Raw genomic sequence first — 72,089 nt, 5'->3', positions numbered from 1 at the left:
AATGATTGAAAACATAATTTAAACAACCTAGTGAAATTCGTCAATATAGGGTTACAAACCCAATTGAATTTCATGAGATTTTGAGTGGAAACCTTGGGACTCCATGGGTGAAAGGGACCCATGGATCAATCCCTACATACCTTTATTGAAATTGACCTTAGAATTGAAAAAGGAGACTCATCCTTGAAGAAACACTAACCAAGCTTGATGAAGAAGATGAAACCTTCAATGAACTTTGAGCGGGAAGTCTTAAAGTTTATTGGGAATTAATGAGGGAAAATAATAGATTTAGGAGTATTTAGGATATTTTCATAATGAATCTAGTCTCAAAAACGTCCACATACATTAATAAAGGAGTAGGGAATAGACCAAATTACTCCTCATTAAACTGTAACTAGGGCTCACCATGGAAGACCCATGTCGCAATCCGAATTCGGACAATGATGACGCCAACCATAATCCCTGAGTAGGAAAGCCAATCCCAGCTAATGCGGAAGTCAAATCTCAATCTAATTAAATTAATAATAATATAAAAAGACAGAAGCAAAAGAATATAACAAAAGAATAGTCAGAACAGTGTATAGATATGTAAATATGATACAAAATATATAAAAGGCCCGAGGCGATCAAAATTGACGAACTGATACTAGACCAAACCATGGACCTGGTGTCATTTATACATGAGTTACTAAGTACAAAATGAGACAATATATATATATGTAAATATATAATGCAGAATTGACTGTCAAAAATACAAAATGCAAGTTAGAGCAAAGAGGGAATGTAGTAAGTCTCTGAATACCAGGAGCTCACCACAATTTGGTTCTGGCTCAGTTATGGATGATCAGGAGTGCGCTGAGGGTGGCTCAAAATGGGAGCTGCCACAAAAAGATGCAGAAGTGTAGTATGAGTACCAAAACATATGTTACTCACTAGGCATCATAGGCCGACCGAGCTCAGAAAGAATAAGTATATAATAAGTAATACGATGATACTAATACCAATAAGAGAGGAACATAAACTACAAATACGGGAAAAGAGGTTAGAGGAATAATTATATGGTAATCAATTAATTCAAACCAACCATGTAGTCATATCAATAATCTCAACTGATAAAATAGTCGGGGAATGCATAATTGTAACTCATATTTAAGGCACAATATCCTCCAAAAGTGTCATGAAGCACCTGGAATAACCCTCGAGCTTATCAAATAATGGGGCACCTAAAATCATACCTCGACCTCATCAACATTAAAATAATAACCAATAATATGTATTAATGAGACACTCGGAATTCACACCTTGAGCTTATCAAATAAAATTAAGTGTATCCTAAAGTCAATAAAAGGCCACCTAGAATCAGACCAAGTGACAACCGAAGCCATACAAGTCAACCAAGCGGCATCCTAAGTTCAAATCACCTAGGAGCAAGTTCTAAGGCCTCTAAATAATGCGAACAAGTCAAGATATCACTTAGACTAAGAATCCAACAACTAAAATCTCATCTATTCACTAACGATGATCATCGACTTCAAATTTCTCAGTAGAATATCAATACTTAAATCACCACCCTAATAAAGCATTACTATTTAAAATATATAGATTCTAATTAAGCCAAGTCTAATAAGGGTAAGCCAAAACCTACCTTGAATTCGAAACCGCACCCAAAATGCTAAACTTTAGTCTTTCCTTTCCGGGTCGCCTCCAAACTATACCGCTCTATCAAATCATCGAAGAACACATCAAAACAAGGCCAATAATACCCATATTACTATAATTAAAGTGGGACCAAAATTGGGTCAAAAGTCGATATTGGGACCGTGCATAAAATCAAAAAACCAACTCCGTCACAAGGTTCCAAACAACTCAAGGAACTTGTGTCCCAAAAACAGCCACACTCCAAGCATCGAAAGAGCATCAAATAACCCTACTAATTACAAGCCCTAGAATAGTAAAGAATGCAAGGGAAAAAGGGAAATTTACTCAAATAAAGATTTTGCTCCAAATTATGAATGTACAAATGAATTCCCCTTGAAAATCATAACAAATTAGCCTTTTGAATCACTCAAATCACCAAAAAATAGAGAAAAAAACGAGTCTTGAAAGTTAGGGCTCAAATCTAAAAAAGAGACCAAAAATAGGTCTTTGATATCGCTTTAGCGAGCCCCCGGTGTTTTCTTAAGAGACCACCTCATAGAGGCGGGCGTCTCTTTAGTGACACCAGGTCGCTTATGTTACAGTTCACTTTTGCGATGGCTAGTCAATTTAGAGACACTGGGCCCCTACTGCTTGGTCTCTTTAGCGACATCCTGCCTGCTTTAGTCATACTCACTTTAGCCACCAGGAGTTGCTTTAGCGATGGAACCAGGTGTCTACTGGTGCAAATTGAGCTTACCATGCCAAGTTCTTTGATGAGGTGTTGATAATTTGCTCGAAACCCCATACGTCCAAATGAGATATGATACCCTATGAAATTTAGTGCTTCAAACTCAACAGTACATTAAAAATTCCCATACAAGGTCTTTTCTTGAAAAAGCTAGGTCCCATACCTAAATGCCATTTTCAATAATGGGCCTTAGGATTAGATCGGAAGCTTTGAGAACCGAATGAAGGGTCGTTCTAGACCAAACTCAACATTCTAGAACTAACTGCGCTGTCAGAATTTCCATCATGGTGCGATTTCCAAGAAGATTGACCAAGGTCAACCATAGGCTTATTTTCAAAGTCAAAAGCACTAAATGGCTCAAAACTCATACTGATTGCCCCGATACTCATGCCGACCATGTTACTAGCCTAATTTGACCACCACAGAGCTGATGGAACCTCAGAAGTCAGTTCTTAAGTCGTTTACTATAACCTATGACCAAAGTCATCTTTTCAAGTTATAAAGGTTCTAAAACATAAAAACGGTCCTTAAACTATTTCGAGCACCTCTAGAATCAAACCAAAGGTCATTCTAACCCAAGCTTAGCATTTCTAAGCTAACTGCACCGACAAAATGTTGACTGAAGTCAAACTTGGCCAAAACTTCAAAGTTATAACTCCTATTCGCACCAACTCAAAAAGAAGGCTCCAAAATCAAAACCAACCTTTCCTCTAGACCAAAATGACCCTTTTGGAGCTGATGGAATTGACGTAATCATCTTTCGACATCAGAATCTTTGAGGGTTTCCTCAAGTCAACTCTTTCAACACTTAAGCTTCAAGAATGGCCAAACCTTCTAAGAACTCAACCGACCTTTTTAAGGAGTGTGCCACCCATCCCAACACCGCATATGAGCTATAAAGAAGCTACGAGAAGGGGTAAAATGGTAATAACACACAAAAGTACAAAAATGACCTAGAGGTCATTACAACACCCACTACTAAAAGGATTTTCATCCTCGAAAGTCAAGGAAGAAGGGTACTTGGAGGCTCAAAAAGATGAGGATGTCGAGTACGCATATTCTGTTCGGTCTCCCAAGTAGCCTTCTTGATCGGATGATGCCTCCACTAGACTTTTACTGATGGATTCTTCTTAGATCTTAACTTCCCAACATACCTGTCCAAAATAGCTATAGGCTCCTCCTCAAGTCTAAGAACTCATCAAACTAGACTGAATCCCACTGAAGCATGTGAGACTCATCTGGATTGTACAACTACAACATAGAATTATGGAACATAGGGTGAATACCTGAAAGTGCTAGGGGCATGGCAAACACATAAGCTATCTCCCCTACCTGTCTTAAGATCTTAAAAGGGCCAATAAACCTAGGACTGAGCTTTCCCCTCCTCCCGAATCTTATCACGCCTTTTATGGGTGACAGTCGCAGGATTACCCAGTCCCCAACCATAAACTCCAAAGCCCGTACTCTCCGATCAGCAAAATTCTTTTGCCAACTCTGGGTAGTATGGTGCCTCTCTTGAATCATACAAACTATGTCCATCGATTCACGCAGCAAATTGGTTCCCCAAGGCCTAACCTCAAAGGCATCAAACTATTCCACTGGGTAACAACATCTTCTACCATAAAATGCCTCAAAAGGTGCCATTTCGATGCTCGAATGATAGTTATTATTTTATGTAAACTCTGACAAAGCCAAAGACTGATCCCACTAACTTTCAAAATTAATCACGTAGGCTCGTAACATATCCTCCAAAACCTGAATGGTCCTCTCTTATTGGCCATCGGTCTGAGGGTGGTAAGTTGTGCTGAGCTCGACTCGTGTAATTAATTCTTTCTGTATAGACCGCAGAAATATAAAGTGAAGTGAGTACCATGGTTTCAAATGATAAATATTGGCACCCCATGCAATTGGACCACCTCCCATATGTAAATTTGAGCTAACTTCTGTGAAGTGTAGGTAGTTTGGACTAGTAAGAAGTGAGCCGACTTGGTCAATTGATCTATGATGACACAAATAGAATCAAAATCCCGAGAGGTACATGGAAAACCCACTAAAAAGTCCATATCTATCCGCTCCCACTTCCACTCTAGAATGGGTAGTTCCTAGGTCAAACCACCTGGCCTCTAATACTCGAACTTAACCTACCGACAGTTCAAGCACCTAGCCAAAAAAGCTACAATGTCTCTCTTTATCCCACACCACCAGTAATGCTACCGTAGGTCACGATACATCTTCACTGCACCAGATTGAATAGAATATCTAAAGTGGTGGCCCTCTTCAAAGAAGAACCTGATTAGATCTCTAACTCTAGGAACACAGATATGACCCTCAATCCTTAAAATGCCCTACGGATATAAGGCCGTCTTCCTAGCCACCCCACTGAGTACCTTATCCAAAATCACCCTTAGTTGTGGGTCCTCAAGGAAGACCTAGCTTCTATACAAACAAGTACCCTACATGGCTCAGAAATATCAAGACAGACCATCTGGTTAGCTAAAGACTGATGTCTGAAGCCTAAGACTGCTCCTTAAATGATAAGAATGCAAAACTCCCCACACTCACCACCTTTCAGCTCAAAGCATTTGCTACTATATTTGACTTTTACGAGTGATAAAGAATGGTGACGTCAAAGTCCTTCAGCAACTCCAACCATCTGCACTGTCTCAAATTAAAGTCTTTCTAGCTGAATATGTACTGAGGACTATGGTGGTCAGAGTAGGTCTTACAATGGGCTCCATATAAGTATTGCCTCCAACTCCAGATCATGTGTGGGTTAGTTCCGCTCATGTACCTTCAGCTACCGAGAAGCATATATAATAACCCTACACTACTGCATCAGAATGCAACCCAATCCAATACTTGAAGAATCATAATACACTGTAAATCACTGGTCCTTAATAGGAAGAGTAAGAATCAGAGCTGAAATTAACAAGGCCTTGAGCTTCAGGAAGCTCGAATCACACTCGTTAGAACAATGGAAAAGAGCATTCTTCTAATTCAGTTCGGTCAAAGGCATTGCAATAGAAAAGAAACCCCTCCACAAAACGTCTGTAATACCCTATCAACCCGATGAAACTGCAGACCTCGATAGGAAAAGTGGGTCTAGCCCAATCACGAACTACCGCTAGCTTCGTTGGATCTACTAGAATCACATCCTTAGACACCACGTGCCCTAGGAATGCCACAGACTCAAGTAAAAATTCACACTTAAAGAATTTGGCATATAACTGCTAATCCCGCAAGGTCTGAAGTACAATTCTCAGGTGCTGCTCATGCTGCTCTCTTATATCGGAGTAGACAAGAATGTCATCACTGAATATAATAACAAAAAGGCCAAGAAGCGCCTGAACATACGGTTTATCAAATCAATGATTATTGTGGGGGAATTAGTCAACTCGAAAGACATAACTAAGAACTCATAGTGCCCATATCGAGTCTTGAAAGCAGTCCTAGGGATGTCTGACTCCCTAATCCTCATCTACTGATAACCTGACCTCAAGTTTATGTTAGAAAACACTGCTTCACCTTGGAGTTTGTAAAATAAGTCATCAACCTGAGACATTAGGTAACTATTCTTGATGGTCACCTTATTCCGCTGCCTGTAATCAATACACATATGCAAGGTACCATTTTTATTTTTCACGAACATAATAGAAGCACTCTAAGGAGATACACTAGGCTGATAAACCCTTACTTAAGAGGTCCTAGAGCTTCACTTTAAGCTCCCTCAACTCAACTGGAGCCATCTGATATAGTGGAATAGAGATTGGTTGTATACCCAGCTCAATGTCAATGCCAAAGTCAAAATCATGCTCAGAAGGAAAACCAGGTAGATCGATAGAAAATACATCAAGGAACTCCCAAACTATCAAAATATAATCAATAAAAGAAGTGTCAGCACTAGTATCATGAACATAAGCAAGATAGGCTAGACACCCCCTTTCCTACTAACCGTTGAGCCATAAGGGAGGAAATCACACCATATGGTACATAACTAACTTCACCTATCCACACAACCGGAGGAATGCTAGGCATATATAAAGTAACGTTCTTGGAGAAGTAATCCAAAACCACATGATGGGTAGACAACCAATCCATGCCTAGAATCAAGTCAAAGTCTACCATACCTAGCACAATTAGGTCCTCTCTCATATCATACCCCACAATAGTCACCACACAGGATCGATACACTTGATCCACTACTAAAGAATCACCTACAGGGGTAGCTACACACATATATAGAGGTAATGGCTCACATAAAATATCTCATGAGTAGCATAACAAGCAAACACATACGAGTAAGTGGACCCAGGATTAAATAAAGCATAGACAGGTTGATGAGAGACTGAGATCATACCTGTGATAATGGCATCCAACGTCTGCACCTTCTGCCTACCCAAAAAGTCATATATATAACTGCATCTACCTCTACCACTTTTCCGACCTATTTGGGGACCAAACCTAGTACCATAAGACTCACATCTACCACTCTGCACACTTTCTCTGGGCGGATGAACTGGGGCCCTGAACCTACTAACCCTGAAGACCCTGCTGACTCTAGCGTCTATGATGGCTGATAATAGGACACTCCCTAGAAAAGTGGCCTATCACACCACACTCATAGCACAACCATCTGAATGAACCTCCATGTGATGCCCTAGCTGAACATGAATGGACACCACAACTTGAATACTGAGAATTCTAACCTAGAGAAGACTGACCCAAAGTCTAGCCGCTCTGACCATCGGTACTTGGTTATCTATTTTCAGTAAGCTATAAGACTGCTTGTATCGGTCTACTAGGTAGATACTGTTGTGGATTGACTCTGCTAAAAGAACCCCTACCATGTGACTTGCATCCACTGAAACTATCCTAGCGGCGAGGCATCTTGTCGATGTCTCCATAGGCCTAACGACGTATAGCCTCAATAGTATGGGCATGGTCTACTATCTACAAGAACAAACAACCTGATGCAACCAGCTACTTTGTATCTAGAATTAAAGGAACATATAACCCTCTGACAAATCGGCGTACCCATTCCTCCCCTGTTGGCATAATCATGGTAGCATGTATGGAGAGCTCATAGAAGCAAGACTCATACTCTATATCTGTTATCGATCCTTGTACCAGCACTGTGAACTTATCTCTTAGTATCTCCCTCAACTTATAGGGTATATAATTATCCAAGAAAGCCTCAAAGAACTAAGTCCACGACATAGGCGGCGATCCTGCAGGTTTGCAGCTAAGATAAGATCTTCACCACTGCTTCGCTGATCCATCCAGATGGAAAGTAGTGTAATCGACCCCATGGATCTCCACCATTATGAGGTTATGCAATCTCTTTTGGAAACTAACCAAAAAGTCATGGGCATACTCATCCACGACGCCTGAGAACATGAGAGGGACCAATCTTATAAACCTCTCCAATATCTTTTGCTCATCTGCAATCATAATCAGCCTAGTTCTTATGTACTAAACAACTATAGAGATAGGATGAATCACCAGACAAGCTATATGGTAGGCTGTAGAACAAGGGTCTGATCATACTATACCCTAGCCTGGCCTGAAGTTTGTGCCTCCTCTCGGACCTGAGGTCCAGCTGATGTGATAAGCAGGGTCCCTACTCGAGACATACCCTTCATGATCTGGGCCAGAGTATCCTATAACACTAGCATGGCCACGAATCCAGGTCGAAGTTGGGATAGATTCTCCTCCACCGGCTGAGGCTCAAACTGCTCAACTCTATGTTCGGCACCGGCATAGGTACTGTGGCCTAAGCTCTGTCCCTGCCTCTATATCGACCTCAATCCCTACTCAGATCTAGGTCTCTATATGTAGGCTCAGGGAGTCCTCGCCCATCCTGGGTGGATCTCATCCTCTCTATATAAGAAAGAGTGAAACAAATAGAATTTAGAGGTGTTGAACATCAGTAGCGCAAGAATAGAAACAAGAATAGTGAATTAATTCCTAATAATATCCTATAGCCTCCCGAAGATTGGATAAGGATGTTATCGCACCGATCTGTGAGACTCTACTAGATACTTGCTCTTGTAATGATGAGACTGGTGAACCTAGGCTTTGATACCATTCTGTCACAATCCGAATCTGGGCCATGATGGCGCCTACCATAACCCTCGAGTAGGCAAGACAAACCCAACTAATATGGAAGGCAATTCTCAATCTAATTAAATTAATACTAATATAAGAAGGCAAAAGTAAAATAATATCATAAAAGAATAGTCGGGCTAAGGTAGATATGTAAATATGATACAAAATATAAAAAAGGCCCGATAGCGATCAAAAATGATGAACTAACATTAGAATAAACCCCGGACCTGGTGTCACCAATATAGGAGCTACTAAGTACAAAAATTGACAATATATATGTAAATATATAACGCAGAATTAACTGTCCAAAATACAAAATGCAAGTCAAATCAAAAAGGGAAAGTAGTAAGTCTCTAAATGCCTAGAGGCCACAACAATCAGGATCTGGCTCAGCTATGGATGATCAAGCGTGCACTGAGGGTGGATCTGGGAGCTGCCTCAATAAGATGCAGAAGATCTGTATGATTACCAAAACACAGGTTACTCAGTAGGCATCATAGGCCGACTGAGCTCAAAAAGAATAAATATATAATAAGTAGTACGATGATACTAATAACAATAAGAGAAGAGCATAAACTATAAATACGGGAAAAGAGGGTACGTGAATAATAATATGGTAATCAAGTAAGTCCAACCAATTATGTAGTCATATAAATAATCTCAACTGATAAAATACCTGGGGAATGCACAATTGTAACTCGTAGTAAAGGCACAATATCCTCCAAAAGTGTTAGGAAGCACCCGTAATGACCCTCGAGCTCATCAAATAATGGGCGTCCGAAATCATACCTCAATCTCATCAACATCAAAATAATAACCTAGAATATTTATCAATGGGGATGCCCAAAATTAACACCTCAAGCATATCAAATAAAATAAAGTGTAGCCCAAAGTCAATAAAAGGGTCGCCCGAAATCATACCAAGTGACAAACCGAAAACGTACAAGTCAACCAACTGGCATACTAAGTTCAAATCACCTAAGAGTAATTTCTAAGGACTTTAAATGATGTGAACAAGTCAATATATCACTTAGACTATGGATCCAACAACTAAAACCCCAACTAGTCACTAACGATGATCATCGACTCCAAATTTTTCAATAGGATAGAAACACTTAAATCACCACCCCAATCATGCTTTAGTACTCTAAATATACCGATTCTAACCATTTTGAGTCTAATAAGGGTAATCCATAACCTACCTCGAAGCTAGAACCGCACCCAAAATGCTAAACTTTAGTTTTTACTTTTTGGGCCACCTCCAAACGATGTCACTCTCTTAAATTATCAAAGATCACATTAAAGCAAGAACAACAATACCCATATTAATATAATTAAAATGAGACCAAAATTAGGTCAAAATTCCCAAATAACTCAAGGAACCTGTGCCCTAAACATAGGCACACTTCGAGCACTGGAAGAACATCAAACGACCCCACCAATTACAAGCCCTAGAATAGGAAAAAATGAAAGGGAAAAAGGAAATTTACCTCAATGGAAGCCTTTCCTCCAAATTATGAATGTACCAATGAATTCCCCTCAAAAATCCACACAAATGCCTTTTGAATCACTCAAATCTCCCAAAAATAGAGAGAAAAACAAGTCTTGAAAGTTAGGGCTCAAATCTAAAAATCACGAAAAATAGGTCTTTGATGTCTCTTTAGTGAGCCCCCAGTTTTCGTTTAAGATATCACCTCAGAGAGGTGGGCTTCACTTAAGTGACACCAAGTTATTTAAGAGATAGTTTGCTTTAGCGACGTCTAGTCGCTTTAGCGACACCCGACCCCTGCTACTTGGTCTCTTTAGCGATATTATGCCCACTTTAGTGACACTTGCTTTAGCGACCAGGAGTCACTTTAGTGATGGCACGAGGTGCCTTCTAGTGCAAATTGAGCTTGCCATGCCAAGTTCTCCGATGGGGTATTTCAAACTCATTCAAAATCCCGTGCGCGCAAATGAGATATGCTATCCTACAAAATTCAGTGTTGTGGACTCAACGACGTATTTGAAATTCCTATACGAGGTCCTTTAACAAAAAAAAGGTGGGTCCTATACCTAAATGTCATTTTCTATAACGGGCCTTGGGATTAGACCGAAAGTCTCAAGAAGCAAACGAAGGGTCGTTCTAGACCAAACTCGATATTTCAAAACTAACCGAACTATCAAAATTTCTATCCGAGCGCAATTTTCAAGAATGTTGATGAAGGTCAACCATAGGCTATTCCAAAGTCAAAAGCGCCAAATGGCTCCAATTTCATATCTATTACCTCGATACTCATGCCGACCATAATAATAGCTTAATTTGATTGACCGAGAGATGATAGAACTATTAGAATTCTATTTTGAGGTCATTTATCATAACCTATGACCGAAGTCATCTTTTCAAGTTATAAAGGTTCTAAAATAGGGAAACGTCCCTAAAACTATTGTGATCACCACAGAAATCGAACAAAAGGTCATTCCAACCCAAAATTTGCATTCTGGAGCAAACCGTACTAATAGAATTTTCATATGAGCATGTTTACTGAAAATGTTGACTAAAGTCAAACTTGGCCAAACCTTCAAAGTTAAAACGCCTAGTAACAACAACCTTCCTTATTGACCAAAATGACCCTTTCGGAGCTAATGGAACTGAAATAATCATCATCTGACATTAGAATCACCGAGGGATGCCTCAAGTCAATTTTTGAAGACTTAAGCTTCAAGAATGGCCAAACCTTCTAAAAACTCAATCGAACCTTTTTGGCGAGCGTGCCACCCATCCCAACGCCATATATTAGCTATAAAGAAGATACAAGAAGGGGTAAAGCAGTAAGAACACACAAAAGTATGAAAATAACCTTGGAGGTCATTACAATACATCACGATCCATGATATAGACTTGTACTTTGATTTTGGGAGTTAAAGGAAGAGTTTCAGAACTTCTTCCATAGAACCATGAGCTTGGTGTAGACCCTGCAGGTGGGTCTGTAGGAGTGACCACCGTGGAACCCACCAAGGTCCATGAAGATCTACATGGACCATGATGGCTAACCATGGTCCTAGCCTTGGAGTCATGTCTGAGGCCTCAGGTGCGGGGTCACCATGAAGGGCTTCATTGCCCGTGATGCTCACCGCGGTCCATGGTGCCATATCGTGAACCTCACCCTGCAAGTCTAAACCTTAGGGTCACCACCACAGTGGATCACCATGAGGCATGGTGCCCACCATGGCCTATGATGTCCTTCGTGGTCATCACTTATTATTAAAAGTACAAGTTTCTGAATTTTCATGTTTTTGATCCTCGTTTTTCCAACTTTCCAAATTTTAGGGTCTTCTAATAGCTTATCCTTTATGTGAACTACTTGGGAAGGAGATGAAGTTTATTTTTGATAAGGCCTATCTAAAAGCATTTGAGGAGTTGAAGCAAAGGTTAGTATCAGCTTCAATCATCATTGCATCAGATTAAGAGTAACTGTTTGAAGTCACGTGTGATGCAAGTGGAGTAGCACTTGTCCTAGTACTACAAAAAAGGCATAAGAAGATTTTATATCTAATATACTATGCTAGCAAAGCCCTTAGTATTGCATAAAGAAACTACACCGCGATCGAACGAGAGTTGCTTGCCATAGTGTTCGCTTTCTAAAAGTTTAGATCTGACTTGTTGGGTACCAAAGTCATTATACATACAGACCATATAGCATTGAGATATCTCATAGCAAAGAAGGACGCTAAGCCGAGACTAATTTGATGAGTATTATTTTTTCAAGAGTTTGATTTCAAATTGAAAAACTGAAAAGGGACAAAAAACCAAGTTGCGGACTATCTCTCTAGACTGGAAAAAGAGGCAATGCTAAAGTTGCAAGATGGAGCTGAGATAGATGACATATTTTCAGATGAACAAGTATTAAAAGCATCACACGACTTGATTCCATGGTTTGCCGATATTGCTAACTACTTGGTAAGTGATATAGTACTGTCTGAATTGAATGTTCACCAATGTTGCAAGCTCATGTGAGATGTGAAGAAGTTCTTTTAGGAAGAACCATACTTGTTACATTTTTGTATGATGGTATTATTCATCGTTGTGTACTCAAAGCTGAGATGATGAGTATTTTGGAAGCATGCCATTCATCGCTTGTCGAAGGTCATTATTGTGGTATCCTAACAGCCTATAAAATCCTGCAATATGGATACTACTGGCTAATAATTCATCAAGACGCTCATGATTTTGCCAGGTCTTGTGATCGTTGTCAAGGAGAAGGAGGAATTTCAAGAAAACATGAACTCCCACTCACTCCCTTCTAGTCATTGAGTTATTCAATGTATGGGGAATTGACTTCATAGGTCCTTTTGTGAGTTTGAATGGAATAAAGTACATCCTTGTTGCAGTCTACTATGTATTTAAATGGGTTAAAGTTGTCGCATATCCCAATAATGAAGCAAGGAGCATCACCACTTGAAAAGTATGGGGTTTGACATAGTGTTGCAACTCCTTATCATCCACAAACTAGTGAAAAAGTTTAGGTCATCAAGAAAATACTTGCAAAGACGGTGAATGCAAACAGAAAAGATTAGTCAAGGAATCTTGATGACGCTCTATGGGCTTACGGCACTACATTCAAGACTCCAATAGGTATGTCATCTTATCAACTTATCTTTGGGAAATCTTGACATTTGCCCATAGAGTTAGAACACAAAGCTATGTAGGTGTTGAAGAAGTTGAATATAGATTGGGACACCGCATCAAACCAAAGAATGAATCAAATAAATGATCTTGATGAGTTTTACTTAAATGCATATGAGAGCACAACCTTGTACAAAGAGCGAATGAAGAAGTATCACGACCAAAAGATTGAAAAGCAAACATTTGCACCCGGAGACTTAGTACTTCTTTTAAACTCAAAGATGTGTTTATTTTCTGGCAAACTCAAGTCAAAAATGGTTAGGATCACTCCGAGTGAGTCAAGTTTTTCCACATGGTGCAGTAGAGCTAGAGAAGAAGGATAGTATGAAGTTCAAAGTTAATGGTGAAAAAATTAAAGCATACATGGGCACATAGGATGAAAACAAAACTGTGGAAGCATGAAAGATTAGTGAAGTCAGAGTAATTAGGCATATTTGCGTCGTGCCGCAATGTTAAATCAAATGCTACTTGGGAGGTAACTCGACCTACTTTTTTATTCATGTAGTTTATTTTGTTTTGCCTCTTTCTATTCTCACTTGTTAGTTTTTAGGATAGGATAGACTTTTTAGAGTCCGTGTCAAATTAGAGTCATAAAAGGTATAAAACAAATAGGCCAAAAGTTGAGTACATGCCCATGTTGAAATGAAAATACTAGAAACTAAAAAGGAATCAAAGAGACATATGAGTCGTAGAAATTTCTACGGCTCATAAACTTGACTTATCAAAATTCATAATCAAAACATGAGGTAGCTTTAAGTCAACGAGTGTACTCTACAACTCACAACCTCTACGACTCATAGCCTACACTCGTGGATTCCAGGTATGTTTTCTTTCATTAGCCTAAGTGCTGAGAAGATTAATGATGCTAGTTTATGATTGTAATCTATATTACTACTCATAACTAGCATATTTCCCAGACTTAGTAAAGAAACCAACCCAACCTGAAATAAATAAAAGGGTAGAAGTATAAAAATCTTTGCCATGATTTACTTCACACCAGACAATCCATATTCTTCTCCTTAAAAACAACAACCTCTCCAATTTCCATCTTTGCCATAACCACTCAAAGTCAGTTCCTACCATTGAAGCCTAAACGCAGTCAAAAACCCTGGTTTCCTAACCCCTACAGTGTGTTAATAATACCATCATGAAACTAAACTCAAAAGAGTCAATCCAACTTCTGGTAAGTAATCTCTGAATGTTATATTGATTTAAGACACATTAAACCGTTACTTTGTTAATTGATGCTTGTTATTTGATTTGTTAATTAGTTTTCATAAAAATCACCCCTTTCTTTACAGAAATAAATTGATTAATAAAGCAACTAATAAACGATTAATCTATAGTCTAAACTATATTGTTCGTGGGATTGACCCTAACCTTTGGTAGGTTCGATGTTTGATCAACGATTGCTTTATACTTCTTTAGGAAAGTGTAATTTAAGCATATCACTTTTTTACAAGAGGCTATAGGACTTTAGGAAATTATCTCTTCTTTTTTCCTTCGTTCTATAACTTGATTCCCATTGGTATCTAACTTCCTTCACTCGTCTATCTGCATATGGTTGATACTAGACGCAATGGTACAAGAAAAGTATCTCTAGCAACAGAGCCACTATCACGAGGATGCAGCAACGGTAGGGTTAGGGGAATTGGTAGGGGTAAAGGGAGAAAAACACCCACCAGGAGTGGAACTCAGGCAGGAACTAGACTAAGATAACGACCTTTCCCCCCATCCCAAAACCATATTGAAGAATAGGTTGAGATAGAGGTTGAGGGGAATGTTGATCCAGAAATGGAAGCATAGGCTGGGGGTACAAGTCTTCCTCTTATGAATTCTGAGGTGGTTCAGCAGGTGCTAGATTTTTTGAGTGGGTTAGCAGGTACTAGAGCCACTCCCACTATACCGAATACTTAGGCTCAAGCTACTCAACCTATTACTCCTACTACCCCTAGATGGATGAGACTTTTGGACCTTATACATTCTTTCGTCCATTACTGGGCCCTGTGATAACTGGAACAAAATATGAGATGTTAACTAAGTTTCAGAAGTTTAAGCCTTCAGTGTTCTACGAGATAGAGAGTGAGGATGCCTTTAAGTTCATCTTGGATTTTATGAGCGATTATATAAGTTGGCCATTGTGTAGTAGCATGGGGTAGAGTCTGTGACTTTTCAGCTGGAAGATGAAGCTAAGTAGTGGTGGAGGGCCTAGTGGAGTGTTGTTCTTCAAGCTTGCCTCAGCTATCTTAGACTCAATTTAACACCTTGTTTTTAGAGAACTATGTGCCTCATACTCAGAAAGATCGAAAGAGGGATAAATATTGGCCCCTGAACATGGTAATATGTTAGTTGCAGCCTATGAGGCTAAATTTCATGCTTTGTACTATTATGTGATTCATCTTGTAAGCACTGAGGAGGAGAGGATTTGTTTGGAGGTATATGGAGGCCTCCACTATTGGGACTTCATCCCTACCTACTTCTGCATAGGACATTGTTGCACTCTGTAGGGGGCTCAATGCCGAGAAGAGGAGAGGGCACTCCCGAGTATCCTGTAACAGTGCAGTACCTAAGCAAACCATCAATCACAAACAACATACACAATCGCATTCACAGTGAATAATCACACATTGAAACCACAAGTAAATAAATAGGTTTATTGCATGAGATTATCAACATGGTGTCATTTCATAATAGCATTTTGATATCCTTCACATGCATTGCACAAGCAATACTACAAAGCATTAGACATATATACATACATAACTTGGAAACACACAAAACATCACCTGCATATCAACAGTCCCATATTGGACCCCAACCTATATTTATAGTATTCTAAGAATTCCTTCCATTTTTCATGAATTCACCCACTTTTCGGACCAATTACTAATTATTACCTTGATATTTATCACCTAGCAACAATAATAGACTCAACAATGTCTACCCGATAAGTTTTCATCCCAAACATTAAGAAAATAATACTCGCAATCTTCTGATTTCATACCCAAAGACTTAGGCATGAAGTTTCACATCAATTTACAAGAATAATATGTGATAGATATAGATTAAACTACTCAGTTAAGTCTAGCCTAACTGAACGCCAAATAACTTCTGCATAATTCTGGTTTACAAGAGTTTCTGACTCTATGGAAGTAAATTTTGACGGACATAGACCAAAAATCCCAGGTTTTAACATTCCTTTATGTTGAAATCCCTTCATTTCATGGTTCCTAGGCTTAGAGTGGCTTATGAGATTTTTGGAGCAACCCTCATCTGTTTTCTCAATGAGAAGTGGGAGGAAAAGTAAAAGACATCACATTAATTAGGGTCTGAATCCGTCAGTCCCGTTATAGTCGCCATGCACACGCTATAGCTGTCATGTATGCGCTATAATGAGTTGACGTCAGTGCGAGTAATTTTGAAATTCTAATTTTTCATCGCACACCCACTTTTCAAATTGTTAACGTAATTTCAAGAGTTTTTTCTAGATTTCGCATAAGGTGCATTTTTGAATAACGACGAATCAGATCCTTAAAATTTAGAGATAAATTCTTCGTGTGGATCGAAAAGGTAATAGGCAAGATATTGTTAGTGCAACTCAAAATTCTTCATATTTATGGCCACATTGTCAATTATTAATGGTAACAAATAATATGAGTTTGCAAAGCAATGATATTGATACTCATCTAGAAGAGTTGAGGAAATTTTCTAATTGCATCTTGGTAGTTGGGGACGGAAGAATTGGTAGTTCATTTGTAGTTTATAGTGACTTTTAGTTTTTTTCCAAATAATATACGTAACTTCATCTATCACAATTTACATGACATTGATATAATTTTGAGAGTGAATAGAATTTTTATATGTCTTTAATAATTTAAATATTTAAATTTTTTTATTTATGGTGATTTATAATCTTTTTAATGTAATTTTCAATTATTTAGAAAAATAAAAAAATAAAATTTAATTAAAACAAAAAACATAATGTAAATGTCCTATACTATAAGCAAGCACGTCGACCAATAAGTATCAACTTCTAAATTTTTATATATAGTAGTAGATTTTAAAAATAAAACTGAATAATAATAACATTGATTTAATGAGATCAACTAAATAGATATAATGAATAACTATAGCTATTTGAATAAAATATTAACAAGTGAATAATATAATCAAAAAATTACTTTTAGATTCTAAAATTATTATATTTTAAAATATCCGTGTAATGCACGAATACTAATATTAGTTATTCTTATAATAATTGCAGACAACTGTATTCTTTATTGAGCAGTTTCAAATAATCAATGCATGTGACATTTACTTCTGGGAAAGCTAAACGTAGGGGTGGACATGGTATGATATACACCGAATTATCATACCATACTATAATTTTTGATACCGTGGTTGATTTATATAATAATTGAATTACATAAGGTGAAAATACAATAAATGTAAAAAAAAGAGAAAAAAATACTAATGATTTTATAGAAAGGTGGCACATCATTTTTTTATGCTTATTATTATGTTATATCAATTTAAGTCATCAATGATATTTTAAAGTTATCCGTATAATTCACTTAGACACCTCAACTTAGTCGTATACCTATTAGACACTCCAATATTAACATATATGTACCTATTAAACACTATAGATGATGTTAATATTGGAGTATTTAATAAATATATGTAATGACCCGTTAGGTAATTTTGAGAACGAGTCCTCCTCCTTTCATAGAAGACCCTTTTCGTAAATTTAAGTTGAAAATTTTGGATCTTTCACTAACTTTGGTTAATTAGTTGAGGGATAATTTAAGAGAATTAATTTAATTGATTGGCTAAAGTGTTAATTTATTTAATGCCCTATACCATTTTTCTTATATTTATTAAAATAGGTTAGTAGGGTTTGTAAATTTTAATACATAATTAGTTTGGAAAAGGAAAAAAAATAATAAAAGAAAAGAAAAAAATTATATATATATATATATATATATATATATATATATAATCTGATGGCTTAATGACATTAGATGTAACGAGAAAAAAAAAAGAGAATAGCGACACCGATGAACACCAAAAAAAATTGGAGAAAACAAATATGGAGGAAGAAAGAAAAGAAAGGGAAAAAGAAAAATAAAGGAGAAGAGAAAAATAAGGATTTTCATTCCAAAGCATCAAGGTAATTATTCTCATCCTTTCCATTAAATTTTCATGTGATTATGAATATATTTTTAGGGTATATTGATGGAGAAACAACGCTGAAATAAGAAAATATGACCCTAGGGTTCTTCACATAAAATCTTGATTTGGGGGTCGAATAACGATCCGTTTTAACTGAAAGTTGACATGTGAGTTTATTTTATCATGAGTGAACATAATCGGAAAGAAAATTTTAGATTTGACTTCAATGATTTGGGATGACTTTTTGACCCAATTTTTAATCCGAAAATAAATATAGCAATATGGGTGTCATTGGATTCATATTCTTATGAAGATTATGTATTTGAACGGCTTTTAATCGTTAGGAAGCATTACAAAAGGCTCAATTTTTAAAGTGATTATTCAATTTAATTGAGGTTTAACCCTAGTTTTGAAATTCAGAAAATATGGGAGTTGACATGTTAAGTGGCATCAAAATTAGGAACGTGTTTATAGATTTGCTTAAATTTTTGGTCTAGGCTAGACATTTGGTAATAAGGGTGTTGTTAGTTTCAAAATCTTATTGTGATTATTTATTTGACTAAATTACGTTGATTTGGAGGCCCAATAAAAAGGGAAGGCTCAAGTTCCGAAGTGATTGCTTGATTAAAAAAATAGAGATGAGGGGTATAAAATGGTGATCTAATGACATGTATTGGTGGGATTGATATGTTGTGATTATGGGTTTATTTTGGACATGTGAAATGACTATGTTGATGTGAGATATGAAAAATTATTATTGTTGTCATGTTATTCTCGTGAATTATATGAACATGAATTAATTGCATTGGTTCTGACATATTGTGTTGAGATTGAAAATGATATGAAATAAAACAGGTCGGGCCACACGCTCCATGGAAGGTATTATGAAACAAAGGGGTCGGGCCACACACTCCGTGGCAGGTATTATGAAACAAAGGGGTCAGGCCACACGCTCCGTGGCAGTATATATATATTGAGGGGACGGGCCACATACTTCGTGGCAGTTACATGGAAAAAATATCCCCCATGGGTTTCAGACTGTAATTCAGCAGATGTATACCGATAGGACAAACATGCATCATCTCATTATATTGCATCGCATTTTATTGATATTTGTGAATTCGTGTTTACCCCTTTATTGCTCTGTATATGCTGAATTTGACTTGATATAATTTATTGATGAGACTATTGATGAGTATTCGTGGACTGTATTACTGTTATTATTGTACGGGTGTAGAGTTGGGCTGGTTTTATACATGTTGTAGTTAAGGAGGGTCGGTTGGGAGGACAGGAGTACTTGTATCTATTGAGCTTTGCTTAGTTTTGCTGAGTACCGTGTTGTTTGGTACTCACCCCTTGCTTCTACACTTGTGTAGGTTGTGAGCCCTGACTTGCGTGATCTCCTAGTGTTTCCACTACATCCGAAGCTATCATTTTGAGTGTTGAGGTAGCTGTTACATCCATCTAGCGAATACCTCTTACTCTTTTATTATGTTTTAGTCCTACTCTAGAGACAAAGACATTGTGACTGTATTTTCTTTCGTACTTCGATAGTGGCTTGTATACGTGACAATCAGTCTTGGGGAATTTTGAGATTATTTATTTGTTTTTGACTAAGTTAAATCTTGTTTTATCTCAATTACTTCCGCATTTACTTTCCGTTGAGTTTTAGGCTGACTTATCTTGGTGGGTTAAGATGAGTGTCATCACACCCAGATTCGGGTTGTGAAAATATAAGACTGAATTGAAATATCTAAATTTTAGGGTCATTTAAAGAAGTGTCGATAACTTATGCTTATATATTTGTGTGTGTGTGTGTGAATTAAAATATCTAAATTTTGGAGTATTTAATAAATATAAGACTGAATTGAAATTTCTAAATTTTAGGGGCATTTAAAGAACTGTTGATAACTCATTCTTATATATGTGTGTGTGTGTGTGTGTGTTGGGAACAAGTATTAAAAACATTCAAAAATTTCACATAACTTACTTTATGTTTTAAAATTTCAATTTTTTTGTTCCTATTTTTTTCTTCATCTTCCTTCTTTATGTAAGACCCCGAAAATTGAAAAGTACGAAATCGGAGTTTAAAAGAAGACTTTTAGAAAAATCTCAGTTTTTGCACTAGATAGGTCTCACGGGCCATGTACAGGACGGTATACCTCACCACGGGCCATGAAAGGCACCGTGGGAGTGAACTATGAAAAAAGGACAAAGTCATGGAAGGTTTTATAGGTCGTGGTGGGTACCACAGACCATAGACTTGTCCGTGAACCTAACCCCAAAGGCCCCAAACTCAATTGATGATAACGATTGGTTCCACGACCCGTGGGACGTTTCATAGGCCGTAGTGGCTTCCATGGAAACTCCACTCTGAGAGGAATTTCTAAGTCACTCTTCACGGGCCATGAGAAGATTCGTAGAAGGCGACCTCTCATGTCAGATTTTAACCCTCCAAACCACGACCCTCTTCACAGGCCGTGGTGCTTTTGATGGGCCGTAAAGACCCTCCGTCCAAGGGACCTGTCTAGTTTTAATTAAGGATAATTTTATATTTACCTATGCTTTCATTCATGTATTTGGACGGTTTTTGGGTATAAATCCTATTCTATCAACTACCTCAAACCCCCCTAAATCCCTCATTCACTCCCTATCACCCTAAACACAAATTATCTCTTTAAAGTATTCTCCCAAAGTTCATCTTCCTCCTCAAGTAACATTTCAAGGGATTTAAAGTTCAATCTCCAATCCAAGTGAATTTTGGGCGCCTTTAATTGTTCAAGATATGTGAGAATTCATCCATGGATCCTTTTATCCATGGAATCCCGACATTTTCTCTAAATTCTCCTTTATAAATTCTTCTTTTAAGCCCTAATTCTAATGAAATTGCATTGGATCATATCAATTATTGTTTAAGTCATTATTATTGATCTAGATATGCATAATTCAAGCTACATTGCATGATTTCAAGTTGATTTTCATGGACCCATATATTATGCTATTTTCAAGTATGAGTTTAAGAGTGATGATTATGATTGATAAAGGATTTTTATGAATGATTTATGAATGATCCTCAAGGACTTATGAATGACTCATAAAAGTAGAGAATGATGATGAATTATGAATTCAATGATGTTTCAAACAAGTATAAAGGTTGTGAAGGATTTTCCTCACGCACTCATGTTGAAGTTGGTGAATGGTTATCTCGCCGGCTCACGGATTTATAAAGATGAAAGATTTTCTTGTATGAATTAGTCATATTAATGAGCTACTCTTATGACTATTTTATGATGTGGGATTGCTATTTATTATTGTCTTTCCTAATGATGTTAATGACTATGATGTATAACTTCCATTAGAATATTGACTAAGCACTAAGAGGACTTTGAGATGGGATTCGGTGCAAAAGCTCAAGTAGCGACCCAAGAGAAATCTAGTAACAACCTTTAGTCCCTAACTATGTTGCCCGCGAAGGTTTCCTTTTATGTCCTAGCTAGTGGATCCATAAATAGTTTAATGTTAAAGAGGTTCTCACAGAGTATACCTTGGCAAGTAGTCTCTCTCTTCTCGATGTGGAAGATACACCGGATTCTATTTATAGCTCACAAGATCTTAAGTGTTGGTTAATGTCCTATCCCACAAATATATATGAAATGGTATAAGTTCACATGATGTTTATGATGTATTGATCACATGATTATGAATTATGATATTCAAATGTTTTCAAGTTTTACTCATGTTTTTAAGATATTGGTCATGCATCCCATGTTCATACTGACCATGTCCTATTATCATTGTTCATGCATGCTTCTCACATACTTAGTGCATTTGATGTACTAACGTATACTTTTTGCCTACATTGTATTACAATATAGGATCTGACGATCATCACACTCATTCTACTGCTCATGGTTAGTTCGGATTACTTAGCTTGTAAACTTGATTGGTGAATCCTCATGCTTTGAGGACATAACCAAAATGAGTTTATATTTATTTCTAAGACTTTATCTTCTATATTTTGGATGAGCTAGGAGCTTTTCTTATGCCCCATCTAGGTTAGTAGAAGTATATTAGATATTTATAGAGCCTATGTTGCCATTTCCTTTGACTTTGAGCGTGATTTGTCTTTTATCGAGATATTCATATTGAGACTATTATTCTACACTTATGATGTTTCTTATTATGATTTAATTTCCTTATAGCTCGTGTATGATATGCTAAGAGTCTTGGTGGGAGTCCTTCAAGATTTTAATCACCGTGTCATGCCTAAGGCTTAGTTTGGGTCATAAAAAGTTTTATATCAAAACACAAGGTTTAAGGTGTCCTGGTGATTCTGACATGTCGTGTTAAGTTGAGTCTTGTTCATCGATGTGAATTGCATTACATCTATGAATATGAGACTGATGTTTAAGAAACTTCACTTCTTTCATCATTGTTATGTCATACGAATGAGTTGAACTTTAAGGTTTTTTCTTCTAATGCTTTTTCTTTGCGATTACATAATCACGCCTCCAAGAAAAATCCCTGCAAGAAGGAATGTCAATGAGGAGAAAAAATATATTCAAGTTCCAAATGACCCTTTGAAAGAGCAAGTCTCTCATGCAGAATTTTGGTCCATTTTCAAGTATTTGCCCAAGCCATAGCTGCTCAAGTTAATAGGGAAGTTGGAACTCCCATGAACCCAAATGTTGGTACGGTGGCTAGAGATTTTATGACTTTGCTGGGATGAATCCTGCCGAGTTTCATGATTCTAAGGTGGACAGGATCCACAAGAGTTCATTGAGGGTATTGGCAAGATTGTTGAGATCATAGGCATTAGTTCAGTGGAGAAGGTAGACTTAGTGTAGTCCGGTAGAGAAGGTAGACTTAGTGGCGTATAAACTCAAGGGGATTGCACAAGTTTGGTATGATCAATGATAGAGTGAAAGAGGTAGAATGATGGTTTCGTTGATTTGAAAGGGTTCAAGAGTGATGTCCTTGACCAGTTCTTTCCATTGGAGTTGAGGAAAGCAAAAGTTCAAGAGTTCATCAATTTGCAGCAAGGTAATATGAGTGTAAGGGAGTATACCCTCAAGTTCACTAACTTATCAAAATATGCTCCTCCTATGTTACTGATCTAAGGGATCATATGAGCAAGTTCATTTCGGGTATGATAGATTTGATGGTCAAGGAATGTAGAACCACCATGATCATCAAGGAGATATATAATTAGAAGAGGGAAAGTTGAAGGTGTGGCCTAGAAGGGAGTCTAAGAGGGATCGAACCGATGGTGAATAGATTTTTCATGGTAAGTTGGGAAATGGTGGTCGTCCTCAAAAGTACCTGGCCAAGATTCTTCAAATACTCTAGCTTCAAAGTTTGATAGGGTACCTAACCCTAGGCTTCAAGGCGGAGCTCTGAGTTGGCAAGTATTTCCCTGTGTAAGAAATATGGAAGAAAACAGACAAGAGAGTGTTGGCGGGATCAAGTGCAAGTTATATGTGTGGTAAGCCGAGTTACCATGTGAAGGATTATGGAGGTGGTACTCGACCTCAGATTTAGACTCAGGCTACAGGTCGTCTGATTTAGCAGGGTGTTACTATAGGGTCCGATGGCGGTCAGTGCCAAAATCGTTTCTATGCTTTTCAGACTATGCATGAGTTGGAGGAATCTCCTAATGTTACATAACAAGTATGTTGAAAGTCTTTGAGTTTGATGTTTATGCATTTTTAAATCCAGGTGCTGCTTTATCAGTTATTACTCCTTATCTTGCTATGAAATTCATTGGCGGAACCCATCAGTGGCCCCCTAAAGTTGGCACCAACTTTCACTTAGACACCTCAACTAAGCTTTGTTCATTTTTGACACCACAAATAAGGTTCTGGTGTGTCATTTTGATACTTTATGCTGACTTGGTACATTGCGTGTGCTGCACCCATTTTGAGCACGTGAAGACCACTTTTTAAAAAAAAAATAATTTTTTTTTCTTGTTCTTCTTCTTCTCCATTTTTTAGATGTTTTCCTCCATAACTTTGGACCTTGATTTTGTAATCTCATTGTCATTGCCTAGATCTAGTTCTTATTTTCCTTCTATTGTTAATTAGTAATTGATTTTTTAAAAATAAAGTAGAAAAAATTATATCTTTGTAAAATAAAATTTTTAAAATAGTTTTTTTAATAGTGTTTCTTGAGAAGACAATATGGGTGGGGAAGGAGTTGGGGTTGGGGTGGGTGGAGGTGGAGGTGGAGAAGACGACAATGACTGGGTGGAGTGGGTGAAGAAGACAACTAGGTGGGGGTGGTTTTTTTTTTGAAAACCACTTTTTTTTAGAAGATGAATTTCTTCTTCTTTTTAATTATTATTTGGGTAAAAAATGACATATGTCATCAAGTTAATGGCCACTTTTTTTTTACTCAAAAGTTATTATTTTAAAATTATTTTTAATATATATGCCACGTGTCTTTATTTAATTGGTCACTTTGACACATCATCGGCAAGTGTATTACACATACTTTAGATATTGGAGTGATTATAAAAAAATGTCAAAATGACACATCGGAACCTTACTTAAGATGTCTAAAATGAACAAAGCTTAGTTGAGGTGTCTAAGTGAAAGTTGATGCCAACTTTAGGGCCACCGATGGGTTCCACCAAATTCATTTTTAGTCTTGAGATCTTGTTAGAGCCTTTTTTGGTCTATACTCTTGTTGGTGATTTAGTTGTGGAAAAGGAGTTTATAGAAATTGCCAAGTTTAGTTTTTCATAAAATCACCTCAATTGATCTTGTAGAGCTTGATATGACTGATTTTGATGTTATTCTCGATACGAATTAGCTTCATGCATGTTATGCCTCTATATATTGTAGAATTCATGTGGGTAAATTTCAGTTTTATAATGAGCCAGTGTTAGAATTGAAGGATAGTAATTTCGTGTTTAAAGGTTAATTCATCTCGTGCCTTAAATCTCGAAAAATAATTTCTAAAGGTTGCATATATCATCTAGTCTGGGTTAGGTATATGAATTCCAAAGTTCTTACTCTTGAGTCAATTTCAGTTGTTAATGAGTTTCTAGAAGTATTTCCTGATGATCACTCAGGTATCCCTCCCACAAGGGAGATAGACTTTGGTATTGACCTTCTCTTTGATACCCAACTAATCTCTATTCCTTCTTACCGAATGGCCTCGGCTGAACTTAAGGAGTTAAAGGATCAGTTGAAGAATTTATTGGCTAAGGATTTCATTAGACCGAGTATATCTCTATGGGGTGCTCCGGTTCTCTTTGTTAGAAAGAAGGATGGTTGTTTTCGTATGTATATTGACTACCGATAATTAAACAAGGTCACTATTAAGAATAAGTGTCTTATTCTAAGGATTGATAACGTGTTCGATCAACTTTAATATGCAAGTTACTTTTCAAAGATTGATCTTCGATCAGTTTATCATCAACTCTGAGTAAGGAAATCTGACATTTCGAAGACGACTTTAAAAATAGGTATAGTCACTTTGTATTCTTGGATATGTCTTTTGGACTAACGAATGCTCCTACAACTTTTATGAATTTGATAAACAAGGTATTCAAGTAATATTTTTTTATGTTCTTTATTGTATTCATTGATGATATATTGATCTATTCATGGAGTAAAACAAGAGCATGCCAATCATTTGAGGATTGTCTTGCAAATTCTCAAGAATTATCAATTCTTTGCTAAGTTTAGAAAATGTGAGTTTTGGTTGAGGTTAGTTTCTTTCCTTGGCCTTATTGTCCCTGGTGAATGAATTATGGTGGATCCTAAGAAAACCAAAGCGGTTAATAATTGGCCTAGACCTTTGTCTTCTTCCAATACTCAAAGTTTTATAGGCATAGCCGGTTATTATAGACGGTATGTGGAAGAATTATCCTACATTGCATCTCCCTTAGCTATTTTTACTCAAAAGAAGGTAAAATTCCAATGGTCTAAGGCATGTGAGAAAATCTTTCAAGAGTTGAAAGATAGACTTATTTTCGCTCCGGTGTTGACTCTGGTGGATCCGATAGGTTTATGGTATATTGGTTATGCTTCAAGAGTTGGTATTGGTTGTATTTTGATGCAAAATGGTAAGTGATAGCCCATGCTTCAAGGAAACTTAAAGTGAATAAAAGGAATTATCTGACTCATGACTTAGAGTTAGCGGTGATTGTGTTTGCTTTAAAGATTTGGAGACACTATCTCTATAGTGTCCATCTTGATGTATTCACCGACCATAAGAGTTTGCAATACGTGTTCAATCAAAAGGATTTAAACCTTCGACAAAGTATATGGCCTGAGTTGTTGAAGGATTACAATATGAGTGTATTGTACCATCCGTGAAAGGTCAATATGGTTGTCGATACTCTTAGTAGATTTTCCATGAATATTGTTGCCCATATTGAGGATGAGAAAAAGGAGTTGGTTTATGATGTTCATAGACTAGCTCATTTGGGTGTTAGATTGTTTGATTTAGAGGATAGTGGTATAGTTTTGCAAAATGGTTCTGAATTGTCTCTTGTGGCAAATGTAAAGGAAAAGCAAGATAGTGATCCTACCTTGGTTGATTTGAAGAAAGCAGCTGCCGAAAAAGCCATTGAGGCTTTATCCCAAGGGGAAGCTGGTGTGCTTAGATATCAAGGCCGTTTATGTGTTTTCGATGTTGATGGCTTTAGAAAAATGATATTGTCCGAAGCTCATAGTTTTTGATATTCTATTCATTCGAATTCCATAAATATGTATAGAGATTTGAGGAAAATAAATTGGTGGAATGACATTAAAAAGGATATTGCAGGGTTTGTAACCAAATGTCATAATTTTCAACAAGTTAAAATTGAGCATAAAAAAAGAGATTTAATTCAAGACATTGAGATTCTTACTTGGAAGTGGGAAGACTTGAACATGGAATTTATTATAGGTTCGCCTCTTACCTGTAGGCAACATGATTTAATTTGGGTAGTTGTTGACTGAATGACTAAGTCGGCGCATTTTCTTCCCATTATTCAGCCGATGATTATGCTAGACTTTATATTTCTGAGTTGGTTAAGTATGGTGTTCTATTATCTATCATTTTAGACCGATATACTCAATTCACATCTCAGTTGGAGGTGTTTCCAAAAGGGTCTTGGTACTCAAGTTAAGTTGAGCACAACTTTTCACCCTCAAATCGATGGTCAAGCCGAGCATACTATTCATACCTTACAAGATATATTGAGAGAAAGTGTCACTGACTTCAAGGATAATTAGGATAATTATTTGTCATTGATAGAGTTTGCCTATAACAATATTTACCATTCTAGCATTCAGATGACTCCATTTGAGGCCTTATATGGTAGGAGGTGTAGATCTCCTATTGATTGGATTGAAATTGGTGAAGTTGCCTTGATTGGACCCGAGTTGGTCCATGAGGCCATGGATAAGGTTAAACTTTTTAGAGAAAGATTGAATACTGCCTAGAGTCGACAAAAGTCCTATTCCAATATGAGAAAAAAAGGATCTTGAATTTGAGGTAAGTGATTGAGTTTACTTAAAAATCTCACCCATTTAGGGTGTGATGTGTTTTGTAAAAAAGGGAAAGCTTAGTCCCTACTATGTAGGCCCATATCAAGTTTTGAGGTGGATTGACAAGGTGGCATATGAGTTGGATTTTCCTTCTAAATTGACATTGATACATCCGGTGTTTCATGTGTCCTTATTGAGATTATGTGTTGGTAATCCTAGCTCCATTATTCCTTTGGGAAACATTGGTGTGAAAAAGAGAGTTTATCTTATGCGGAGGTTTCGGTTGAGATTCTAGACCTTCAAGTTACAAGGTTAAGGAACAAGGAAGTAGATTCCGTTAAGGTGTTATGGAGGAACTAAGAAGTTGAAGGTGCTACATGAGAAGCTGAAGATGATATGATATCACGATATCCTTATCTCTTTCCTTCCGTTCCTAGTTGAGGTATTGAGTTCCTTCATGACTCACCCATTCCAATCCATATGTTTCAATCATTCTCATATGTTCATATGCATGAATGTTCATGAAATGAGTTTTAAAGTTATGTTTTAGATTTAGATTGAATATTCCATGTTTTATGCATTTTCGGTATGTTTTGTATTCATATTGGGATGCTATGACTCATTCATATTCCATGCATGTTAATTTGAGTTTCATTCGAGGACGAATGTTCCCAAGGGAGAGATATTGTAAGATCCCGGAAGTTGAAAAGTAAGAAAGCAGAGTTGAAAAGAAGATTCTTAGAAAAATCTCAGTTTTTGCAACAGATGAGTCTCCCAGGCCATGTACACGGATCGTATAGCTCACCATAGGCCATGAAAGGTACCTTGGGAGTGAACTTGGAAAAAGATGAAAAGTCCAATAAAGGGTTTACGGGTCGCGGTGGGCACCACGGACCATAGACTCATCAATGAACCTAACCCCTAAGGCTCCAAACTCAATTGATGATCACTATTGGTTCAAAACCCATGGGACGCTTCACACGCCATAGAGGCACCGTGGAAACCACACTCTCAGAGGCATGTCTAAGTCACGCTTCACGAAGCTCTCTAGGACCCGTAGAGCTTTTCATGAGTGGTGATGAGGCTTGTAGAAGGAGACCTCTCATGTTAGTTTTTAACCCTGTAGACCACGACCCTCTTCACAGATCGTGGTGCGTTTGACGGGACATTAAGACCCTCCATCCAGGAGATCCATCCATTTTTAATTAAGAGTAATTTGACCTTTTTCCATTCTTTCATTAAAGTATTTGAACAATTTTTGGGTACAAATCTTATTCTATTAACTACCTCAAACCCTCCTAAATGCCTCATTCACTCCTTATCACCCTAAAATAAAACATCTCTCTAAAGTTTTCTCCTAAAGTTCATCTTCCTCCTCAAGCAAGCTTTCAAGGTATTTGAAGTCCAAGACTCCAATCCAAGTGCATTTAGGGTTTTAATTGTTCAAGGTATGTGGAAATTTATCCATGGAGTCCAAAGGCTTTCTCTAAATTTTCCTTTATGAATTCTTGTTCTAAGCTCTAATTCTTATGAAATTACATTGGGTCATCTCAATTATGGTTTATGTCATTATTATTGATATAACTATGCATAATTCAAGTTACATTGCATGATTTCAAGTTGATTTTTATGGACTCATGCATTATGCTATTTCTAAGTATAAATTTAAGAATTATGATTATGAATGATAAAGGATTTCTATGAATGATTTATGAATGATCCTCAAGGGCTTATGAATGACTCATGAAAGTAAAGAACGGTGATGAATTATGAATTCAATGATGTTTCAAGCAAGTATAAAGGTTCTGAAGGATTTTCCCCACACACTCATTTTAAAGATTGTGAAGGATTTTCCCCACACACTCATTTTAAAGATTGTGAATGATTTTCTCACCAACTCATGGATTCATAAAGACAAAAGGTTTTCTTGTATGAATCAATCATGTTAATGAGCTACTCTTATGACTATTTTATGATGGGAGATTGGTAGTTATTATAGTCTTTCATAATGATGTTAATGACTATGATTTATGAATTACGTTGGGTTATTGACTAAGCACCGAGAGAACTTTGAAGTGAGGTAAGGTCCGAAAGCTCAAGTAGCAACCCAAGGGAACTCTAGTAGCAACCTCTAGTTCCTAACTACATTGCCCACGTAGGCTTGCCTTTATGGCCTAGCTAGTAGATCTACAAATAACTCAATGTTAAAGAGGTTCTCAAGGAGTCTACCTTGGCAAGTAGCCTCTCTCTTATCGATGTGTGAGTTACATTGAATTCCATGTTATAGCTCGCATGGTCTTAAGTGTAGGGTAAGGTCCTATCCCAAAAAGGTATATGAAATGGTATAAGTTCTCATGATATTTATGATGCATTGACCACATGATTATGATTATGATAATCAAATATTTTCAAGTTTTACTCATATTTTTAAGATATTGGTCATGCATCTCATGTTCATATTGACTATGTCCTATTATCATTGTTAATGCATTATTCTCACATACTTAGTGCATTTCATGTACTAACGCATATTTTTTGCCTACATTGTATCATAATGTAGGGTCCAGTGATCATCTCGTCATCCTCCTGCTCGTGGCTAGATCGGATTACTTAGCTTTGACACTTGATTGGTGAGTGCTCATGCTTCGAGGACGTAACCAACATGATTTTATGTTTCTTTCTATGACTTATCTTCTATATTTTGGGTGAGATAGGAGCTTTTCTTGTGCCCCATCTAGGTTAGTAGAGGCATGTTAGATATTCATGGAGTCAATGTTGTCATTTCCTTTTACTTTGAGGTTGATTTCTCTTTTATCAAGATATTCATGTTGAGACTATCATTCCGCACTTATGATGTTTCTTGTTATGCTTTAATTACCTTATGTCTTCTTGTGTAGGATATGCTAAGATGCTTGATTGGAATCATTCGAAATTCTAATCGTCGTGTCACGCCTAGGACCTAGCTTGGATCATGACACTTTATTTGTTCATCTTTATCCTCTTCCTATCTTCTTTGTGCTTCATCTCTCCGTCCTTATCTACTTCTGGGTTTCATCTCCTCCTCCTCCTTATTTTTTGTTTGTATTAATTTATTGTGCAATTTATGGATAAGATTTGTGGGGGGGGGGGGGGGGGAGGAGGGGGGGAGTGCAACAATCGAGAGGATTATATATGTTGGCCATCCAACAACAATCAATAATTGTTTAAGTGATCAAAAATTATTTGATCATCTCATCATAAGGTGAGGAGGTGGAGGATGAGTGGAGGAGTAGGAAGCTTATGTAAATTAGAAAATTTTGGGACTTCCAAAATATGTCATTAACACTAATTATCTTCAACACATTTCTTAACTGGAGTCCAAAAATTAACCCCAACAGTACATATTATGTAATGGTAAGCGATAAATTTCCGTTCCTAAAAAATAGCAATTAAGAAGGAAAAATAGCGACAAATAATGATATTTATATTTCAAGAATTTATGTGAAGGTTACAATCTTTGTAAAATCTAATGAAATAGACGTAATTATCTGATTCTTCTCCTCATGATCTTCAACTCAAGAATTTTACTTTGTTTTTGAATCGATGAAATACTTATAGAGAATATGGGAACTGGCGGCTCACCACTTGGAGACGAAGACTTCTTTGCATGCGGAAGACTTGCGTATCACCACTAAAGAGCAGAGCTTTTCTATGTATGTCTCTCTTTGTTCTTTTTCTTGTTCCTTTTGCTGTTATAAAGACCCCTTTATATAGTCGTGTTTTGAGGGCATTTTGATCTTCAAGTAATTTTAGAAGATCTTGGGCTTGAAGAGCATGAGTTGGGCTCGTCTTGTCAACTTAATATACTGACTCAAATATAATTTGGACTTTATTTAAATCATAAACTTAAATATTAATCCAACTTTATTAACCAATAATTTAACTTGGTTAATATATCATTAATTTAAGAATTAATTAAAAATTTAATATGTATTTATCAATAAAATTTCACTGTGCTCCATCACTTCTTCTGAATCAATTTTAATCTAATGTTAATATCCTTAGTATAATTGTGAGGACCTTAAGCGAGAACACAACTCTCTCTAATATTCCTCGAACTCTACTCCTTTATGTTGCCCCTTCTGAAGATTTAAGAAGGTAGGAGCGTATGATCTTTAACATCATCATGAAAATATTTGGGATTGCAACATTCAGGGTAGACTTTCATCGTTCCAATGAAGGAATTGGCACTAATATCATAAGTTTTGAGTTGAAGAAATTGGAAAGCTAAAAATAAATAAAGATAAGAGTAACGAAATGGAAAAAAAAAAGGACACGGATTGACAAATATTACTATTATATTATGCAATAAGGGTATAGTTTCAATTAATTACGCGAATTGACTATAGTTTAATGAAATTTCCTATTATACAAATCTGGGGGCTCATATATAAATTTGAAAGCGAATATACAGATCTCCAAAGCAAATCTGGAAACAAATATATACAATCTCTTTGAAAGCCCAATTTATATAATGCAACGAGATATACAAACGGAAAAGCCCAATTTCATAATGCAGCGAGATATAAAAACGAAAATTGACATAGCAACTAAAACTATATCTATGAAATGTAATTAAGCAAACTATAGCCGAGGAGCCTAAATATGCTTCAAATCTTTGTTATTTTTGAAAGTAGGAAAAAAAAATAAGGGGTGCAAAGCAGGCAAGTTAAAATAGAAAAGATAGTTATTTGGGGCAGATTGAAAGTTTTGCAGGTCAATAGCCTGTTAGCCATGCTTTTGCGGGATAAAATTGCTTCTTCTTCTTTTTTTGTAAAATACTTATTTTGTAAATCGAAATTTTTGAGAGAAAATAAGTATTTCTGAGAATAACATAAGTTATTTTCAGAAGCTAAGAATATAGTTTTTTTTTCAAAAATATTTTTCTAAAAAAATACACTTAGAGGTACTTTTAAATTTTTTATCAAACACTAACTATTACTCCAAAGTGTTTTTAAGTTAATTGGTTAAATACAAACTGTTGCTTATCAAAAATAATATTTTTGAAGAACACTTTAAAAAAATAATTCAAAATAGGCTAAATTTAAAAATTTAACCAAACATCCATGTATTCTGCCCCACCCAACCTCGTTGCCATTCCTAGAAGACTAGAAACATTTATAATCAAACTACAATACATTATGAGATTTTTACGCTCTTACTCCTTGCCCAGGCTTATTACCAAAAAAAAAATCAATTTGTGTTTTGTGAGAATTTGGAGCGAGTGTTATTTAGACCAGTTAGAAATAGTCGAAAGAGATTGTCTACAAATCTGAAGTCATGTAGTGGAGATCTGAACTATTTTTGAACAAGAATTACAACTAAAAGTCACAGAAGAAAGTTTGTCACTGTAGCTAGCGACGTTTATAAATTTTTGCACTAAGGTTGATACATTTTTATATACTATTATACAAGATAGACACATTAATTGAATATATAAATACAACACAATAATATATAAAGGTGTATTTATGTGAGTTGGATTTGAAGAGTCAAACAATTTTTTTTTTGATCCGATTATTTTTGATATCTTTTGAATACTTTAACTTGTTAACTATTGTGATTTATAATACTTTTTAAATAGTTAAATTTTATTTCAAATAATTTAAAGCTTCTATGTTTGAATTCATGATCAAAGTATAGAAGTGTGAATTTTGAAATTTCAATAGTGCCAGATAAATTATGTGTAATCAAAGTAGATCAAGAGAAGGGACCATGCCTCGGTGACAGCTAAGACCCAATGTCAAACTAGCCAAAGGCTCGGAATGAGACGAGTCAAGAATCCAGAATGACTTCATTGAGCAAGAAAACCATCTTACAACATTTCAGATTAAAAACTCTATGAGCATGTAAGCAAGTTAGGTTAGGCCAACTTCAGAACTAGATGTGGTCACCTTTCTGATCTAACACCACCAGACGAGATGATCCCTTCATCTCAATAGGACATAAAAGAAAAAAGGAATCTTCCTAAAAAGAACCTAAACGGTTTTTGAAAGCATCAAGAAGAACCTAGATGATTTCTGAAAGTATCAAAGAGAACCTATACGATTTCTAAATGCATCCTTAACTTTGCAAGTGTATATAATTACGTGAATGACGTATGTTGTGTTGGGCTGTAAAGAGTTCCCATAAACAATCCAATGCAGACTCCTTTTTAATGGTCAGCGAAACTAGTACTAGAATTTATTATTTTATGTCTCTGTTTTATTTTTGTGTTCACTACTCAATTTCTAAAAGAAGAAATGCAGTCAACATGTTTTGTCTTTCTAGCAACACTCTTATTAATGGACTGCTCAATCTATATTCCTACTAAAATTGCCAAATAGAAGTCACATCCTCTTGATTTAGAACAGCTTCTGATTGAGTGCTATCTATGTTCATGCTTCCATAAGTGCCCGGATCAGAGAGAAGCTGTTCAAGGACATTTTCTTCTGAATAGTTTTCAAAATTCTTCTGAATTCCACTACAAGCAGTAAATTGTGCATGATAATTGTTGAAGCTCCTCTGGATCTCAATGTTCATCCAATCATGTAGAGAAATCTCTTCTTCTTTAGCTATCCATTCTTCATGTGGCTGCATTTGTGCGTCAACAAAGTTAAGTTGGTCTTCACATTTGATATTTTCGCCATAGGAACATCTTGTGTCTTGCTCAATTCTACTGATTTTATCCACTAACTCGAAACCCAATTCACGCTCAAAGTTGCACTTCCTCTTGTCTTTTTTTCTCGGAGCAGAGCCATGGACAAATACATTCTTGGGAACCAAACCAACATCTTCTTTGCCTTTTTCTTCTTCCTCGGATGATGAAATCTTAAGAGACTTGTCAGTTAAATCGACAAGGGCTTCTTCTTGGTTAACCAATTTAGACCAAGTGGCTGTTTCTTTGGCTGTCATCTTATTTTGCAAGCTCCTGGACTGTGTCACCAACCTCCTCATTCTATCTAAATTGGGAGTCATATTCTTGATGATTGCAGCCAAAACAGTTACCTTCCAAGCCTTCTTGAGATCATGTGGCTTCCTGTAAGGTGGTGGACCTTGTTCTTGGGCTAATCCCTGATCACCCCACCAGAGGTCCTTCCCTGTTGGCAACCAAGGTGGGGCTAATCCTCTTTCTAAAGGGAAAATCCTTTGTGGAGGGTCACAATGTTGCATGAGGGTAGAAACGAGTGTGTGCTTAAAGAACCATCTCTCAAATCTTCTAAGAGATGAATATGGGAGGAAGTATCCAAGATGATGCTGTCCTCTACTAATTTGGGCAAGAAATCAGCAATGGCAGCAGGGGCACTCTGTTCAAATCTCACCTTCTCCCTCCACCATTCTCTTAAGCTATCCGATGATCCACTAACCGGTTTCCCCTTCTCAGGCACTATTCCGTAAACAAAGCCTTGACCTTGGCAAACCTCCGTGATCTTAACCATGTACTTGAGAATTGAATCTTGAGTTCTTGACGTCTTTTTGCGGTGACATTGTTCTTCTTGCTTAGCTTCTGTTTCATGTACTGGATCCTTACATGAGCTTTCTCGCTTATCTTTGAGCCTCTGAAATTTCATCCAGTCCTTCCACATCCGTTTCTTGAGATCATTGTAGCTGATATTTTCTTCATCATCTCCAAGTTCTAACAACTCTCTCATAGGATCACTCAAAGGCTCAACAATTTCATGAAATAACACCATGATTAAGTTTAAGTAAAATACAAATGGAAACGAAGAAGAGATTTAAATGCTACAAGTGGTCAAAGTGAACCCAAGAGTTTGAATTAGGACTATATAGTAAGTGGTCTCTTTTCACTTGAGATTATCAAATGAAAGAAATGCATATAATGTGGTTTATTAATGATATATGCTGAGGATAATGAATTTATCAATTTATAGTGGTGAAGTATGGCGGTGAAAAGGTTCCAGAGGGGACAGAAGGTGGCTCTTCAAAGAGATGAAGGGAAATTTTGGAGGTACAAGCATGATGTATGGCTGAGGGAAGAAGGCTGCAAAAATAGCTATTGGTGTCACATGCAAACTGGTGCAGTGATGCAACAAGAAGGAGAGCTATGTCATATTCACCTAGCATGAATGCCAGACACATGGTTTTGAAACTGTTGGGTTTAATTGATAGGTTGAATGAGAAATTGAGGGAAAAAGAAGTGGAGAGGAAATGATATGTTCTCTCTTATTTTATTAAATAAGCTTTGGTCCCACATAGGTGGTGGAAATGAAAAATCTCCTATTTAAAAATAGAAGCACTCCTTCATGTTGCTAAAGGGTCAAGAAGAGGGTCTCCCCTCGCGCCGTCGTCGTCGTCGCTCGGCTTCTGCTTCGGCTTAGGCTTAGGCTTAGGCTTCGGCTTCGGATTTGGTCAATTGATTTGATTGACCAAATTTTCTTTAAATTTTAATTAATTAATATTATTTATTTAATTAATTAATTAAGTGAAAAAAAAATCCTGACCCGCGACCCGTTTTTTCCCGGATTAATTTAAAATTTCCCTCTGTTTTTTCCAACGGATTTTTGAATGGTTGCAACCTTGTCCGAAAAGTTGCAAACCTTCTCAACAGGTATAAACAGTCTATATATATCTGTAAATCTTCAGAATGTTCCATACGAAATTCTGAACATACCCTCTTCTTCTTCTTCTTTCTGCACTTCCTAAAATCGTGTGATATACATCCTTCAAGTGGTTCGCTGTCATCAAAGATTTGCAGTACCTCTACTTTGGTGAGTAATCGTTCTATCCTGGGAGGAAAGATTCCAAAAACCTCGGGTACTTTGAGGGGAATAATTTCCTTAAGGACACACTGTGCATTCAGTGGGCTCGATTCTGTTTCTGCATTAATATTTTCAGAGTCTGTTTTTATTATTTTCAGAAGTTTCTGTTACTGTTTAATATTTTCCAATACAGTTTACTAACAATCTTAAGGAAATTATCGTTATTTTGTTTTTTGATTAAACTGTATTATACTTTTGGAGACTAAAACCTGTGTGGTTTTCTACTCCGTATGAAATAAATATTCTGACTTGAAGAGTATAAAAACTTCGTTGGAATATTAAAGTTCATACTTGTACAACGATTTGAAGAGTATAAAAACTTCATCGTTGTTTTTTTGTAAAAGGTCTGATATTCTGAAATATTAAGACAATTTGTCTATTTTGACAGTGAAAGAAAATGACAAGTGATACTGCTACTACTTCTGCGACTGTTGCTGCAACAAGCCGCACTTCTGTGCCACCGGCAGAAAAACCAGGAAAAATTTCTGGAGCCAATTTCAAAGGATGGCAGCAAAGGGTGTTCTTTTGGCTTACCACTCTTGGTATGCAGAAGTTCACCAATGAAGACCCTCCTGTGCCCGCTGCTGATATGCCGGCCAATGAAAAGTTTATGATTACTGAGGCATGGACACAGGCAGATTTTCTATGCAAGGGTTATATCCTAAGTGCTTTGGATGATGATTTGTATAATGTCTACATTGCTATAAAAACTTCTAAAGAATTGTGGGATGCACTTGAGAAGAAGTACAAGACTGAAGACGCATGTTTGAAAAAGTTTGTGGTTGCTAAGTTCCTAGACTATAAAATGATAGATGGCAGGACTGTTGGAACCCAGGTTCAAGAACTGCAACTTATTTTTCATGACCTTATTGCTGAAGGCATGGTAGTTAATGAAGCATTTCAAGTGGCTGCGATGATAGAAAAGTTACCTCCTTCGTGGAGAGATTTCAAAAATTATCTAAAGCACAAGCGTAAGGAAATGAAGTTGGAAGATCTTGTGATTCGTCTCAAGATTGAGGAAGATAACAAAACAGCAGAAAAGAAGTTGCGTGGAAATTCAACAATTATGGGAGCGAACATCGTTAAAGATGCTGCTCCAAAGAATAAGAAAAGGAAGCAACCTTTTGGAAAGAATCAGGAGCAGAACAAGAAAAAGTTCAAGGGCAATTGTTATAATTGTGGGAAAGTTGGACACAAAGCTCCAGATTGTCGTCTTCCGAAAAAGGACAAGAGAAAGGGACAAGCCAATATGGTGGAAAATAAAGAAGCTATTGATGATCTGTGTGCAATGCTATCAGAATGCAACTTAGTAGGTAATTCCAAAGAATGGTGGCTTGATTCAGGAGCTACTTCGCATGTGTGTGCAGTCCGAGAAGCCTTCTCTACTTATTCCCCTGCAGCACCTGATGCGACGATCTATATGGGAAATTCTGCAACTGCAAAGATTGAAGGATATGGGAGAGTATTTCTGAAAATGACATCCGGCAAGGTGGTGACGCTGAACAAAGTGTATCATGTTCCAGAAATGCGAAAGAATTTGGTGTCTGCCGGCCTTCTTATCAAGAATGGATTCAAGTGTGTTCTAGTTTCAGACAAAGTAGTTGTCAGTAAGAATGAAATGTATCTAGGAAAAGGCTACCTCACTGAGGGTCTTTTCAAACTAAATGTAATGGTTGTTGATGATAATAAAGTTCAAGCTTCTTCTTACTTACTTGAGTCAAATAATTTATGGCATTCACGTTTAGGACATGTCAATCATAAAACCTTGCGAAAACTGATTAATTTAAATATATTGCCTAACTTTGATTGCAATAAATCAAAATGTCAAGTATGTGTTGAATCTAAGTATGCTAAGCATCCTTATAAATCTATTGAAAGGAATTCTAGTCCATTAGAATTGATTCACACAGACATTTGTGATATGAAGTCTACACCAACTCGTGGTGGAAAGAAATATTTTATAACTTTTATTGACGATTGCACTCGATATTGTTATGTATATTTGCTTAATAGTAAGGATGAAGCAATTGATGCATTTAAGCAATACAAGAACGAAGTAGAAAATCAATTGAATAAAAAGATAAAAATGATTAGAAGTGATAGGGTGGAGAATACGAATCTCCTTTTGAAAAGATATGTTTAGAATATGGAATTATTCATCAAACTACTGCCCCCTACACACCTCAATCAAATGGAGTTGCGGAAAGGAAAAACCGAATATTAAAAGAAATGATGAATGCTTTATTGATAAGTTCTGGTTTACCGCAGAACTTGTGGGGGGAAGCTATCCTTACAGCTAATCGAATACTCAACAGAGTACCCCACAGCAAAACACAAACTATTCCATATGAACTATGGAAAGGAAGAAAACCCAACTTGAAATATTTCAAAGTGTGGGGGTGTTTAGCAAAGGTCCAAGTTCATTTGCCCAAAAGGGTAAAAATTGGACCAAAGACCGTGGATTGTGTTTTTATTGGCTATGCTACAAACAGCAAAGCTTGTCGATTTTTGGTTCACAGATCGGACAATCCTGAAATTAATGTTAATACGGTAATTGAATCAGATAATGCTGAATTTTTTGAAAATATTTATCCATATAAAACTAAAAGTGAATCCTCAAGTAAAAGATCTAAACGACCAAGAGAAGTTCAAGAGGGAAGTAAACCAATCGAAGAGGATCCAAGGCGTAGCAAACGTCAAAAGATATCTACTTCCTTTGGACCAGATTTTGTGACATTCTTGCTTGAAAATGAGCCTCAAACATTTAAAGCTGCAATGTCTTCTTCTGATTCAGCATTTTGGAAAGAGGCAATCAATAGTGAGATTCAATCAATTTTGAATAACCATACATGGGAATTGGTTGATCTTCCTCCTAGAAATAAACCTTTAGGATCAAAATGGATATTTAAAAGGAAAATGAAAGTTGATGGCACTATTGATAAATATAAGGCAAGACTTGTGGTCAAAGGTTATAGACAAAAAGAAGGTCTTGATTACTTTGACACATACTCGCCGGTAACAAGAATAACATCTATTCGGGTGTTAGTGGCACTTGCAGCTGTATATGGTCTTGAAATTCATCAAATGGATGTTAAGACGGCTTTCTTAAATGGAGAATTGGAGGAAGAAATTTATATGGAACAACCTGAGGGTTTCGTAGTTCCAGGTAAAGAAAGGAAAGTGTGAAAACTTGTTAAGTCACTTTATGGACTTAAACAAGCACCTAAACAATGGCATGCAAAATTTGACCAAACAATGTTGGCAAATGGATTTAAGATTAATGAGTGTGACAAATGTGTTTACATTAAAAATACTCCAAATCATGAAGTCATTGTTTGTTTATATGTTGATGACATGTTGATAATGAGTAAAGACATTGCCAATGTAAATGCTACGAAGCGTATGCTTGCTAGCAAATTTGACATGAAAGACTTAGGGGTTGCTGACTTAATCTTAGGAATTAGGATCCATAAAACTCCATAAGGTCTAGCATTATCACAGTCACATTATATTGAAAATATACTTGATAAGTTTAAATATTTAAATTTCAATATTGCAAAAACTCCAATTGATGTAAGTTTTGCACTTCAAAAGAATGAAGGTAAAAGTGACTCACAATTGGACTATGCACGAGTTTTGGGAAGTTTGATGTATATTATGAATTGTACACGACCAGATATAGCATGTGCTATTAGCAAGTTGAGTCGATTCACGAATAATCCTAATCAAACTCATTGGATGGCAATGAAACGAGTCTTGGGGTATTTGAAACATACCCAAAATTATGCTTTGCATTATAATAAATATCCCGCAGTAATTGAGGGATATAGTGATGCAAACTGGATCACCGGATCATCTGAAGTTAAATCCACAAGTGGATATGTTTTCACCGTTGGTGGAGGAGCAGTGTCTTGGAAATCATCAAAACAGACATGCATTGCCCGCTCTACAATGGAGTCTGAATTTATAGCTTTAGACAAGGGTGGTGAAGAAGCTGAATGGCTTCGAAATTTTTTGGAAGATATTCCATTTTGGCCCAAACCTTTGACACCCATATGTATACATTGTGATAGCCAAACGACAATAGGAAGGGCAGGAAATGTTATGTATAATGGAAAATCGCGTCACATTCGACGGCGACACAATACTGTTAGACAACTACTCTCTAGTGGTGTTATCACTATTGACTACGTAAAGTCAAGAGATAATATATCGGATCCACTAACAAAAGGCTTATCTAGAGAGGCTGTTGAAAGATCATCGAGGGGAATGGGGTTAAGGCCTAGGACAAGTCAACATGGCGGTAACTCTACCTAGTAGACTGGAGATCCCAAGAACTAGGTTCAAAGAGATCAAACAAAGTTATGATTGACGGTTCAACATTGTCAAATAACTCAACCCATTCTCGTGATGATGACAATGTTCAGAAACAAAGGATAAAACCTTAAGGCTTTTAATGAGTTAATAAAGCTTTAAAGGTTTTTTAATGATTATCTAAATCTGACGGAAAATAACTAGATAGTGTGTCTATAGGACTACACGTTTAGAAATCACCTATGTGAATGTGAAGTATAAGCCGCTTCAAGGGGAATGACAGTAAAGGCCCATTCTCTATGCATTCACGAAACCAGGCGGTGTTCATGGCTGAAATGAACACAACCGTGAGAACCATAGATTGTTGATGATTGATTGTGTGACTTATGTTGTCTAGTTATACAACAAAGTTCGACGGTTCAAAGATATCGCATCTACCGATTGATCGAGTATATCCTATATAAGTTCACTATGGAAAGTTCAAAGGGAAACCTACTTATCCAGATGCAATTAATCTTCGCTTGTATATCACACACTTATCCGTGCATTCCTTTATCTTGTAGACATTCCCCATTCATGTGGGGGATTGTTGGGTTTAATTGATAGGTTGAATGGGAAATTGAGGGAAAAAGAAGTGGAGAGGAAATGATATGTTCTCTCTTATTTTATTAAATAAGCTTTGGTCCCACATAGGTGGTGGAAATGAAAAGTCTCCTATTTAAAAATAGAAGCACTCTTTCATGTTGCTAAAGGGTCAAGAAGAGGGTCTCCCCTCGCGCCGTCGTCGTCGTCGCTCGCTCGGCTCGGCTCGGCTTCGGCTTCGGCTACGGCTACGGCTATGGCTTCGGCTTCGGCTTCGGCTTCGGCTTTGGATTTGGATTTGGATTTGGATTTGGATTTGGATTTGGATTTGGTCAATTGATATGATTGATTGATAATCTTTTTGGACAAAATTTTCTTTAAATTTTAATTAATTAATATTATTTATTTAATCAATTAATTAAGTGAAAAAAAAAATCCTGACCCGCGACCCGCGACCCATTTTTTCCCGGATTAATTTAAAATTTCCCTCCGTTTTTTCCAACAGATTTTTGAATGGTTGCAACCTTGTCCGAAAAGTTGCAAACCTTCTCAACAGGCAAACCTTTTCCCAACAGGTGCCTTTTCTGAAAAGGTATAAACAGTCTATATATATCTGTAAATCTTCAGAATGTTCCATACAAAATTCTGAACATACCCTCTTCTTCTTCTTCTTTCTGCACTTCCTAAAATCGTGTGATATACATCCTTCAAGTGGTTCGCTGTCATCAAAGATTTGCAGTACCTCTACTTTGGTGAGTAATCGTTCTATCCTGGGAGGAAAGATTCCAAAAACCTCGGGTACTTTGAGGGGAATAATTTCCTTAAGGACACACTGTGCATTCAGTGGGCTCGATTCTGTTTCTGCATTAATATTTTCAGATTCTGTTTTTATTATTTTCAGAAGTTTCTGTTACTGTTTAATATTTTCCAATACAGTTTACTAACAGAAACTAAATGAGAAAAGAAAAGAGAAACATACAACCTAAGTCATCTTAAAATACATAAAACATTAATATTTTCAAGCTTTTATATAATTATAAGGTGTCACTTCGGGATTGTTTGGTTAGAAGGATTAGAAAAGAAATAATGAGTACACATAATCTGGATTATACAGGGAGTTAAAAGAGAAATATGCAGCTTCAGTAATAATTATGAATATGAAGCTATAGAGCGTGAATTCAATACGAAAGTTTCCTCTCAAATCTCCGGACTAGGAAAAAAGTTGCCTGCACCAGTATGGAACAAGTTAGAACTTGTCAAATTGAAATTCAATTCAAAAGAAGAGAGTAGTATATTAGAGTGTTGGAAAGAAGTACTCATTGATAAATACAACACTGTGTCATGATCCAAATTTGAAGAATCGCGACTGGCATAACAGCGGAGGGAACCCAGACTTACAACTGATTCTCATAATCAGTCAGTTATTAATACCAACTCCTTAGCAACTCTGCTGTAGAAAACCTTTTTTTTTCTTTTGTAGGGGGTGGGAGGTGAGCAGTATAATACCACAAGCATTAGTTCTCCCCAGAAAGGAGGTGATCCAGCTGCACCATCCAATACGGCTACCATTTTACAACCATACAAGTTCTCCATCTCCTGTGCAGAAGTTAAAACTGTTGTTGAATTTCAGGTGATAAAAGAGTGTATTCTCCTTTCCCTTGCACCTCATGTGGAGAATACATTAGCAAATAAACACTTGTGCCTTTTATGTGAAATATATGGAGATAAAAGTGGACTCCTATTGTAACATCCCTAAAAAAATTTCCAAAAATTCGGACCCTTCTTATGTTCGGGAGAGGTCGAACCCGAGTATCTTGAAGTATATTCGTGAGTTAAGATAAGTCTCTGAGGGACTGAGCAGTGTTAGAGGTGATGTGGGGTCACCAAGGACCCCTAGGACCGAGCTAAGTCCAAAAGATCCGTCGCGGCTAAGTTTTAGGATGAATTCGAATAAGGGGTCGACTTCTAACGACCCTATCTTTTGAAAGACAATAATCTAGTTGGCCCATGACCCATCAAAATAAAGGTCGTCGAGTCTTTTTTCCAACGCCACCAGGAATGTAACTTTTGGAGTTCGGAGTCAAAAGATATAGCGATCCTAAGATGAACTAGCACAACAGAGATTTTCAGGCCTGGGTTGCAATTGCTGAAAAACTGGGCTTGGCACCGCAGTGGCGCGACGCGCCACTATCACGCCAGAAACATGCCTCAGTAGTTTGGGCTCTGGCACGGCGCGCCACTAAAGAGTGTGCAGGGTTTTCAAGCCAAATTCCAGAACCCAGAACCTTTGGCCTTGGCGCTATAAGGGCGCGACGCGCCACTATCGCGCCAGAAACATGCCTCAGTAGTTTGGGCTCTGGCGCGGCGCGCCACTAAAAGTTGTGCAGGTTTTTAGGTGTAATTGGCCTTGGCGCTGTAAGGGCGCGACGCGCCACTATCGTGCCAAGGGCGTTTTGGCCTATTTTTTAGCATTTTGGAGGAAGGGTAATTTAGGAATTGTCCCAAATTATATATACACAAGCCTTGAACATTTTTGGACCATTTTTTTCAGCCCTCACTCTCTCTCTAAAAGCCCTAGAAATCTCTCTCTCTCTCTCTCTCTATTCTTCATCTTATCCATTTCCAACAAGAAGAGTTCCAAGAACTTTAAGATTTGAGTCCTCCATTGAAGACCCAACAACAAGGTTTCTTCAAGAGTCTATTCTAAGGTATGTAAGGTTATCCAAAACATGGGCTAAGTCCACCCATGTGCCCTACTCTTGCTTTGAGGTTAGATGTCCATGAAAAATGGAGTTTCTTGGTATGGTTCATGTTTGAATGAGTTTTGTCCCCTATTTATTTAATGCTATATATGTTGATGTTGTTGAGCTAAGAAATTCCTAAAACCTTCATGTTAGTATGAGTTGATGGAGATGACTTGTTATTATGTTTTGTTGATCTCTTTAGCCAAGTGATTATGTTGCTTAAGTCATTTTCCTTAAATGTGTTGTTCTACTTGAATTGTTGAGCTAAAGTCATAGAGTTGTCATGAGTCTTGAGGAGATGTCATAAATGCTTACCTAAATGAGGCTTGATTGAGTTAATTAGAGGATAGAATTGATGAGTGGACAAGGTCTTAAATGAGACTTGCCATTATGACTTAAATTGAGTTAAGAATGAGGATAGAGTTGATAAGTGGGAAATGTTCCACATGAAACTAGCCGTGAGGGCTTGTTTGAGATGATTGGAGGGAGTCTTATGAGCATAGAGTCATGGGAGGAGTATCGAGCACCGAAGCGGGTAAGAGTATAGTCCATACTCGAACCCAAGAAACTACGCCGCCAACGTAGGTAGGGATGGAACCGTTAAAGTTGGATGCTTCCCATGAGATCGAACTATTAAAGTCAGATGTTTCTCATTTTATTGTCCTGAAATGATAGGACTTGACTAATCGATGGTATCCATGATTAGGGAGGCGTTAATGCCCTGGCAAGGTATGGACGAACGTGGCAACAACATCTGATTGTTGTACTATCACCGGCTCATAGGTGATGGTTGTCGGTTAAGAGAAACTCCCATTTAGGCTTTGATAGTGCTCCGTGTAAGTTGAGTTAAGTGGCTTATGAGTTAGTCCTGTCTAAACTATTTTTGTTGGGCTTAGGACATTTGATTGAGTTATCATGTATATATGTATGAGTTGAGATCCTGAGTTGATATTGATGTTTTCTTAATGTGGTTTCATCCGGCCATTTTACATACTCGTATATTCCATGTACTGACGTCATTTGGCCTGCATCGTTTCATGATGCAGAGACAGGTACCAGAGATCATCAACCAGCGCTCCGTTAATTATCCACGCACTTCCAACTACGTGGTGAGTCCTCCTAGCTTCCGGAGGATCTTGAGCTCCCTGTACAGCTTGATGGTGTCTCTTTATTTTGATTGTTATAGCCATGGGCTTGTCATTGGCACCTTCTAAACTTTGATAGAGGCTTCATAGACTAGAGTGTGGGGAGTTTGGATTGTTATTTTGAGGAGTCCTATTATATTTATTTTGTTGAGTTAAACATGTTTGGCCTTCGCCCCCCCCCCCCCATATTTTATATAGCATGTTATAATTGAGACTTTTTTTGAGCGTATATGACTGAATGACGGAATGATTGAGTTAGGTGGTTCGCTTGAAGGTCAAGAATGGCTTTCAAGTGCTGGTCACGTCTAGGGTACTCTCCCGGGGCGTGATAAACATGGTATCAGAGCCTAGAGTTCAAGTGTCCTAGGGAGTCTATGAAGCCGTGTTTAGTAGAGTCTTGCTTATGGGTGTAATGTTCACCACACTTATAATCAGGAGGCTATAAGACATTAGGAATTATTTCACTTCTTTCATACTCTGAATTCGTGCGATAGAGTTAAACTCTATAAAAATCCTTTCTAATTCGTGCATTTGTACGTTACAGATAATGCCTCCTAAACATATGGCTAGCCAAAGAAACATTGACAACGCCGAGATGCCTCAATCAGAGGTATGCCCAGCAAGGGCTAGAGGCCGACCTGCGAGATATGTGGAGACACCTCAAGTGCCTGTTACTCCACCTGCGCCCACATCAGAGGCAGAATTTCGAGGGGCGATTGCCATGCTCACTCAATTAATGGCTGCCTGGAATGGTAACCAGAGTTCGCCGACTCTCAGCTCTAGTTCCCAAGAGCCATCTGCTGCCACTAGAATTATTGACTTTCTGAGGATGAATCTGCCTGCATTCACGGGTTCTAAGGTTGATGAAGACCCCCAAAACGTTATTAATGAGATGTGGAAAATCTTGAAAGCTATGCATGCTACGGATGTTGAGGGGGTTGAGTTGGTGTCTTATCAACTAAAGGATGTGGCCAACATCTGGTATAACCAATGGGAGCAGGGCAGGGGTGAGGATGTTGAACCTTCTATGTGGATGAATTTAAAGGAGCTTTTCTTGGCCACTTATTTCCTTGAGACTGAGGGAAGCGAAGATGGAGGAGTTTGTGAATCTGAAGCAGGAAGGCATGATAGTTAAGGAGTATGGCATGAAGTTTATCCATCTATCCAGGTATGCTCCAGAAATGATCCCAGATATGAGGTCAAAGATGAGGAAGTTCGTCTCTCGATTAGGGAGGCACGTGAAGAAAGAGTGCAAAGCAGCATTGTTGATCTCGGATATGGATATTTCCATATTAATGGTGTATGCTCAACAGGTGGAGGAGGAGAAGAGAAAAGACAAAGAAGAGCACCTGAGCAAGAAGGTAAAATCAGCAGGCCATGAGGGTGAAACGAGGCAAAGCAAGGGCAATAGGTCCTTCTTCCAGAGGAGTCCTTCCAACTATGCCTCATCTACCGCTAGTGCACTTATGCCGCAGAACAGGTATGATCGGCAGGGTCAGAGTCGCCAGAATTTCAGACCCCAGAGTTCTCAATCCCAGGCCAGTGTAAGTCAAGGTGCGAGAGGGAACCCACCATACAGTAAGTGTGGTAGGCTCCACTTGGGAGAATATAGAGCGGGAATGGTTAGTTGTTATAAATGCGGCCAAATGGGCCATTTTCAGAGGGAGTGTCTAACAGGGGGAAATAGAGTCCAGCATTCTGCCACCGCACCGCCAGCTAGAGGTAATCAGAGGGGCACTACTTTAGGCACCAGCGGAGGTACAAACCGTTTATATGCCATGGGTAGTCGCCAAGATCAAGAGGACTCTCCAAACGTCGTGACGGGTATGATTCGAGTTTCTTCTCTTGATTGCTATGTTTCGATGTATCTGGGTGCACCCTACATTTTGTGAATCCTTACGTGGCTAGTAAGTTTAATAAAATTCCCGAATGCCTTCTTGAGCCTTTCAGTGTAGCTACTCCGGTCGGTGATTCTGTCTTAGCTGAGAGAGTCTATAGAGATTGCACTGTGTCAATTCATCACAGGGATACCTTGGCTGACTTGGTTGAGTTGGACATGGTTGATTTCGATGTGATCCTTGGCATGGACTAGCTTTATGTCTGTTATGCCTCTATTGATTGTAGAACTCAGGTTGTCAAGTTCAAATTCCAGAACGAAGCTGTCATAGAGTGGAGGGGTAGTCCTGTTATGCCTAAGGGTAAGTTTATTTCTTACCTTAGGGCCCGGAAGCTAATCTCAAAAGGGTGTATCTATCATATTGTCCGAGTGAAGGATGACAATATTGAGTCTCTATCCCTTGAGTCGGTTTCGATTGTCAACGAGTTTCCGGATGTCTTTCCTGAAAATCTGCCTAGAGTCCCTCCTATAGGGAGATTGACTTTGGGATCGATATTCTTCCTGATACCCAGCCTATCTCAATTGCTCCATATATAATGGCCCCAGCTGAGTTGAGAGAGTTGAAAGAGCAGTTGAAGGACTTATTAGATATGGGATTTATTAGGTCGAGTGTCTCACCATGGGGAGCTCCGATCCTATTTGTTTGAAAGAAAAATAGGTCTCTTATAATGTGTATTGACTACAGGCTGCTGAATAAGGTCACCGTAAAGAACAAATACCCTCTCCCCAGAATAGATGATTTATTTGATCAACTTCAGGGTGCCACATATTTCTCAAAGATAGACTTGAGATCCGGCTACCATCAGTTGAAGGTGAGGGAATGTGATATTCCGAAGACTGCTTTTCAGACTCGTTATGGCCACTTTGAATTTTGGGTCATGTCCTTTGGGTTGACAAATGCCCCCGCAGCTTTTATAGATCTCATGAACCGAGTGTTTAAACCATATCTTGATATGTTTGTGATTGTATTCATAGATGATATTTTGGTCTACTCCAAGAATGAAGAAGAGCACGCCTATCATCTTAGAGTCGTTTTACAAACTTTGAGAGACCAGGTAGTGTATGCAAAGTTCTCTAAATGTGAATTTTGGCTTGCATCAGTGGCCTTCCTAGGCCACATTGTATCTGGAGATGGAATTCAGGTTGACTCCTAGAAGGTTGAAGCTGTGAAGAATTGGCCCAGACCCACATCCCCGACAGAGATAAGAAGCTTCTTGGGTTTGGCTGGCTATTATCGAAGGTTTGTAGAGGGATTCTCATCCATATCATCACCATTGACTAAGCTAACCCAATAGAAGGCTAAGTTCCAATGGTCCGATGCTTGCGAGGAGAGTTTCCAGAAATTGAAGACCAAGCTAACCACTGCTCCTGTCCTGACTCTGCCCGATGGAACAGAGGGCTTTGTGATCTATTGTGATGCATCTAGAATAGGGTTGGGCTATGTACTGATGCAGAGGGGAAAGGTGATAGCCTATGCTTCAAGGCACCTTAAGGTTCATGAGAGGAACTACCCAACTCATGACCTTGAGCTGGCAGCCGTGGTGTTTGCATATAAACTTTGGCGCCACTACTTGTATGGAGTGCATGTTTACGTATTCACTGATCACAAGAGCCTACAATACGTCTTTAGCCAGAGGGATCTCAACCTGAGGCAAAGGAGATGGCTTGAGATACTCAAGGACTACGACATGAGCATCCTCTACCATCCAAGTAAAGCTAATGTTGTTGCTGATGCTCTTAGCAGGTTGTCTATGGGTAGCACTGCCCACGTGGAGGAAAGAAGGAGAGTTTTGGCGAAGGAGGTACATAGATTAGCTCGATTGGGAGTTCGACTCGAAGAGAACAATGAAGGTAGAGTAAACATTGGAGATGGGGCTACATTCTCACTTGTAGCAGAGGTAAAGGAGAAACAAGATCAGGATCCCATCCTTCTCCGGTTGAAGGAAGTTGTTCACAAACAAGAGGTTATGGTTTTTTACCAAAAAGGGAGATGGTGTGTTGAGGTACCAAAATAGATTGTGTGTGCCAGATGTCGATGATGTTCGAGAGAGGATTATGGCCGAAGCGCATAGTTCTAGATAATCTATTCATCCGGGCTCTACAAAAATGTACCATGACTTGAGGGAAATCTATTGGTGGAGTAGAATGAAGAGAGATATTGCGGAATTCGTATCCAAGTGCCCGAATTGTCAACAGGTGAAGGTTGAGCATCAAAGGCCATGTGGTTTAGCTCAAAATATAGAAATTCCAGAATGGAAGTGGGAAATGATCAACATGGACTTTATTACAGGCTTGCCGAGGTCCCGAAAGCAACATGATTCCATCTAGGTGATTGTGGATAGGATGACGAAATCAGCTCACTTCTTGGCGGTTAAGACTACTGACACCGCAGAGGATTATGCAAAGTTGTACATACAGGAAATCGTCAGATTGGATAGGGTTCCCTTGTCTATCATCTCAGATAGAGGAGCACAATTAACTTCCCAATATTGGAAATCCTTTCAGAGGGGACTGGGTTCAAAGGTGAACTTGAGTACGGCTTTCCACCCCCAGACAGATGGCCAAGCAGAACGCACCATTCAGACGTTGGAAGATATGTTGAGGGCATGTGCGCTTGACTTCAAGGGAAATTGGGATGATCACTTACCTCTTATAGAGTTTGCATATAATAATAGCTATTATGCAAGTATTTTAATGGCTCCTTATGAAGCTTTGTATGGGAGGATGTGTAGATCACCAATTGAATGGTTTGAGGTTGGAGAAGTCAAATTGATTGGTCCTGACTTTGTTCACCAAGCCATGGAGAAGGTGAGAGTTATTCAAGATAGGCTAAAGGCAACCCAAAGCTGCCAAAAATCTTACACCGATGTGAGGAGAAGAGACTTGGAGTTTGAGGTGGGTGATTAGGTATACTTGAAATTGTCACCAATGGAAGGTGTCATAAGGTTTGGAAAGATGGGGAAGCTTAGTCCTCGATATATTGGTCCTTACCATATCTTGAGGCAGATTGGGAGTGTTGCTTATGAGTTGGAGTTGCCTTCAGAGCTAGCCTCTATTCATACGGTATTCCACGTTTCGATGTTGAAAAAGTGCTTGGGCTATCCCTCGTTGTTAGTCCTGATTGATAGCATTGGAGTTAAGGATAGCTTGTCTTATGAAGAGGTTCCGGTCCAAATTCTTGATCGCCAAATTCACAAATTGAGGAACAAAGAGGTCGCCTCAGTCAAGGTCCTGTGGAGGAATCAATTTGTTGAGGAAGCTATATGGGAAGCATAGGAAGCCATGAGATCTAAATATCCACATCTATTCATGCCTACCAATGAGAATGTTGAAGGTAATGCTCATTTCCTTGATTTGAAATCATTTGTGCATTTTGAGTCTTGATTGATAATTGATTGAGAATTTGATTGATTGAATGACTAATTTTTGATTGTGATTTGCACCCCGAGTCTTTTCTTGATTTCTCATCATTCGAGGACGAATGATCCCAAGGGGGAGATAATGTAACACCCCTCAAAATTTTTACAAAAATTCGGACCCTTCTTGTGTTCGGGAGGGGTCGAACCCGAGTATCTTGAAGTATATTCGTGAGTTAAGATGAGTCTTTGAGAGACTGAGCAGTGTTAGAGGTGATGTGGGGTCACCAAGGACCCCTAGGACCGAGCTAAGTCCAAAATATCCATCGCGGCTAAGTTTTAGGATGAGTTCGAATAAGGGGTCGACTTCTAACGACCCTATCTTTTGAAAGACAATAATCTAGTTGGCCCATGACCCATCAAAATAAAGGTCGTCGAGTCTTTTTTCCAACGCCACCAGGAATGTAACTTTCGGAGTTCGGAGTCAAAAGATATAGCGATCCTAAGATGAACTAGCACAGCAGAGATTTTCAGGCATGGATTGCAATTGCTGGAAAACTGGGCTTGGCACCGCAGTGGCGCGACGCGCCACTATCGCGCCAGAAACATGCCTCAGTAGTTTGGGCTCTGGCGCGGCGCATCACTAAAACGTGTGCAGGGTTTTCAAGCCAAATTCCAGAACCCAGAACCTTTGGCCTTGGCTCTATAAGGGCGCGACGCGCCACTATCGCGCCAAAAACATGCCTCAGTAGTTTGGGCTCTGGCGCGGCGCGCCACTAAAGGTTGTGCAGGTTTTTAGACGTAATTGGCCTTGGCGATGTAAGGGCGCGACGCGCCACTATCGCGCCAAGGGCGTTTTGGCCTATTTTTCAGAATTTTGGAGGAAGGGTAATTTGGGAATTGTCCCAAATTATATATACACAAGCCTTGAACATTTTTGGACCATTTTATTCAGCCCTCACTCTCTCTCTAAAAGCCCTAGAAATCTCTCTCTCTCTGTCTCTAATCTTCTTCTTCCCCATTTCCAACAAGAAGAGTTCCAAGAACATCAAGATTTGAGTCCTCCATTGAAGACCCAACAACAAGGTTTCTTCAAGAGCCTATTCTAAGGTATGTAAGGCTATCCAAAACATGGGCTAAGTCCACCCATGTTCCCTACTCTTGCTTTGAGGTTAGATGTCCATGAAAAATGGAGTTTCTTGGTATGGTTCATGTTTGAATGAGTTTTGTCCCCTATTTATTTAATGTTATATGTGTTGATGTTGTTGAGCTAAGAAATTCCTAAAACCTTCATGTTAGTATGAGTTGATGGAGATGACTTGTTATTATGTTTTGTTGATCTCTTTAGCCAAGTGATTATGTTGCTTAAGTCATTTTCCTTAAATGTGTTATTCTACTTGAATTGTTGAGCTAAAGTCATAGAATTGTCATGAGTCTTGAGGAGATGTCATAAATGCTTACCTAAATGAGGCTTGATTGAGTTAATTGGAGGATAGAATTGATGAGTGGACAAGGTCTTAAATAAGACTTGCCATTATGACTTAAATTGAGTTAAGAATGAGGATAGAGTTGATAAGTGGGAAATGTTCCACATGAAACTAGCCGTGAGGGCTTGTTTGAGATGATTGGAGGGAGTCTTATGAGCATAGAGTCATGGGAGGAGTATCGAGCACCGAAGCGGGTAAGAGTATAGTCCATACTCGAACCCAAGAAACTACGCCGCCAACGTAGGTAGGGATGGAACCGTTAAAGTTGGATGCTTCCCATGAGATCGAACTATTAAAGTCAGATGTTTCTCATTTTATTGTCCTGAAATGATAGGACTTGACTAATCGATGGTATCCATGATTAGGGAGGCGTTAATGCCCTGGCAAGGTATGGACGAACGTGGCAACAACATCTGATTGTTGTACTATCACCGGCTCATAGGTGATGGTTGTCGGTTAAGAGAAACTCCCATTTAGGCTTTGATAGTGCTCCGTGTAAGTTGAGTTAAGTGGCTTATGAGTTAGTCCTGTCTAAACTATTTTTGTTGGGCTTAGGACATTTGAGTGAGTTGTCATGTATAAATGTATGAGTTGAGATCCTGAGTTGATATTGATGTTTTCTTAATGTGGTTTCATCCGGCCATTTTACATACTCGTACATTCCATGTACTCACGCCATTTGGCCTGCATCGTTTCATGATGCAGAGACAGGTACCAGAGATCATCAACCAGCGCACCGTTAATCATCCACGCACTTTCAACTACGTGGTGAGTCCTCCTAGCTTTCGGAAGATCTTGAGCTCCCTATACAGCTTCATGGTGTCTCTTTATTTTGATTGTGGTAGCAATGGGCTTGTCATTGGCACCTTCTAAACTTTGATAGAGGCTTCATAGACTAGAGTGTGGGGAGTTTGGACTGTTATTTTGAGGAGTCCTATTGTATTTATTTTGTTGAGTTAAACATGTTTGGCCTTCGCCCCCCCCCCCCCCACACCCATATTTTATATAGCATGTTATAATTGAGCCTCTCTTTGAGCGTATATGACTGGATGACGGAATGATTGAGCTAGGTGGTTCGCTTGAAGGTCAGGAATGTCTTTCAAGTGCCGGTCACGTCTAGGGTACCCTCCCGGGGCGTGACACCTATTTTGTGGATAATCAGTGTGAAGAAGCTGAAGTTGATATAGAAGCTTAGATAGTTCTCATAAAGAAAAGTATTTAGACCTACATAGTTTGTAATTTCAAGGGCACCTCCTGGTTGGCATAACAATCTCATTATTAACAAAAGAAAAGATATAAAAGATTTATCCTTAAACAAGATCGGATGTAAGAACTGTCTAGCAAAGATTTAAAGAATAAAGTCTTGCTAGGATTAAATTTGCATTTCTCTAACAGACCATATAGTCTAAGTTTCCATAAAGTATATGGATTGCTGATGTTCTAAGAAACATTTCAAATTTCTAACTGAAAAAATGTTTTAAAAAATGAATAAATATGCTTCAAGTCTGAATGCAATACTGTCATACCATGTGCAGCTAAGAACAACTCTATATTTTGAATGTCTGATGCAGAAAGTGAATACCATTATCTTCAAGCTCAGAATAAACAAAGACGTAGTGAGAGTAATACAAAAGTGTTCCATCAATGATTTTCCTTAATTCTTGCTTGTTAAAGTTCCAGATTAACCATGGATGCACCATAATTAGCTAGTGCCTAGCTCATATGCCAAAGCTGCACCAGCGCAAACCGTTGATCAAGAAGCAACTGGTGTTCCAAATCAAATCAGATCATGGTTATAAGAGGGATATAGGAATGTAAATCTCTTAGGAAGATGAAAATCAGCGAGAAGGTACATGTGCTAATGCAAATGCAAATCAAACATTCCAAAATTGAGTATATCTCTTCCATTCTAGGGTGAGATTTGTCTACAGAATAACTAATGAACTTGGCTATCTAGCTCAATCCAACTGCAACCGGGAGCTTTATAAGCATTCTGCTGATTTAAGATCTTCCTTACCTTTCGAGCCTCATCCCACTTGCCCAACTCCTCATATAAATTAGCCAGCATAGAGTAATAACTACCATTGTTGGGATCAATACTAATCAATTTTTCCAGTGCATATTCTGCCAAGTCTATACGCCCATGAATTTTGCATCCATTAAGCAAGGAACCCCATATAACTGCATCTGGAGTTATGTGCATCTCCTTCACGATTTTCATAATTTCCTCAAACCTACCTGCTCGTCCGAGAAGATCAATTAAACACCCATAGTGCTCGATTTCAGGATTAATTCCATATACCCGTGTCATCAAATCAAAATAACTAAGCCCCTCTTCCACCAATCCTCCATGAGTACAGGCACTTAACAAGCCAATAAAAGTCACTGTATCAGGTTTTACATCATCTCCATGTCGCAACATATCTTTGAAAACTCCAATAGCACCTTCCCAATGGCCTTGAAGGGCCAAACAATTGATCATAGAATTCCAACATGTCAAACTGCCCCTATTAGCCTTATCAAAAAGATTTCTTGCATCTTTCAAGCTGCCACATTTTCCATACATATCAATGAGAGCATTTAAAGTAAGAGAATTCAAACGAAGATTATTTCGATATATGTACCCATGAATACATTTTCCGAGCTGAAGCATCCCAGTGTGCCCGCAAGCAGCAAGTACACATGCAAATGTAACATCATTAGGCTTATTCCCATGAATCATCCCTTCCTCAAACATCATTCTTCTTAACAGTGATATGGCCTCGCTAAATAATCCATTTTGCATACATCCTGCAATTATTGAATTCCAAGAGGGAGTGTCTCTTATATGCTGAGGTACCTCTTCAAAAAGCAAAATAGCATCCCCCATTTGCCCTACTCTAGTATATCCCGATATCATCGCAGTCCAGGAAACAACATTCTTCTCAGTAATTTCATCAAACAGCTTCCGTGCAACTCTAATATCAGATGAAAACCTTGAATAAGCATCCAAAAGAGCTGTCTGCACAACAGGATATTTCCCAAAGCCCACCTTCTCAATATGGGTATGCGCCATTTCAATCCCGTAAGGCTTTGTAACTTCAGGGAAAGACTTTAGAATAATAGGGAATACGAATTGGTTGGGCTTTGATAAGCCACTACGAACCATTTCACGGTATAACAAGAGAGATGATTTATGATCAGGAAGGGAAATGTATGCAGTTATCATCGCAGTATAAAGGTAAACATTGGGGACATTGATGTAATTGAAGATTAAGCGACCATAATTGAGTTTGGAGAGAGAGAAGGTGCACAAACGAACAAGCTTGAATGCATAAAGCTGCGTTTGTCCATGGCCAATGGTGATGAGATGGCCTTGAAGTTGCTTGAGTTGAGTAAGACTCCTGCATTTATCTAGAATAACTAGGATGGCTTGATGTAAATTTGGTCCGACCAGCATTTCCTTGTCAACAATACATTCAAATTTGGAGGTATAAATACTACTACATCCACATAGACAAGGAAAATTGAAACATTAAGCCTTTTAATTTTTTTAAATGTTACTTTGATTGGATACATGATTTTGAAGGAAAAGAAAGAAATGAAAAGAGTCATATTTGTGTTAAGAAAGGTTTAATATTGTTCAATGTTATAATATCGGTCCATATTGTTGGAAAGTAGTACACAGGGAATATATTTCAGAAACATACTTCTTACGTGAACTATAGATAAGAAATACAAATACGAGTACATATAAAGTATGTCAACAATTTAACTCAATGTCCTCTCATATTGAAAATTTAACTCAATGTCTCTCGAAGCTTAAGCAAATATCTTGAATTACATTTGACTCCAATTCTATGGTTTACTGCAATAATTTCAAAGTCAAAGTCAAATTCTCAATATTAGTAAGGACAAGTATGTATAGAAAAGTAAAACGGATGATTTGTTTCTAGGTTAGAAGAGTTTTCGACTATAAATTCATGTTAAATATGAGGATTGCAGGGATCACAAATTAACTCTACAATAATACAAATCGTTCCACTAAAATTTCGTAATTGCACTCCTCTATTTATATTTTGTAATTCTCCATCAAACACTTATATAATTCCCCATATTTGTTGGGGTCCATACCCATTGTATAAAAAAAAAGAAGGAAGAAGTTGGCATGCAACAAATGTTGAGAAATGTAGATTTTGTAGGTTGCAAGTTGGTATGATTTACAACACACTTTGATAAAATTGTAATATTGGCCTATATCATCAGTGACATAGGCATGCTCTTTTTTTCTCTATAAATTGAGAGTTTATGGCTCATTTGAATGTACACCAAAAACACAAAGGAGAGAAAAAAAGAGTGAGACATCACAGAGGAAAATAATATGTGAAGAAAAAATAGAGAGTGTGAGCGATATTATAGTGAGATGGAAAAATCAAAAGGGGGATATTTCCTTGGAGTTTGTAGTGGTCATTAAAGTATTTACTCAGACCTACAAGTGTATAATTTCTTACGATAGTGATATTAGTTGCTCCTCTAATCTCATGTTTTTTTTCCTTATTCAGAAGAGTTTCCACGTAAAAACATTGGTGTCATTATTAATCTTTTTTTCTTGTTGATTAACCGTATTATTGTGTTCCTCTTTTATTGCTTTTAGTACCGCAAATATTATTTTTGTCGCGGGTGTATTCCCAATAATTGGTATCAGAGCGCAGGTTCTGCTTAGTTACAGAACATTCTCTGCGGTCTACCGTACTGTACTCAACTCAATGGAAACAAATTGTCTGTAGTAATGTACGAAGTAACAAAAATTAACGGTGATAGTGATTTCTCAACATGACAGAGAAGGATAAGGGATTTACTCATCTAACAAGGGTTGCACAAGGCAGTATGGAGAAAATTCAAAAGCTCGAATCCATGAAATTTAAGGATTGGGAAGAAATGGATGAAAAGGCTTCTAGTCCAATCAGATTTCACTTAACAGATGATGTGGTTAATAACATTATTGATGAAGAGAATGCATGTTGCAATTGAACAAGGAAAAATCTATACATGTCCAAAATGCTAACAAATAAATTATAACTAAAGAAGTAGTTGCACGTCCTACATATGGGTGAAGGTACAAATTTTTTATCATATTTAAATATGCTTAATGATCTAATCACGCAGCTAGCAAACTTCGGAGTAAAGATCGAGGAGAAAGATAAAGTTACCATGCTCCTAAACTCAATACCATCTTTCTATGATAATTTGGTAACAACCATCTTACATGATAAAGATGATATTAAGTTGAAGGATGTTACATCAATTCTTCTAGTCAATGAGAAGATGAGAAAAAAGTCTAAAAATCATGGACAAGCTTTCATCACAGAAAGTAAAGATAGGAGTTATCAATGGAGTTCGAACAACTATGGTAGATCATGAGCTCGTGGAAAGTCCAAGGTCTGATCAAAATCAAAAATAAGAAATTGCTACAATTGCGATCAATCAAGTCACTTCAAAAGAGATTGTCCGAATCTAAAAAAGGGCAAAAGTGAAAGCAGTGCCAAAAGAACGAAGACAACACAACTGCCATGATGCAAAATAATAACAATGTTGTTCTCTTCATAGATAAAGAAGAGGAATGCATGCACTTGGCAGGTGCAGAGTGAGAATACGTGGTTGACACAGCAACATCCTACCATGCTACACCGATAAGAGATATATTTTGTAGATATGTAGCAGATAATTTTTGCACCATGAGAATGGGTAACACAAGTTACTCAAAAATTGTGGGGATCAGAGACATTTGTATCAAGACTAATGTCGGATGCACATTGATAAAAGATGTGTGCCATGTACGTGATTTGGGAATGAACTTAATCTCGAAAATTGCTTTGGATGGAGACTTGCGACGGGGCATTGGTGATTTCAAAGGGAGTTTCTCATGGCATGTTGTATAGGAAAAATACAGAAATATATCGAGGTGAATTAATGCAGCTCACGAAGAGATTTTTGTAGATTTGTGGCATAAAAAATGGATCATATGAGCGAAAAATGATTGCAAATTCTTGCCAAAAAATTACTCATTTATTTTTTCAAAGGTACGATGATAAAACCTTGTGACTATTGTTTATTTGATAAGTAACATAGAGTCTCATTTCAAACATCATCTGAAAGAAAGTTGACTTGATTTGGTATACTTTAATTTTTGTGGTTCTATGAAGATAGAATCTATAGGCGGTAACAAATATTTTCTTACTTTTATTGATGATACTTTATGAAAATTGTGGGTATTTTGAAAACCAAAGATCAAGTGTTTTAAGTATTTCAAAAGTTTCATGCTCTGATAAAAAGAGAAACGGGTCGAAAGCTAAAGCGTCTCCAAACTAACAATGGAGGTGAGTACACTTCTAAGGAATTTGAAAAGTACTGTTCAAGTCATAGAATTAGGCATGAAAAGACAGTTCCTGGAACTCACAACACAATCGTGTAGATGAGAGGATGAATCACACTATTGTTGAGAAGGTGAAAAACATGCTCAAAATGGCTAAATTGCTCAAGTCATTCTACGTGAAGTAGTTCAAACAGCCTGTTATCTTATCAATCATAGTCCATCAATTCCACTGGAGTTTGATATCCCCGAAATAGTTTGGACCAATAAAAAAGTGTCCTACTCACATCTAAAAGTGTTTGATTGCAAAGTTTTTGCACATATACCGAAAGAGAAGAGAACCAAGCTAGAAGATAAATCAATTTCCTTCATATTCACCGGATGTGGAGATGAAGAGTTCGGGTACAGACTGTGGGATCCTATAAAGAAAAAGGTCATCAGAAGTAGAGATGTAATCTTCTGAGAAAGTGTAACACCCCTCAAAATTTTTCCCTAAGATCCGGACCTTTCTTGTATTCGGATAGGGTCGAACTCGAGTATTGTGGAGCATTTGCATGAGTAAGATGATTCGATGAGAAATTTAGCAGCGTTGGAGGTGATGTGGGGTCATGAAGGACCCCTAGGACCAAATCAATCAAAAATATTCGTCGTGGCTAAGTTTGAGGAGGAGTTCGCGTGAGGGGTTGACTTCTAACGACCCCATCTTTTGAAATATGACGATATAGGTGGCCCACGACCTATTGATTTAAAGGTCGTTAAGTCTTCTTTCCAACGCCACAAAGAATGTACATTTTGGAGTTTGTATTCAAAAGATATGATGATCCTAAGACGAACTAGCACGACAGGAATTTCATTTTTGGCCTGGGTTGCAACTACTGGGGAAATGGCCTTGACGCTGTAAGGGCACGACGCACCACTATCGCGCTAGAAATATGTCTCAGTAGTTTGGTCCTTGGCATGATGGGCCACTAAAAGTTGTGCAGGGTTTTTCAAGCCTAATTTCCAGAACCCAGGAACAATGGCCTTGGAGCTGTAAGGGCGCGACGCGCCACTATCGCGCAAGAAACATGCCTCAGTAGTTTGGTCTCTGGAGCGGCGCTCCACTATGGGGTGTGAAGGTTTTAGGCGTAATCGTCCTGGCTCTACAATGGCGCAACGCGCCACTATCGCGCCAGGTGCATTTTTGCCTATTTTTCAGAACTTTTGAGGAGGGGCAATTTGGGAATTGTCTCAAATTATATATGTATTCTCCTTGAGCAATTGGGGACATATTTTTCAGCCCCCACTCTCTCTCTAGAAAAGCCCTAGAAAACTCTCTTTTCTTCATCTTCTTCTTCTTCTCCAAGTCCCCCTTTAGCAAAGAATTATTTCAAGAGCTTCAAGATTCGAGTTTTCCATTGAAGACCCAACCACAAGGTTTTCTTCAAAGTCTTCACTAAGGTATGTAAGGCTATTCAAAGCATGGGTTGAGTCCACCCATGTGCCCTATACTTTCTTTGAGGTTAAATGTTCATAAGAATGAAGTTTCTTGATGGGCTTGTGTCCAAATGAGTCTGGTCATCTATTAATTTGATTCTTGTTAAGTTGTTGTTTTTGAGCTAAGAAATTTCTAAAAATCTTCTTTTTAGCATGAGTCGATGGAGATGAGTTGTTAAACATACTTTATTGATTTTCTTAACCATATTGATTATGATAAATATGTTAATTTTCCTTAAATGTGTTATTTTACTTGAATTGTTGAGTTAACATCATAGAGTTGTGATGAGTCTTAAGGAGATATCATAAATGCTTATCTAAATGAGGTTTGATTGAGTTGATTGGAGGATAGAATTGATGAGTGGACGAGGTCCTAAATAGAACTTGCCATTATGACTTAATTGAGTTGAAATGAGAATAGAGTTGATGAGTTGGCAATGTCCCATATGAAACTAGCCGTGAGGGCTTGTTTGCGATGATTGGAGGGAGTCTTATGAGCATGGAGTCATGGTAGGAGTATCGATCAACGAAGAGGGTAAGAGTATAGTCCATACTCGAACCCCAGAAACTACGCCGCCAACATAAGTAGGGATGGAACCATTAAAGTTGGATGCTTCCCATGGGATCGAATCATTAAAGTTGGATATTTCCCATTTTATTATCCTGAAATAATAGGACTTGACCAATCGATGGTATCCATGATTAGGGAGGCATTCATGCCCTATCAAGGTATGGACGGACGTGGCAACAACGTCTGATTATTGTACTATCACCGGATCATAGGTGATGGTTGTCGGATAAGAGAAACTCCTATTTAGGTCTTGATAGTGCTCTGAGTCAGTTGAGTTGAGTGGTTTATGAGTTAGTCTCGTCTAAACTATTCTTATTAGACTTAGGACATTTGAGTGAATTGTCCTATGTATATATATATGAGTTGAGGTTCTGAGTTGATATTGATGTCTTCTTGATGTTTGTTTCATCCGACCATTTTACATACTCGTACATTCCATGTACTGATGCCATTTGGCCTGCATCGTTTCATGATGTAGAGACAGTTACTAAAGATCATCGACCGGTACTCTATTGAAGATCCACATACACTCCCAGCTAATTGGTTAGTCCTCCTAGTTTCTAGAGGATCTTGAGCTCCTTGCATAGTTTCGTTTTGTCTCTGTATTTTGATTGTTGGTAGCCATGGGCTTGTCATTGGCACCTTCCAGACTTTTAGAGGCTACATAGACTAGAGTGTGGGGAGGTTGGACTGTTATTTTGAGGAGTCCTATTACACTTATTTTGTTAAGTTAAACATGTTTGGCCTTCGGCCCCCATATTGTAAAAAGCATGTTATAATTGAGCCTTCCTTTGAGTGTATATGACTGAATGACGGAATAATCGAGTTAGGTGGTTCGCTTGAAGGTCAGAAATGGCTTTAAAGTGCCGGTTATGTCTAGGGTACCCTCCCGGGGCGTGACAAACATAGTATCAGATGCCAGAGTTCAAGAGTCCTAGGGAGTCTATGAAGTCATGTCTAGTAGAGTCTTGTTTATGGGTGTGTTGTGCACCACAGTTATAAGAAGGATGTTATAGGACATTAGGAATTGTTTCACTTCTTTCATACTCTAAATCCGTGCGATGGATTTAAACTCTATGAAACTTCCCTTCTAATTGGTGCGTTTATACGTTATAGATAATGCCTCCAAAACGTACTGCCAACCAGAGAAATGCAGAAAATGCAGAGATGCCTCAGTCTGAGGTACACTCGGCAAGGGCTAGAGGCCGACCTGCGATGTATGCGGAGGCACCTCAAGTGCCTGCTACCCCACCTGCACCCACGTCAGAGGCGGAATTTAGAGTGGCGATTGTAATGCTCACTTAGTTAATGGCTGCCCAAAATGGTAACCAGAGTTCACCGACTCTTAGCTCTAGTCCCTAAGAGCCGTCTGCTACCTCCAGAATTCGAGACTTTCTGAGAATTAATCCGCCAACATTCACGGGTTCGAAGGTTGATAAGGACCCCCAAAACTTTATTGATGAGATGTGGAAAATTTTGAAAGCTATGCATGCTACAGAAATTGAGGGGGTTGAGTTAGTGTCTTATCAACTCAAGGATGTGGAAAACATCTGGTATAACCAATGGGAGCAAGGTAGGTATGAGGATGCTGAACTTGCTAGGTGGAATGAATTTGAGGGAGCCTTTCTTGACCACTTCTTTCCCCGAGAATTAAGGGAAGTAAAAATGGAGAAATTTGTGAATCTGAAATAGGAGGGTATGACTATTAAGGAGTAAGGCCTAAGGTTCATCCAACTGTCCAGGTATGCTCCAGAAATGATTCCAGATATGAGGTCAAAGATGAGGAAGTTCGTCTCCTGATTAGGGAGGCAAGTGAAGAAGGAATGCAAAGCAGCATTGTTGATCTCGGATATGGATATTTCTAGATTAATGGTGTATGTTCAACAGGTAGAGGATGAGAAGAGGAAAGAAAGAGAGGAGCATATAAGAAAGAAGGTAAAATCAGCGGGCCATGAGAATGAACAAAAGCAAATCAAGGGCAGCAGGTCCTTCTTCTAGAAGAGGCCTTCCAACTATGCCTCATCCACCGCCAGTGCACCTATGCCGCAGAACAGGTATGATCGGCAGGGACAGAGTCGCCAAAATCTCAAACCCCAGGGTTCTTAATCCCATGCCAGTATAAGTCAAGGCTCGAGAGGGAAGCCACCACGCGGCAAGTATGGTAGGCTCGACTTAGGAGAATGTAGGGCAGGAAGGGTTGGTTGTTACAAATGCGGCCAAATGGACCATTTCCAGAGGAAGTGTCCTATAGGGGGAAATAGAGTCCAACATTCTTCCACCGCATCGCCGGCTAGAGGTACAAGCGGGGGTACAAACCGTTTATATGCCATGGGTAGTCGCCAAGATCAAGAGAACGCTCCAAACGTCGTGACGGGTATGATTTGAGTCTCTTATCTTGATTATTATGTGTTGATGCATTCGAGTGCCATACTATCCTTTGTAACTCCTTACATGGCTAGTAAATTCAATAAAATTCTTGAATGTCTTCTTGAGCCTTTCAGTGTAGCTACTCCTGTGGGTGATCCTGTCTTAGCTGAGAGAGTCTGTAGAGATTGCACTGTGTCAATTCATCACAGGAATACTTTGGCCGACCTAGTTGAGTTGGACATGGTTAATTTTGATGTAATCCTTGACATGGACGGACTTTATGTCTGTTATGCCTCTATTGATTGTAGAACTCAGGTTGTCAAGTTCAAATTCTCGAATGAAGCTGTCATAGAGTGGAGGGGTAGTCCCATTATGCCTAAGGGTAAATTTATTTCTTACCTTAGGGCTAGGAAGCTAATCTCGAAAGGGTGTATCTATCACATTGTTTGAGTGAAAGATGGCAATATTGAGTGTCCATCTCTCGAGTCGGTCCCGATTGTTAACGAGTTTCCTGATGTCTTTCCCGAGGATCTGCCTGAAGTCCCTCCTGATAGGGAGGTCGACTTTGGGATTGATGTTCTTTCTGATACCCATCCTATCTCTATCCCTCCATATAGAATGGCTCCGGCTGAGTTGAAAGAGTTGAAAGAACAGTTGAAGGACTTGCTAGATAAGAGATTCATTAGGCTGAGTGTCTCACTGTGGGGTGCTCCGGTCCTATTTGTGTGAAAGAAAGATGGGTCCCTTAGGAGGTGCATTGATTACAGGCAGTTGAACAAGGTCACCATAAAGAATAAGTACCCTCTCTCCAGAATAGATGACTTATTTGATCAGCTTCAGGGTGCCACTTGTTTTTCAAAGATAGACCTGAGATCCGTCTACCACCAGTTTAAGGTGAGGGAGTGTGATATTCTGAAGACTGATTTTTGGACTCGTTATGGCTACTTTGAATTCTAGGTCCTGTCCTTCGGGTTGACTAATGCCCTCACAACTTTCATGGATATCATGAACCGTATATTCAAACCATATCTTGATATGTTTGTGATTGTATTCATAGATGATATCTTAGTCTACTCCAAGAATGAGGAGGAGCATGCCCATCATCTTAGAGTCATCTTGCAAACTCTGAAGGACCAGGTATTGTATGCAAAGTTCTTCAAATGTGAATTTTGGCTTGCATCAGTGTCTTTTCTAGGCCACATTGTATATAGAAATGGTATTCGAGTTAACGCTCAGAAGATTGAAGCTGTGAAGAATTAGCCCAGACCCACCTCCCTCATAGAGATAAGGAGCTTTCTGGGTTTGGCTGGCTACTACCAAAGGTTTGTAGAGGGATTCTCATCCATATCATCACCATTGACTAAGCTGACCCAAAAGAAGGCTAAGTTCTAATGGTCCAATGCTTGTGAGGAGAGTTTCCAGAAATTGAAGACCAAGCTAACCATTGCTCCTGTCTTGACTTGCCCGATGGAATGGAGGGCTTTGTAGTCTACTGTGATGCATCCAGAATTGGTTTGGGTTGTGTGTTGATGCAAAGTAGGAAGGTGATAGCCTATGCTTCAATACAGCTTAAGGTTCATAAGAGGAACTACCCAACACATGACCTTGAGCTGACAACTGTGGTATTTGTGCTAAAAGTTTGGCGCCACTACTTGGACGGAGTGCATGTTGATGTGTTCACCGATCACAAGAGCTTACAATACATCTTAAGCTAGAAGGAACTCAACCTGAGGCAAAGGAGATGGCTCGATCTACTCAATGACTATGACACGAGCACCCTTTACCATCCAGGTAAAGCTAATATTATTGCTGATGCTCTTAGAAGGTATTCCATGGGTAGCACTGCCCATGTGGATAAGGGAAGGAGGGAATTGGCGAAGGAGGTACATAGGTTAGCCTGATTGGGAGTTTGTCTGAAAGAGAACAATCAAGGTGGAATTACCGTCTAGGATCAGTTTACATCCTCACTTGTAGTAGAGGTAAAGGAGAAACAAGATCAGGATCCCATCCTCCCCCGGTTGAAGGAAGTTGTTCACAAACAAGGGGTGATGGTTTTCACCAAAGGGGGAGATGGTGTGTTGAGGTACCAAAGTAGATTGTGTGTACCTGATGTCGATGATGTTTCAGAGAGGATTATGGCCGAAGCGCATAGTTCTAGATACTCTATTCATTCAGGCTCCACGAAAATGTATCATGACTTGAGGGAAATCTATTAGGGGAGTGGGATGAAGAGGGATATTGCGGAATTTGTTTCCAAGTGCCCGAATTGCCAATAGGTGAAGGTTGAGCATCAAAGGCCATGTGGTTTAGCCCAAAACATAGAAATTCCAGAATGGAAATGGGAGATGATCAACATGGACTTTATTACAGGCTTGCCGAGGTCCCAAAAGTAACACAATTACATTTGGGTGGTTGTGGATAGAATGACGAAATCAGCTCACTTCTTGGAGGTTAAGACTACTAACACCGCAGAAGATTATGCAAAGTTGTACATACAGGAGATCGTCAGATTTCATGGGGTCCATTTGTCTATCATCTCAGACAGAGGAGCACAATTCACTTCCCAATTTTGGAAATCCTTTCAGAAGGGATTAGGTTCGAAGGTAAACTTGAGTACGGCCTTTCATCCCCAGACAGATGGCCAAGTAGAGCTCACCATCCAGATATTGGAAGATATGTTGAGGGCATGTGTGCTTGACTTCAAGGGAAATTGGGATGATCACTTATCTCTCATAGAGTTTGCATATAACAATAGTTATCATACAAGCATTCAAATGACTCCTTATAAAGCCTTGTATGGGAGGAGGTGTAGATCGGCCATTGGTGGTTTGAAGTTATTGAGGTTGAGTTGATTGGGCCTAACTTTGTTCACCAAGCCATGGAGAAGGTGAGAGTTATCCAAGATAGGCTAAAGACAGCCCAAATACGCCAAAAATCTTACACCGACTTGAGGAGGAGAAACTTAGAGTTTGAGGTGAGTGATTGGGTGTATTTGAAAGTGTCACCCATGAAGGGTGTCATGAGGTTTTGGAGGAAAGAGAAGCTCAGTCCTCGATATATTGGTCCTTACCATATTTCGAGGCGGATTGGGAGTGTTGCCTATGAGTTGGAGTTACCTTCAGAGCTAGCCTCTATTCATCTGGTGTTCCAGGTTTTGATGTTGAAAAAGTGCTTGGGCGATCCCTCGTTGGTAGTCCCCATTGATAGCGTTGGAATTAAGGATAACTTGTCTTATGAAGAGGTTCCTGTCCAAATTCTTGATCGCCAAATTCGCAAATTGAGGAACAAAGAGGTCGCCTCAGTCAAAGTCCTGTGGAGGAACCAATTTGTTGAGAAAGCCACATGGGAAGCGGAGAATGCCATGAAATCTAAATATCCACATCTATTCGTGCCTACCGAGGAGAATGTTGAAGGTAATGTCCATTTCCTTAACTTGAATTCATTTGTGCATTATGAGTTTGATTGGTAATTTGTTTGAGAAATTGATTGGTTGATTGACTGAATTCTGATTGTGATTTATACCCCGAGCCCATTCTTGATCACTCGTCATTTGAGGATGAATGATCCCAAGTGGGAGATAATGTAACACCCCTCAAAAAATTTCCATAAGATCCGGACCTTTCTTGTATTCGGGTATGGTCGAACTCAAGTATTGTAGAGTATTTGCATGAGTAAGATGAGTCGATGAGAAATTTAGCAGTGTTGGAGCTGATGTGGGGTCATGAAGGACCCCTAAGACCAAATCAATCCAAAAGATTCATCGTGGCTAAGTTTGAGGAGGAGTTTGCATGAGGGGTTGACTTCTAATGACCCTATCTTTTGAAATATGATGATATGGGTGGCCCACGACCTATTGAATTAAAGGTTGTCGAGTCTTCTTTCCAACGCCAGCAAGAATGTACATTTTGGAGTTTGGAATCAAAAGATATGATGATCTTAAGACGAACTAGCACGACAGTAATTTCATTTTTGGCTTGGGTTGCAACTGCTGGGTAAATAGCCTTGGCGCTGTAAGGGAACGACGTGCCATTATCGCGCCAGAAATATGCCTCAGTAGTTTGGTCCTTGGTGCGACGCGCCACTAAAAGTTATGTAGGGTTTTTCAATCCTAATTTCCAAAACCCAGGAACAATGGCCTTGGCGTTGTACGGGCGCGACGCGCCACTATCGCGCAAGAAACATGCCTCAGTAGTTTGGTCTCTGGCACGGTGCGCCACTATGAGGTATGCAGGTTTTAGGCGTAATCGGCCTGGCACTGCAATGGCGCGATGCGCCACTATCGCTCCAGGTGTATTTTTGCCTATTTTTCAAAACTATTGAAGAGGGGAAATTTGGGAATTGTCCCAAATTATATATGTATTCTCCTTGAGCAATTGGGGACATATTTTTCAGCCCCCACTCTCTCTCTATAAAAGCCCTAGAAAACTCTCTGTTCTTCATCTTCTTCTTCTTCTCCAAGTTCTCCTTTAGCAAAGAATTGTTCCAAGTGCTTCAAGATTCGAGTTCTCCATTGAAGACCCAACCACAAGGTTTTCTTCAAGGTATCCACTAAGGTATGTAAGGCTATTCAAAGCATGGGTTGAGTCCACCCATGTGCCCTATACTTTTTTTGAGGTTAAATGTTCATAAGAATGGAGTTTCTTGATGGGCTTGTGTCCAAATGAGTCTGGTCATCTATTAATTTGATTCTTGTTATGTTGATGTTGTTGAGCTAAGAAATTTCTAAAAATCTTCTTGTTAGCATGAGTCGATGGAGATGAGTTGTTAAACATACTTTTTTGATTTTCTTAACCATGTTGATTATGATAAATATGTTAAATTTCCTTAAATGTGTTATTTTACTTGAATTGTTGAGTTAACGTCATAGAGTTGTGATGAGTCTTAAGGAGATGTCATAAATGCTTATCTAAATGAGGTTTGATTGAGTTGATTGGAGGATAGAATTGATGAGTGGACGAGGTCCTAAATAGAACTTGCCATTATGACTTAATTGAGTTGAAATGAGAATAGAGTTGATGAGTTGGCAATGTCCCATGTGAAACTAGCCGTGAGGGCTTGTTTGCGATGATTGGAGGGAGTCTTATGAGCATGGAGTCATGGTAGGAGTATCGATCAACGAAGAGGGTAAGAGTATAGTCCATACTCGAACCCCAGAAACTACGCCGCCAACATAAGTAGGGATGGAACCGTTAAAGTTGGATGCTTCCCATGGGATCGAATCATTAAAGTTGGATATTTCCCATTTTATTATCCTGAAATAATAGGACTTGACCAATCGATGGTATCCATGATTAGGGAGGCATTCATGCCCTGTCAAGGTATGGACGGACGTGGCAACAACGTCTAATTGTTGTACTATCAACGGCTCATAGGTGATGGTTGTTGGATAAGAAAAACTCTCATTTAGGTCTTGATAGTGCTCTGAGCCAGTTGAGTTGAGTGGTTTATGAGTTAGTCCCGTCTAAACTATTCTTATTAGACTTAGGACATTTGAGTGAGTTTTCCTGTGTATATATATATATGAGTTGAGGTCCTGAGTTGATATTGATGTCTTCTTGATGTTTGTTTCATCCGGCCATTTTACATACTCGTACATTCCATGTACTAACGCCATTTGGCCTGCATCGTTTCATGATGCAGAAAAGGTACTAGAGATCATCGATCGGTGCTCCGTTGAAGATCCACTTACACTCCCAGCTAGTTGGTGAGTCCTCCTAGTTTCCACAGGATCTTGAGCTCCTTGCATAGTTTCGTTTTGTCTCTATATTTTGATTGTTGGTAGCCATGGGCTTGTCATTGGCACCTTCCAGACTTTGATAGAAGCTTCATAGACTAGAGTGTGGGGAGGTTGGACTGTTATTTTGAGGAGTCCTATTATACTTATTTTGTTGAGTTAAACATGTTTGGCCTTCGGCCCCCATATTGTATATAGCATGTTATAATTGAGCCTTCCTTTGAGCATATATGACTGAATGACGGAATGATCGAGTTAGGTGGTTCGCTTGAAGATCAGAAATGGCTTTCAAGTACCGGTCATGTCGAGGGTACCATCCCCGGGCGTGACAGAAAGTGAAGTTGAAATTATTAATGATCTATTTGAGAAGGCCAAGAAAATGAATAGTATAGTCTATAATCTTGTTACCATTCCTTCTACTTCTAACCATTCCATAACTGCAGAAAGTACAACCGATGAGGTTGCTGAGCAGGGAGAGAAACCCAATGAGGTTGTTGAGCATGGGGAGAAATTTGGTGATTACACCAAGCAAACTAGGTACCTTTTTTAAGAAGAAGAAGAACAATCTTAAACTCTGAGAAGATTAGAAAGGCAAAGGATAGCGTCATCCAAGTACCCTTTCTCAGAGTATGTCCTCGTCAATTATAAAGGGGAGGCAAAAAGTCTTAAAGAGGTGTTGTCTCATCCAGAATAGAACTAGTGGATGAAAGCCATGCGAGAAGAGATGGAATCTCTATAGGAAAATCGCATATACAAGCTGATTGAACTTCCAAAAGGTAAAAGACCACTTAAGTGCAAGTGAGTCTTTAAACCCAAGAAAGATGAAAATGAAAAGTGGTCATATACAAAGCTCGTTTGGTTGTAAAAGGCTTTAAACAAAAGAAAGATATTGATTTTGATGAAATCTTTTCACCTGTTGTTAAAATGACTTTTGTTCAAACTATTTTGAGCATAGAAACTAGCCTAGATCTTGAAGTGGAGAAATTGGATGTGAAAATTGCATTCCTTCACGGAGATTTAGAAGAGAAGATTTATATGGAGCAGACAAAAGGATTTGAAGTATTTGAAAGGAAATATATGTGTGCAAATTGAATAAGAGTCTTTACAGGTTGAAGCTAGGTCCAAGACAGTGCTACAAAAATTTTGACTCATTCATGAAAAGTCAAACTTACAAAAAGACCTATTCTGATCCATGTGTATACTTCAAAAATAATAATCTAACAACAACTTTATTATTTTGTTATTGTATATGGATGCCATGTTAATTGTAGGATAGGACAATGAGATGATTGCCAAGTTAAAATGAGAATTTTCCAAGTCATTTGGCATGAAGGACTCGGGCCCAATACAAAAGTTTTTGGGGATGAAGATTGTTCAACAACGAACAAGTAGAAAGTTGTGGCTATCTCAAAAAAAGTACGTTGAACGTGTACTAGTTCACTTCAATACGAAGAGTGCTAAAGTTGTTAGCACACCTCTTGCTATTCATCTGAAGTTGAGCAAGAAGATGTGTCCTACAACAAAGGAAAAGTAAGAAAATATGGTCAAAGTTCCCTACTCTTCAACGGTGAGGAGTTTGATGTATGCAATGGTATGTACCATACCTGATATTACTTATGAAGCTGGTTTTGTTAGCAGGTTCCTTGAAAGCCCTAGAAAAGAAATCTGGGAAGCAGTTAAGTGGATACTCAAATACCTGAGAGGTACCACAAGAGATTGCTTGTGTTTTGAAGGATCTGATCCAATCTTGAAAGGCTATGCAGATGCTGATATGGCAGGTGACCTTGATAACAAAAAATTCACTACTGGATATTTGTTTACACTTTTAAGGGGAGTAATATTATGACAGTCGAAGTTGCAGAAGTATGTCGCACTCTCTACAACTGAAGTAGAGTATATTGCAACTACTAAAGGTGACAAAGAGATGGTATGGCTGAAACAATTTCTTCAAGAATCTGGACTACATCAGAAAGAGTACGTTGTCTATTATGAAAGTCAAAGTGCAATAGATTTGATCAAAAATACCATGTATCATGTAAGAACAAAGCATATCAACATGAGACATGACTGAATTCAAAAAAAGATAGAGGAAGGATCTATACAAGTCATGAAGATCTATACTAGTGAGTATCATTCAAATATGCTGACCAAGGTGGTATCGAGAGACAAGTTCGAGTTGTGCAAAGAACTTGTTGGCATGCACTCAAACTAGAAGCCAGTGTTATCTTCCTTCCGATGAATGGGTCTAGAGAGGGAGATTGATGCGGTCCAGAAAAAGAAAATAAAAGGAAGAAGTTGCCATGCAAGAAATGTTGAGAAATGTAGATTTTATAGGTTGCAGGTCCAGAAAAAGAAAATAAAAGGAAGAAGTTGCCATGCAAGAAATGTTGAGAAATGTAGATTTTATAGGTTGCAAGTTGGTAAGATTTGCAGCACACTTTGTTGAAATTGTAACATTGGCCTATGTCATCAGTGACATAGGCATGCTCTTTCTTTCTCTATAAATTGAGAGCTTGTGGCTAATTTAAATGTACACGAAAAACACAAAGGAGAGAAAAGAAGGGTGAGGCATCATAGAGGGAATTATTCTGTGAAGAAAAAAATAGAGTGTGAGCGATATTGTAGTGAGGCGAGAAAATCAAAAGAGGAATATTTCTTTTGAGTTTGTAGTGGTCTTTAGAGTATTTACTTAGACCTTCAAGTGTATAATTCTTTAATACAGTGATATCAGTTGCTCCTTTCGGCCCTTAGTTTTTTCTCTTATTCAGAAGGGTTTCCACATAAAAATCTTGGTGTCATTATTGTTTTTTTTCTTGTTGATTAACGGTATTATTGTGTTCCGATTTTATTTCTTTGAGTACCACAAATATTATTTCAGTGGTGTGTTTATTTCCAATAATATTAAAATTACAAATACTAATTAATAAATTAAAGTACTGACAAATTTAATTCAATGATTAATTTTCTTTCAAAATAAAAACAATCTGAATTTAAATCAAGGAAAAAACAAAAGCTCTATGAATCATATCCACCGTCGTGAAACCCTAATGTTTGCCTACATTTTTCAATGGCAATGATCACCACGGTCACTGCCCAACCTCCCATAGAGGTTTGCCAACCATCACAAAATCCACATACACCATCATATGCATCCACGTTGAAATCTACACCCGCTTGCATTAAATCTATTCCATTGAAGCCAATTTCTAATCTGCATGGACAACCTAGAGTACTATGGGAAAAGGAGAAAGTCAATCAGATGATCGTAAATGATAACCTACCATATGCATTACTAGAGAAATTTTCTACAGATGAACTGATATTCAAGATCTGAGAAAATTAATAACAACGCAATTCATATTGAAGAGAGAATGTAATATAGGACTGCTAACTAATATACGTGTATTAATCAGGGCAACTTTATTGTAAGATTATGCCCATTTTTTGTC

General features: G+C 38.3%; 1 protein-coding gene and 1 pseudogene across 1 annotated transcript; both read right to left on the bottom strand.

Annotated features, from left to right (window-relative positions):
- Positions 1-34,009: 34,009 nt before the first annotated feature.
- Positions 34,010-35,926, bottom strand: LOC129895617 (putative ETHYLENE INSENSITIVE 3-like 4 protein; annotated as a pseudogene).
- An 18,062-nt stretch (positions 35,927-53,988) lies between these two features.
- LOC129896982 (pentatricopeptide repeat-containing protein At1g33350) lies at positions 53,989-55,744 on the bottom strand. The gene has a single exon (XM_055972991.1). It carries the CDS (start codon positions 55,580-55,582, stop codon positions 54,080-54,082), a length of 1,503 nt encoding a protein of 500 aa, XP_055828966.1. The 5' UTR covers positions 55,583-55,744; the 3' UTR covers positions 53,989-54,079.
- Positions 55,745-72,089: the final 16,345 nt, after the last annotated feature.

Source organism: Solanum dulcamara, chromosome 7 (assembly GCF_947179165.1).
Source record: "Solanum dulcamara chromosome 7, daSolDulc1.2, whole genome shotgun sequence".
Lineage (NCBI taxonomy): Eukaryota > Viridiplantae > Streptophyta > Magnoliopsida > Solanales > Solanaceae > Solanum > Solanum dulcamara.
The sequence above is the reverse complement of the archived record's forward strand: the minus strand, read 5'-3'. Positions and strand labels throughout refer to the sequence as shown.

Excerpts from the sequence above, each read along its gene's own strand:
- LOC129896982 (XM_055972991.1), bottom strand. The coding sequence starts at position 55,582 with ATGCTGGTCGGACCAAATTTACATCAAGCCATCCTAGTTATTCTAGAT.